Source organism: Arachis hypogaea, chromosome 12, assembly GCF_003086295.3.
Source record: "Arachis hypogaea cultivar Tifrunner chromosome 12, arahy.Tifrunner.gnm2.J5K5, whole genome shotgun sequence".
Taxonomy (NCBI): Eukaryota; Viridiplantae; Streptophyta; class Magnoliopsida; order Fabales; family Fabaceae; genus Arachis; species Arachis hypogaea.
This window is the reverse complement of record NC_092047.1, coordinates 117,494,942-117,567,030: the sequence shown is the minus strand read 5'-3', so window position 1 is coordinate 117,567,030 and position 72,089 is coordinate 117,494,942. Positions and strand designations below refer to the sequence as shown.

General features: G+C 34.9%; 6 protein-coding genes and 2 long non-coding RNA genes across 17 annotated transcripts in view; 7 read left to right on the top strand and 1 right to left on the bottom strand.

Annotated features, from left to right (window-relative positions):
* The first annotated feature begins 20,370 nt into the window (after window positions 1–20,370).
* On the top strand, window positions 20,371–21,947 carry LOC112730696 (putative disease resistance RPP13-like protein 1). Its single transcript, XM_025780759.1, has 2 exons — window positions 20,371–20,374; window positions 20,749–21,947. Exons 1-2 carry the CDS (start codon window positions 20,371–20,373, stop codon window positions 21,945–21,947), a joined length of 1,203 nt encoding a protein of 400 aa, XP_025636544.1.
* Window positions 20,995–29,978, top strand: LOC112728690 (putative disease resistance RPP13-like protein 1). The gene is made up of 4 exons (XM_072210248.1): window positions 20,995–28,143; window positions 28,363–28,487; window positions 29,034–29,103; window positions 29,558–29,978. The coding sequence occupies exons 1-2, from the start codon at window positions 24,558–24,560 to the stop codon at window positions 28,365–28,367; spliced, it is 3,591 nt and encodes a 1,196-aa protein (XP_072066349.1). The 5' UTR covers window positions 20,995–24,557; the 3' UTR covers window positions 28,368–28,487; window positions 29,034–29,103; window positions 29,558–29,978.
* A 592-nt stretch (window positions 29,979–30,570) lies between these two features.
* LOC114924882 (uncharacterized) lies at window positions 30,571–34,137 on the bottom strand. The gene is made up of 3 exons (XR_003812796.2): window positions 32,641–34,137; window positions 32,370–32,456; window positions 30,571–31,962 (listed from the first exon to the last, which is right to left on the bottom strand). It is a non-coding gene; the product is annotated as an uncharacterized lncRNA (long non-coding RNA).
* On the top strand, window positions 33,276–40,235 carry LOC112730695 (putative disease resistance RPP13-like protein 1). Of its 7 annotated transcripts, XR_011869046.1 has the most exons (5): window positions 34,576–35,017; window positions 36,461–38,116; window positions 38,269–38,338; window positions 38,434–38,537; window positions 39,451–40,235. XR_011869046.1 is itself a non-coding variant. In XM_025780758.3 (3 exons), exons 2-3 carry the CDS (start codon window positions 34,720–34,722, stop codon window positions 38,271–38,273), a joined length of 3,402 nt encoding a protein of 1,133 aa, XP_025636543.1. In that variant the 5' UTR covers window positions 33,276–33,408; window positions 34,701–34,719; the 3' UTR covers window positions 38,274–40,235. The 7 variants fall into 7 exon arrangements, 1 of the variants encoding a protein (XP_025636543.1); XR_011869043.1 differs by having other exon boundaries at window positions 34,312–38,116; XR_011869045.1 differs by having other exon boundaries at window positions 34,520–35,017; window positions 38,269–38,537; window positions 39,481–40,235.
* A 763-nt stretch (window positions 40,236–40,998) lies between these two features.
* Window positions 40,999–46,912, top strand: LOC112728689 (putative disease resistance RPP13-like protein 1). The gene is made up of 6 exons (XM_025778937.3): window positions 40,999–44,536; window positions 44,821–44,924; window positions 45,016–45,187; window positions 45,291–45,359; window positions 45,601–45,729; window positions 45,973–46,912. Exons 1-2 carry the CDS (start codon window positions 40,999–41,001, stop codon window positions 44,835–44,837), a joined length of 3,555 nt encoding a protein of 1,184 aa, XP_025634722.1. The 3' UTR covers window positions 44,838–44,924; window positions 45,016–45,187; window positions 45,291–45,359; window positions 45,601–45,729; window positions 45,973–46,912.
* A 1,537-nt stretch (window positions 46,913–48,449) lies between these two features.
* On the top strand, window positions 48,450–49,895 carry LOC140177214 (uncharacterized). Its single transcript, XR_011869047.1, has 2 exons — window positions 48,450–49,338; window positions 49,494–49,895. It is a non-coding gene; the product is annotated as an uncharacterized lncRNA (long non-coding RNA).
* A 5,398-nt stretch (window positions 49,896–55,293) lies between these two features.
* Window positions 55,294–61,694, top strand: LOC112728688 (putative disease resistance RPP13-like protein 1). Of its 4 annotated transcripts, none has more exons than XM_029290944.2 (4): window positions 55,294–58,998; window positions 59,193–59,250; window positions 59,455–59,524; window positions 61,489–61,694. In XM_029290944.2, exons 1-2 carry the CDS (start codon window positions 55,407–55,409, stop codon window positions 59,216–59,218), a joined length of 3,618 nt encoding a protein of 1,205 aa, XP_029146777.1. In that variant the 5' UTR covers window positions 55,294–55,406; the 3' UTR covers window positions 59,219–59,250; window positions 59,455–59,524; window positions 61,489–61,694. The 4 variants fall into 4 exon arrangements, with proteins under 4 accessions (XP_029146777.1, XP_029146776.1, XP_025634720.1 ...); XM_029290943.2 differs by having other exon boundaries at window positions 59,450–59,524; XM_025778935.3 differs by lacking the exon at window positions 61,489–61,694 and adding an exon at window positions 60,748–61,416 and having other exon boundaries at window positions 59,450–59,524.
* Window positions 61,695–68,698: 7,004 nt separating this feature from the next.
* LOC112728687 (putative disease resistance RPP13-like protein 1) overlaps window positions 68,699–72,089 on the top strand; it is a 3,886-nt gene continuing 495 nt past the window's right edge. The window contains exon 1 of the mRNA XM_025778929.3: window positions 68,699–72,008. Within this exon, the coding sequence (XP_025634714.2) occupies window positions 68,927–72,008 (3,082 nt within the window). The 5' untranslated portion in view covers window positions 68,699–68,926. The remainder of the gene's footprint in view (window positions 72,009–72,089) is intronic.

Sequence of the window (72,089 nt, the reverse complement as noted above, 5' to 3'; positions counted from 1 at the left end):
ACACATAACATCCATAATTAAGTAAGATGCACATAACATCCAAAATTTTATATTAATAACATCCATAATTTCATACTCATAACATTCATAATTTCATACATATAATATTTATAATTAACAAATTTTTACAATTAATATTACCAAATTTTAAACTATGTGTCTTGTTATATATTTCAAATTATCTTACATGTACACCAAAGGGTCATAATTTTAATATTTTTTATTTACTATTCATATGTATACTTATTTATTGATTTTAATACGATGAGTTAATAATTATTTTTTAAATTTTATTTTTTAATTTTAATTTTTTTATTTTATAATAGCCTATATATAAAATATGAGTTGTATACCAGAAGTTGTTAAATTCTCTAATTTAACATTCATATTTTTATACGTATAATATTTATAATTATATATATATAATATCCATAATCAATAAATTGGTGTTAATTTATTATTATTTATTATTTTATTTTGTAGGTCATGAACCAACAATTTTAGATATTTTTAATTTTTAATAAATAAAAATTGATCAAATTTAAAATATTTTATTTTTTATAAAATGTGTTGAGGTGATTTGAGTTTTTTTTTTAATTAAAAATATAAGAATTTGAAATTTTTATTTGGAGGAAAAAAATTATACAATTATAAATACATATAATAATAATGAAGGAGAAATTTTCGCAATCTGATTCACATTAAATTTGGAATTAACTTTTAGTATAATTAAATAAGGAAAGATAATTAATGATAAAAAGAAATTAATTGCGTCAATTAAATTAGGAGAGTGATTCACACTCTCTTATAAACGCAAATACTATTAGTCATATACCTTTATTTATTATCTATAATATTTTGGTTACGTAGCATTGCCCCTTTGTTAAATTCTAGCCATCATGTAACCAGCAAAGAAAAATGAGCTATGAGATGAAATCTCACATCAATCTCACACTATTAAAATCATCTTGATGACTATTTAATGGCTATAAATCACAAAAATTATTGACCCCTAACATTCCTCTTATAGGTATCCTAAAATTTATATATAGAGATATGAATACATTTAAAAGGTACGGTACAAAAATGGTAAGTAAAAGTGTGTGACTCGTCATTATTATATTATTCTACGATGAATAGTATTCTCGTATTAAATGGAGTAATTTATTGGCCAGCGACAGACTCTTAAATAGAGTTCTGATCTACGACGAATTAGTTCTTGATCTGTCGGATTGGAGAATACCGTAGACAACAAAAAAAAATATGTTAAGGTAATGTGTTCTAATACTATATATATATATATATATAGTCTCAATTTATTTTTAAAAATGTATATTTTTTATAATTTATATAAAAATCAGTAGTTAATATATAATTATATATCAATGGTCAATTATTAATACTTTTAATTATTCTAATTATATTAATTAATGTTCAATCATTCTAATTATCAGTCACTTAATATAATTTTTAGTGCAAACATAATTAGTCATAAATATAATATTCATATTAATAGTTTTGTTAACATTTTTTATTATACACATGTGTATCATATTAGTATCAAATTAATATTAATATCAATAATAAATTTTTATAATTAATTTTATGTTATTAGAAATTATATATAATATTTTTTTATAATTTATGAGTTTAGATTTAAGAGTTAAAATATTTTATTTATTTTTTTTGTCTAAATTTACTTTTTTATTGACGGCTAGTATAACTAAGAAAAATAAAATAGTTAAGTTAAAAAATTTGTTAATAATAAATAATACTTTTAGATTATTACTCAAACAAAAACTAACTCCAATATAATATTATTAGTTGTACTAAAAAATTGTATTAACGTTTTATAAAATAGTTAATATATAGTTGGGTTAAGATTTATTAACAACTGTAAAGTTAAAAATTTTAGTTATTCGTTGCAATATATTTAGTTAGGTTAAAATTTTATTAATATATGATTAATAGGATTATTAGAATAAAATTTAATTGTCGAATAATATATATATATATATATATATATAATTTAGCATTAATTAATTGGTATAATTAATGGGTATACCAAATTTATTTAGTATTAATTTAGCATTAATTAACTGCAATTAATATATATCAAATTAATTTAGTATTAATTAAAATATTTTTTTCTATTTTAAAACAGATCAATCTTATCATTATTATTGTTAAATAAATGCACAATTATAATTGATAATACTTTACATAATCATAATATACTGTTAATTTAGCATTATAATATTTTTCATAATATTTAACCAAACAAGTCCAACAAGTCATTTACACTCACGCGCACACATTCTTCTTTGCACCCTTACTACATGTTTTTTGATCTTCTTCTCCTCTTTCTTCTTCTTTTTTGTAACCCTGATACTCCTCCTCCTCCTCCTCCTCCTCCTCCTCCTCCTCCTCCTCCTCCTCCTCCTCCTTTTTTCATTGGACTTTCTCCATCTTTCTTTTCCTCCATCTCCTCGATCATCATCGTTATAGTCATCATCGTCTTCTTCTTATACATATCGTCATTATCGTTATTGTCGTTATTGTTATCGTTATCGTAAAATTTGTGCCATATTGATGATGTTGCCTGATCCAAAATTTTTGTCATAAAATTTTCTCAAGTTTTTTCTTGTTTTACTCTCTTAACAAGAATAAAAACAAAAAAAATCAAATAAAGAAGAAGAAAAAATATATAATGCTGCAAAATTACTTGAAAGAGAATGAACCTACATTCATTTAACTAAAAGAAAGAAAGAAATATGGAAAAAAAGAAAAAGAAAAAAAATACAGCATTAAAGAAAATATTTTTGTGTATTTGTAACAAATTTTGGTATAAAACTAAAACATTTATGTGTATTGTTAAGCAATTTCGGTATATTTGTATTGATAAGTTCTGCATAATTCAAAACTCTTCCTCTTCCTCCTCCTCATCTTTTGTTGCTTCTTCTTCTTCTTCTTCTTTTTCATCACCATTATCATAATCTTCTTTTTCTTATTCATCTTTTCCTTCTTATTTTTCCTTCTCAAAATTCTTCTTGTTTTACTCTCTTAATAAGAATAAAAACAAAAAAATCAAACAAAGAAAAAAAATACATAATACTGCAAAATTTACTTGGAAGAGGATGAACCTACATTCATTCAACTAAAAGAAAGAAAGAAATAAAAAAAAAAAGAAAAAAAATGCAGCATTAATAAAAATATTTTTGTATATTTGTAGCGAATTTTGGTGTAAAACTAAGACATTTATGTGTATTGTTAAGTAATTTTAGTGTATTTGTACTAATAAGTTCTACATTCATCTTTTCTTTCTTGTTTTACCTGCTCAAGCTTCTTCTTATTTTACTCTTTTAACAAGAATAGAAAAAAAAATTAAACAAAAAAGAAGAAGAAACACGTAATACTGAAAAATTACTTGGAAGAAGATGAATCTACATTTATCAACTAAAAAAAAATAAAAAAAATACAGTATTAAAGAAAATATTTTTGTATATTTGTAGTAAATTTCAGTATAAAATTAAGATATTTATATATATTGTTAAGTAATCAGTATATTTGTATTGATAAGTTCTGCATTGTTAGAAACAAGAGACTAGACGAAAAAAAGTATGTGTATTATTGAGTGAGTCTCAAAAATACAATATACAATAGTATTATTATTATTATATTAATACTTGTTCCATTTAACTAACCGAAATCGTTAAAAGGAAGGTTTAATTACTCTGTTGGTCCCTATAGTTTCGCGAAATTTTCAATTAGGTCCCTATACTTTTTTTCCTTTTAATTGAGTCCCTGCACCAATTTTTTTTTCAATTAGATCCCTACCGTGACCAAACAGTTAGATTTAACGGAATATTCTGTTCCTAAATTAAAGATTCTCTAACTTTTTTCCTAAATCCCTAATTCTCTTTCTCTCTTATTTTCTGAAATACCAAAATAACCCTTCCACACTTAGAAGAAAACTGTTCGTTCTCCCAGACTTAGAGAAAAATTTGATTCACGTTCCTCCCCTTTATTCCTGCGGAGATCAACTCCACTGGAACATTGCTGGAGGATTTTGCTTTTCCGGTGTCACTGTCATCGTTGTAGGCGTTGTTGCTGCTTCTAGGTAAGACAATGCTTAACCTTGTCAGTCATTGAAAGGTTTTTCTTTTTTTGCTCCTGAAAAAATTTGTCATGTTGTTGGTTAGAGCTTTCTTTTGTTTCTGAAAATGGCTGAAGAGGGATTTATGGTATTGTATTTTCTTATTTTTGGTATGCAGTTATGGGTGATTCGGATTTCACTAATGAAGTCCACCATGGTGGCAAATTTGTTGACAGTAGACACGGATTAGAGTATTTAGGAGGAATGGTTGTGGAGGGTTTACATTTTGACGTTGATGAATGGTCATTGCAAGAGATTGTCAGTCAGCTAAAGCAACTAGGGTATAAGGGTTTCGCCAGGGTATGATACAAGGAACCTGGTATGGTACTAGGGTATGTTTACATGCTATATTAATCTATTACATGGGTATATTGTCTTATGCACTAAAACTATAAATCAGGGGTTGATGCAAGTGTTTCAAGAGTTATTGCCAACACTGGAGCATAGGCTTTGTTTGAGGCATTTATATGCCAACTATAAAAAAGTATATGGGGGTAGTACTGTACTAAGGGACCTCATTCTATCTATTGCCAAAGCTACCTATGTGGAAGAATGGGAAAGAAGGATGAATCAACTATAGGAGATCAACAGAGACTGTTATGACAAGTTGTTCGCTTTGGATCCAAAATTGTGGACAAAGAGTCACTTCACATTTCTGGCCAAGAGTGACATGCTGATGAACAACATCTCAGAGGCATTCAATGGAAGAATTATAGAGGTAAGAGACAAGCCAATTCTTACTATGTTTGAATGGATTGGGTGCTACTTGATGACAAGGTTTGCAGAGAAAAAGAAGAAGGCAGAGAGGTATGAGGGCTCTGTTTTGCCAAAACCTAAGAAACGGCTAGATGTCATTGTGGTTAGAGCTATGGAGTGTCTAAGAACTGGAGTTTTCATGAATAAAATCATTTAAATGCCCAAATTATATTCCAGAAAGTTAGGATGAGAATTTGGGAATTTAAATATGATTTTTGGATTCGGTAGGTTTTTCTGAGTCAGAAAATGTGTTTTCTGCAAAAAACCATGAAAAACTGCGAACCGGCAGTTGAACCGGTCAAACCGGTTTAAGTCTGCCTGGTACTGTGCGAGAAAAAGTGAAAAACAGTCGAAAACCTTAGAAAAATATTAGAAATGGAAAACCGGGCGTTAGCGTTAAAGGTTTGGCCCAAAGTTGGGCCGAACGGGCTAAAAACGCTAACGGGTTGGACCGGGACCAAGTTGGGCCCAAACCCAACATATAAAAGCACCCTTTAATGAGTTTTGAGCTCATTTTAGCACACCCACAAGGAGAGGGGCGCTGGTGTTGAGAGAGGAGAGGAGAAAGAAGAACACTATTTACCTACTCCTTCAAAGTTCCATAACTTTTGATCCAGAGCTTCGATTGACGAGCTGTTTACGACCACGCGAAGCTCTTGACGAGCTCTTCCTTTCTATCTAAAGAAATCTGGTAAGATCTCTCTCTTCACGCTCCAGTTTTGTGCCCTAAGTTCTATTCATTTTTAGGTTTAGTTTTTTAGTAGATTTTGTGGTTTTGCTTGTTTAGGTGATCTTTAGTAGTGGGTAATTGATAGATTTTACCCCTACTCACGTTGGATAAGGTAAGGTTTCACTAAATCCTTGTGTTTAGTTGTTTTATGTATCTTAGGTTTTGATTTTGGTGATATATGTGTTGTTAGTTTGAGCCTTGGTGTTTGTTGGAGTTGGTTGAGGCTTTGGATCAAGTTTGGTGGTTTCGTTTTGGTGTTTGGAGTGTTTGGGAATCGACCAAGTTATGGTTTCGGTTTCCTTTATGTAATATGTAATGTTTCTGGAAACTTAGGCTAGTTGACTCTAAGATAGAATTGAATATTATTGGTGTATGAATATTTAAATGTGAATTGATGTTAAATTTTGGTTGTATTAGATTAGTGTGGTTGATGATGATTATTGGGGATTGTTGGTGTTAATGAGTATTGATGATTGGTGTAGTGGTTGATGTTGTTGATGTTGTTGATGATTCATGGAAATGCCATTGTTGAATGAAGAGAATTATGATTGTTTATGATATCTTGAATATTGAGGAATAAGGAATTTGATGGTTCAAAATGGTGTTGATGAGTTATGATGTTAATTGTGCGAGAAGTGTGAAGTTGAGGTTTAAATTTGTGAATTATGAATTATGGTTGAGTTATGGCAAAAAGATTGAGTTAGAGAGGTTTGATGGTTGAGAATGGTATAATATGTTGTAAAGGGTAGATTATGATGGGAATTGGAGTTTGAAGTGGTTTTGGTTGAAAATGTTGGTAAGTTGAGGTTTGAGACTTTTGGTAAAAGTTGGTTTTTGGTGAACTTTGTCTGATCATTACTTATGCCTCAGTTTTCAAAATTAGTTGAAAGTTGTTTGAAATTGAAGCTTATTGAAAACTCTTTAAATGGACATAAAGTTTGTAAGATTTGGATTTTTGTAGAGGAAGTTGATCATTCAAAGATTGGTGTCTAAATCTGAAAATTCTACAGAATTGCAGAATTTTGTGATTTCTGGTACATGCGCACGCACAGCCTTGTGCGCACGCACAACCCTGTAAAATTTTAGACCTGTGCGCACGCACAGACGTGTGCGTACGCACAGGCAAGGATGGGCGTGCTGTTTGCAGCGCTAGCACAGCTTGTGCGCGCACACCCTGTGTGCACGCACAAGTTGGGAAAGTTAATGCCTGTGTGTACACACACCTCTATTCGTACGCACACATCTTAAAAATCTTCTGGGCGTGCGCACGCACACCCCTGTGCGTACGCACACGTCCTGTTTTATAACTTAAACTTTGTTTTTAAACTATTTCACTTTTCCAACAAGATTGTATACTTCTATGACACCATTTTAAGACTCTTGGGCTTATCTTTGGGCATTGGAATAAGGGAAAGGTCCTAGAAGATTTATTTGGGTTTTACGTTAGAAAGTTAGCGAACGGAGGTTTATGTTTCTGGTATATTGAGGATGAGTTGGTTGAGAGAAGAGGAAGAGTGGTGAATATGGTGATTGCTGACAACGAGCTTAAGAAACCGATGAAACTAAGGAATTCGGAATGGATCTTATGAGTTGATGATGGTTGTGATGAGTATGAGTGGAAGTGTGTTTAGAGGAGTGGCCTCTAAGATTGAATATGTGATTACGATTTGTATTGTTGTCCATCGTAGGGGTTGTGGCTGTCTCCCGCCTACGTTCGGATGTGAGGGTTGAAGTTGGGCTTCTCACTCATATTTCTTGCAACCAGAGGAAGGTGGTAGGGCACGCTCCCTCGGAATATTTTCCTCTGAAAGGAGAAGGTGGTAGGGCACTTATCCCTCAGAACTATTCCTCCTGAAAATGTGACTTCTCTCTGATTGTAAGGTGGTAGGCCACTAATCTACGGAATTATACGACAGCCAGAGAAAGGTAGTAGGGCGCGCTCTCTCGGAATATTTCCCTCTGAAAGGAGAAGGTGGTAGGGCACTCATCCCTCGGAATTTTCCTCCTTACGCACAATAGAGAGACTAATCCGGGAGTTGTCGACCGGATTTTTTGTCGGGTTTGGCGATAACTGACATGTGATATCACAGCCAATAGGGCAGACATTCATCATATGCATCTCCTATATGCTTGCTTGCTTTGTTTACTTGAGTTTGCCTAATTGTATAATATGCCTACTTGCTTCTTGAATTACTTGTATATATATGAATACTACGTGTGGTTTCCTTGTCTGCATTATCTGTGTTTGTTTGGTGCTGAGGAGGTTAGGTAGGCGGTGGCGATGGGATCACACGGAGGTTAGGCTGGCGATGACTGTGGGATACAGCGGTGTGATTAGTATTAGTTAGAATTCTCCTAAGTTTAGATAACCCGGTTTATGGTTTGAGTTCTTTAAATATTTTTTTATGTTATTCTAAGCTTGAATATCCGTATGTGATGTAAAGTTTTAGAATTGCTTTCGGCTTCCCGGAGCCTTACATCTTACATCATTGGGCACTGTTACCATACTGAGAACTTCCGGTTCTCATTCCATACGTTGTTGTTATTTTTTAGATGCAGGTCGCAACCCACCTCAGTGAGTTGCCTGGATGGTGACGGAAGCGGAGGATCCATATACCTTTTGAGTCTCTTGATTTATTTTGCTATACATCTCTCACTTTTGTATTCTGTTTAGCCTAGAGGCATGTATTGAGAGAACAGAACTTGTATAAGCTGTTTTACTGTCTTGCTTCATGTATGGTCAGTATATGGCTAGCCGGCTTAAACTCCGCGAGCCGTGGCTAGATCCTTATGATATTACACTATGATATTTTGATATAAATTGTATCTATTTCTTGTGCTTTAAGTTAGTTGCTCCGTTTATGCGTTTTGCGCTTTTCATACCCTAACTTTGAGCTTTATTCCTTCATCGGGCTTCTAGATTATATTATTCTTTCTATATAAATATGTATAAGCCTTAGAATTGTCGTAACCTTTGGTTAACCCTTGCTTTACGGCTAGAGGTAAGGCTTGGGTTAATTGGGATGTTATAGAGTGGCAAGCTAAATGGGCAGGAGACCTCAAGTTTGAAGTCCACCATAAGAATATGATGATCATGGAAAGGATTGTTGTCGATTTGATGGTTGGAAGGTGTAGTTGTAGGTTTTGGGGTTTGTGTGGTATGCCCTGTCCACGTGCTTGTTGTGCTATTTTTGAGAAGGGTGACAACCCGAAAGATTATTGTAGTAACTACTACAGCAAGGCAGCCTACCTTGCTACATATGGGCAGTCAACATCACCAACCAATAGAGAAAACATGTGGCCAAATATACAATGTGATACCATCATCCCTCCAATTTTCAGAGTTAAACCAGGAAGGTCAAGGATGGTTAGGATAAGGGAATCCGATGAAAACAGAACACAAACAAAATATAGAAGAACTGAAACTTCTGTTACCTACAGTAATTGTGGCCAATATGGACACAATAGGAGACTATGTCCAAACCCTATAGTGACAGGTATTGGTTGCTCCTTTATTTTGTTCATGTATTGAAGAACTGTTACTAATTGCTATTTCATATTCTAGCTCCTGAAGGCACACAAAGATCTGAAGCTACTGCTGGAACTGGAGGAGGTGATGCTGCTGCTAATGAACCTGGTGCTGCTGTTGAAGCAAATAGATCTGAAGCTGTTGCTACTGCTAGATCCAGGATGGTTAAAGGGAGAGGCAGAGGAAGAGCAGCAGTAGGGATGGACAGAGGAAGGGGTAGAGGGTGGGCTGCACCTATGACTGCACCACCATCACAGCCTCCACAGACCCCTGCACCACCATCACAGCCTCCAAACACCTCTGTACCATCATCACAACCGGCCACCTTGCCTACACCAGCATCACTGCCCACCATCTTGCTTACACTAGCATCACTGCCCACTGCACCAACATCTCAACCTTTGCCCAAGACCAAAATCTTTGGTATGAGAAGAAGTGGAAGACTCAAGATTGGAGTTAGAAAGACTCAGCCACCTGAACATGTTGACCTCACACTTGATTGAGGCTGAATACTCTTTAGGATTTCCTTTTGATATGTATTGTGTTATGTAGGATTTTTAGTGTTCATCTGTGACTTTGCTTTCTTTATGTTTTGGACCACTTTTATTATGTGATGTGGATCACTTTTGTTATGTGGGTGAAAAACTGTTATGAGAGGGTGTCACATTTATTTTGTGGCTATCTAGCTGTCCTGCATTATATAATGTAAAAAACAATGATATCTATTATCAATGCATCTTTTGTTTTAGTTACCTTTTTCTCTATATCATACTTCTATGCATATTAAATAGAAAAAGAACAACTTTCATTTAGAGAAATTAAACAACATTTCATATATCTTCATTTCACTCAAAACAAACAGTACAGACTTATATAGACTATTGTATTATCATAACAGCCATACTTTCTACATCTTTACATATAACACTGCAACAATCAAAATACCAAATATCAAAATTAGCATAATTAGCATCTTATTTTGCTTTTTCACAGTATCTTCCATTTTAGCAAATTGCTCTTCCACTGAACTCAGCTCACCACATAACCTTTCTACACAAGCATCTATTTCTCCAACCTCTGCAATTAATCTCTCTAGATCCACACTTCATCTGTCTATCTTCCTTTCTTGTGCCTCCAATTCTCTAACCCTTCCAAATTCTTGCTGTGAATTGATTACTCCATCTTTCCTAAATAACTTTTTTTCTTTCCCATCAACCTACTCAAAAAACTTGCATCTCCTATTAGGACAAGAAATGAATCTTCTATTGAATTTTTTGATGTACTTGAACTCCGAAGAATCAAAGTGTCTCCACAAAAGCAACGAACCCTCACTTTCTTTTGCTTCAACGTAACCATCCACTCTTCTCATCTTCTTCATCATAAATTCACTTGAAAAACTTGCATTTTGTCATTCTCCCACAACCAATATACCTTCTTTCATGGCTTGCTACTGTCGAAAAAGACATCACAGCAACGGCCTCACCACAAAAATAAAGTTGTCTCTTCTTGACGAGGATTTTGGAACTAGAGACTCCTGAAGATAAGTGACTTTCATCCATAAGTATTCAAAGAGTAAGAGAAGCAAATGGAGGAGGAGAAGTTTGAGAAAGAGGCGAAGAGAGTGAGAACTCAGAATCCTACTGATTCTCATTTATTTGTAAGGGGTAGACGAGGGGTAAAATGGTCAAATTACTTATTTCTAACGTTTTTTGTAACGTTTACTGTCAATAGAAACCTAATTGAAAAAAAAAATTGGTGCAAAAACACAATTAGAAGAAAAAAAATATAGAGACTTAATTAAAAATTTTGTAAAACTATAAAAACCAATAAAATAATTAAACCTAAATGGAACAAGGAAAATGAATTTGAGAATGTGGCTTTTATGCATACATGCATATATACAACCATGACACCTTATTAGTTTCATTATATAATCATACAATCATCCTTCATTAAAGCCAAACGTGACTTATGCCTCAATATATATATATATATATATATATATATATATATATATATATATATATATATATATAAAATAAAAGAGAGAGTGGCCGAATTTCATGGTGAAAACAGTGAGTTCCTTATATTTTTTTTTTTTTGGATTTCTTTTGATCCGTAACTCCAATAAAAAATATAATCCGGTAAAAATGTTTGTATCTTTCTCTTCTATACGTTGGCGTTACTTTTGTCCGGTAGAAATTGAGGTAATGTAGCTCCCCTTTCTCTCAAGTTCGGCCAATTGGAATTCTAGGAGACACAGACGATTTCTGACGTTTTCTTCTTCGGCAGTTCAATCAGAAAGTTTCATTGGAGTTTCGAGTATTTTGAATTCGTACGGAGGAAGGATTTTGATAATTTTATAATAATTAAATATGAATTTGATAAGTAAATATTAATTTGGTTGATAATTGTTTAGGTTTAAATGAGTTTATGTATGTTGAATTATTGTTGTTACTTATGATTTGTTAGTTTGGCTTTGAAAAATAGCTCAGTGGTAGTTGTTTTAGGATCTTGGGACTGTTGTAATATGATATTTTTGAGAAAATTGATGAGATTTGATAGTTGAAAGATTAAATTAAAAGCTGAAAAAAAAAATTGGTAATAGTAAATCTTAAAAAAAAAATGGACTTAAAACTCAGATTGAAAACTTGAAGAATTTTAAAAATCAGATTCAGTTCTTTTATAAAGTTATAATTGAAAAATTAAGATTTATATTTCAGAATAAAATAGTAATTTAATAAAAAAATTGAAGTTAGTTTTATAATTATATATGTTTTTCAGGTATTTTGGGTAATAAGTAAAGTTTAACGGTAAAATGGATATTTTATAAAAGTTCAAGCTATTTTTATAAATATGAAAATAATTGAGGATTTGAATTTAATTTTATAAAATATTAAGGTTAAAAAATAGAACATTAAAAAATTCGTAATTTAGAAAGTAATTGATAAAAGTTTAAAAGTAAGGTTTTATAAACTAAGTTTTAAGAAAAGATATAAATATATTACTTATTTACTATTTAAAATATCTTATTTATATTATTGTTATTATTATTTTATTAAGAATATTATCTAGTAAAGATATTATTAATATTATTATATGTTAGAGAAGAACAAACAGAGTAATTTTAAAAGCTTTAGAGAACGCAAACTTAATTAAAGTACTTTACAGTTTTTTTCCATAAGATACTTAGGGAAAGGCGAGGGAAGAATGTGAAGTTCAGTTATGATAAAGAATTAAAATATTGAAGAAAAGAAGAGAGAAAGAAAATAAGTAAGAAAATAAAAAGAAAGATGAGAAAGAAAATAGTGTATTAACTAAAGGAATATCTACCACAGGAGAGCAGAGACCAAAGATAAAAAGACTTTAAAAGACTGTCTGTCACAGGAGAGTAGAGAATAAAGACTAAAAGATTTTAATGAACGTCTGCCACAGTAGAGCAGATAGAAAAGAAGGTATTAATTAAAGGGATCTCTACCGCAATAGAGTAGAGAGTAAAGATTGAAGAGAAATTGAGTGTTGTTTGGGTCTTAGTGCCAAGTGTCCAGTGGGGACGGTGATACGTAACGCTCACTTGACACTATAAGGACGGCTCAGTGAGGACGACGATGCGTAACGCTCACTGGAGATCGAAAGGAAGGTTCCCCCATGAGGATGGTGATGCGTAACGCTCATGGAGGGGACGTTGATATTATAGGGAGGGCTCAGTGAGGACGGCGATGCGTAACGCTCACTGGAGACCGTAAAGAAGGTTCCCCCATGAAGACGGCGATGCGTAACGCTCTTGGAGGGGACGTTGGCTGAGATAAGGATGGCGGTACGAAATGCTTATCTCAGGATCAGTGTCGGAAATCGGAAATAAACCGACACATGAGCTCATGACCTGTATAGGACTAGACATACATCATACTTGTTTGCGCATACTTGTTGTGATTATGTTTTCATGATTGTGTGTACTTGTGATTGATTCTATGTTTTGTAATTGTCTTCTGATTTGTATTTGTCTTGCATTGTTTGTGCCTATGATTGATTCTGTTTTGTGATTGAGTTTTGATGGTGATTCGCGTTGAATTTTGCTGTAGGCCGAATTGATTTAATTTGGATCAGAGACCGAGTTGATTTGATTTGGGCCAAAGGCCGTGATCGGAAGGACCAGCAGTAGGCCTTGATTAAAATGGTTTCTAGTAAGCGGTGAAATATATGAAATGTCATTTTGTGTGAAATTTTTATAAGAAAAATAAGAGTTTTAAATTTGGACAATGAACTTAACTTCTAACCCCAATCCTATTAAGAAGTCCCCAATTCTTACCCCTTATCTCCATTCTTTTCAGCTACAGGTGCGAAGGCTTAGTGCGGAACTACAAGAGCATAGAAGATTCTGTTTATAAGTTAAGTTGTTAAATTTTATTTTTCCCTCGTCATTTATTGTTTTAGTTTTTAGAGGGGTAGAAATTGTATTTGAGGATCTTTGAGTAAGTCTATGCATATATTACTATGTGAATATGTATGTATTTTGTGATTAAGAGGTTTAAGTAAAGACCCTTTTGTTTAATTTTTTTATTAAAGTTTCGGCTCGTATTCGTGAAGGCTCAATATTAAATAAAAATAGTATAAAATAAAAAGGTTTAGAGGTAAATAACGCCTGAACTTTTAATACAATTATGAGATGCTAAAAGTTAAGGTGTTACAATTTATATATATATATATATATATATATATATATATATATATATATATATATATATATATATACATAAATAAAAAATATTAAAAAACATTTAAATAATAAAATAAATATATTCAGAGAATCTACTTTACGTGAACTAAAAAATTTATTAACCTATAATAAATAAGATTATCGAGATAAAATTTAGTTGTCCAATAATATATATTTAGATATATAAAAATATAATCATAGCTACAAAAAAATTTAATTGATATAATTAATATATATATATATATATATATATATTATATATATCAAATTAAATCAATATTAATTAAAATTTTATTTTTTTGTTTTAAAATAAATCAATTCTATAAATTATTATTATTAAATATATACACAATTATAATTAACAGTATTTTACGTAATTATAATGTTATCTATAATTATTATTATTCCTATTATATTACTATTTGCATGAATGTATTATTACAAAAAATTATCATATATTAATTAGATTATTCATTGATATGTATAATTAAAATTATTTCCCTTATTATACAATTTAAAATAATAATTAGTTAATATAATTTTTTTATTAGACATAATTATATAATTAGTATATAATTCATATTTCTAGTAGTAATTTATAAAGATTATTGTAATTAATGAAGATTATTGTGATTTATAAAGATTACACATACAACAATATTAATAATAAAAAATAAAAAATCATGAAATGATTGTAGGCTCAAAATAATTGTAATAAAAAAAATTAATATATGTGACATACAGTTAAGAATTTCAAAGCAATAATTGAACATAATTATAATTTTAAAATTAGGATATTTTGATACAGGAACAAAAATATCGTCTCTAAATATAAAATAATTAATATTGGAGATATAAATTAAAATTTTAGTTATTTACAAACATATTTTTTTTCATAAAAATTAATATGTTGTTTTATTGTATATTATATTTTTTTAATTAATCTAATTATTTTTTCAAATTTTTTGTTGCGTACTTTTACTTAATATTTATATAAATAAAAAATTGTAAATTAAACTTAATTTAAAGTTAAATATATCAAAAATATTTTTTTATTAAAAATATCTTAAACATAAATAAAAAAGTTAAATATTTATTTTGCATCGCACATATACATACACTATTTCGGCGATATAACAAATAATAAGACATGTATGAGATCGATACTTCAGTGAGTCTTCTACGCAACACCTGCCATTAATCTATTCGGCTAATCGTTGTCCAACTAATTAAGCAAGTTACCTTAATTATAATTCAGCATGATCTTTTCTCTTATTGTTTTAAATGTGTATTTTGCCTTATAGATATATTGTAATGAAGATTGAAGAATTTATTTTAACGAGTGTTTTATTTTTCATGGTTTAATTTAAGAGGAGTACTACACATACAAGTCATTTGGTTTACAAGTCATATAAATTAGGAGAAACTTAACAAAAAGTACGTTGACCCATATACGATTCTCATAGTGTGCTTTGCGTTCCTCCTTCTCCTCATCCTCTTCCTTCTTCTTCTCCTTCTTCTTCTCCTACTCTTCTTCTCTTCTTCCATGAAAACGAATTTCTTGCCAAATTTGATCTCCTTCGTGCGTTTTTTTTTGTCTTTTCATTCGTTGTTTTATCTGCGTTTATCACTAGTATTCTTGCTTCGTTTTTTTTTCGATTTTCATGGTTTCTGAAATCAAGCTTTAATTTGAAATCGTTTTGAAGATAATGGAACTTCAGAAATACACCCAAACGGTTACAGAAATACACCCAAACGGTTACAGGAATTTACCCAAATGATTATAGAAATACATCCAAATGATTACAGAAATACACCTAAAGGATTTAAAAAATACACCCAAAATTCGTTGAAGTACACCTTATGCATAATTCAGAACTCTTCCTCTTTCTCCTCCTCATCTTCTGCTGCTTCTTCTTCTTCATTTTCTTATTTCATATTCTCATAATTCTTTTAATTTTGGGAGGAAAAAATCAAATAAAGACATAATGTTGCAAAATCAAAAGAAGAACAAAAAGAAACATGACCATGAAGATGAAACACTTCAAAAATGAAGAAGAAACAGAAGAAGAAGAAGAGGCACGGAAAAAAAAAAAAGGAGAAGAAAAAGAGGAGGCATGGAGAAAGAAAAAAAAGAAGAAATAAATGACTTGTATAAAAAAATGTTTGTATGTGGATAATTTCTCTTTAATTTAAAACTTAGATTATCTTTTTAATAGTCCATACTCATCTTCACTTATTGAAGCACATAGCTCTTATTTTTAAACTTACTTTTGCATGCATAACTGATTTTCTTTTCAACTAGTTTCTCCATTTTATTTTAGTTGATGTTTACTTTCAAAGTTTACTTTTGCACTCCACACTCTTTTAATAATTTAACAAAATATATTTTTAAAATAATTTAAAATTCTAAATTTTAAGTGACTGCTAATAATAGAACAATTTGAATAAGACAAGTTTTGCCTGTTTTTAGCTATTTTTTTAGGATTTGGATTCTCTAAAGTTTGAATTTCACTTTAGAGAATAAAGTGTGATCTCTCACCATTTATTTTATAAGTGGGACCAAGAATAAATATGAGAAAGAAACCATTCAAGAGTAGAAGATCACACTTTATCCTTTAAAGTACAAATTTAAAATTTAGAGGATCCAAATTCATTTTTTTATTATCATACATTTTCAATTTAAATATATATTCAAAATGTTCTTTCGTTAAAACTTAAAAAATAGTTTTAACTCCCAGTTAATTTTCTAATTTGACTTCTCTTATGAACATATTTAAGGTGAGATCAACAAAAATATTCAATTATTCATTGTTGATTTGGCTCTTATAATTATTAAATAAGATGACTAATAACATAAAATCTAAAAGTAAAGCACATGTATACAGAAAAACATCTGATGAGTTGTCTCCAAATTAAAAAAAGAATCTAATTAAAAATCATTGTTATCAAAGATATATATAGTTTCTTTTTCCTATAATAATAATAATAATAATAATAATAATAATAATAAACCTCATCAGCAAATTAAATTTATGGTTAAATTATAAGTTAAACTAATAATAATAGTTCTAGTCTACAATTATTTATGAATTATATTAGATAATTAATGATTTTTTTGAACAATATGAATAACGTAATGAATCTTAAAATTGGCTCAATTAATTAAGTAAAATATACTATACTTTAAATTATTTATCTAAATTTTAATATTAAAATAATTATCCATATATAAATATCTAATATATTCATTATTTATATTATTTAATATTTTTATTGTCTACCTATACTTTTTCGTATTTAATTTCGTGATAGATTCTCTCAAACAAGCTATATTTTTAAGACAATGATTTTACTATTATTGCATTTAGCTTAGCTTATCCATTAACTATTGATATGATGTCATGCTATTTTATATCTATTTGTGCAATTTTTATATTATCTTCGTTTTTCCCAGCCCTGAATTTTTGAGATTTGGTAAACCAAATATTTGCATACATCATATGCAAGTGAAAGAAGCATTATCTATCCATGATGATATTAATGGGATGAATAAGTATATAGAACTAATTTTAATTAATTAATATTAGTTTATTTTTTATTAAAAAATTCATTTTTAAATATTATTTTTTAAAAGATTTACAGTGTAAAATTTACAATTTAAAATAAAAATTTATTTTAAAAATTTAATTGATATTAACTGAAAAAATTAGCTTCTGAATTAAACTCTAATAGTATATATATTGGCAGTCGCCTAGCTAGCTACCCCATTATTTGTCACACATGATAAGTTCACAACTATTTCTTAATTTTTTCTATGACTATTATTTTTCAATCTCATATCATATAATCAATATAGGTGAACTCTATCATACCCTCTCTAAAATAAAAGGTAAATTACCCCTTGTAATATATACAGTAATTATTGATAAATTATTATTTCATTAGAACTCCAAGATTCACACCATCTTTTCTTTTCTTTATGTTTCTCTTAAAATTTAATAACAGTGTCATTTTCATTATCTCCACCAAATACATCTCTTCCCTAATTAAAAAAAAAAAAAAAACTAACGCATTGGTGGGAGCATATTAAACTATTATATTGTCACAAAAAATATTAAATTATTATTCAGATAACAATAAGACAAAATAGAATAAGTATTTTAATATTCACATTTGCCTCAAATATTAATTAATTATTTTATTATTCATGCCATTAATTACCTACAAGAATTTTATTTATGGTGCAAATTCATATCTATCGTACAAACCCATACCCTCTTGCTTTTCTCCGAACGTAATATCTTCTAATACGAAAAAAATCTTAAAAAGAAGAGAGCTGAAAAATTGATAGTTGTGCTCGTTGAAATTGGAGATTAAAAACGTAAGAATAAGTTCAAAATCCTAACTTAATTGATTGAAAATGGTGATTCGATTTAAAAGGAATTAGAATTTTAAAATTGGAGAAGAAGAAGTGTATTTGGTGGAATGATGAAAATGACATTATTATCATGTATCAAGAGAAACATAGCGTCAATTAAAAAGGAAAGAGAAGATAACGTGGATCTTGAAACTCTGGTAGAAAGATAATTATCAATAATCACTGTATATATCACAAGGGGTAATTTATCCTTTATTTTAGAGAGGGTACGGTAGAATTCACCTTTTTTAATAGATGCTGCTAGCTATATCATGGACATTTTAGATAGTCATGGCGGCTACAAAAATATTTTGATTAATTGTTGAGAGGATGAAATTAAAATAATCCAGGTTTATTAACGTGGTAGTTTAATTAATTTATTTGATCATACAATTGTTAACTCAATTAGGTATAAAACTATTTACTCATCTAAAAATATAAAAAGATACAAAACTAGTTATAACTAAGAAGTCCAAAGACAAGTCATAGAAATTCTGAAAAATATCTTCACCTATATAAGAAGTCATATATGCTTTTCAACAATCCTAAGCCTTTGATATTGCTTTAACCTTGGACCGCTGCTTTATATTGAATCTTTATTGTTTCCCTAAAGATCTAAAAGTAGACAGCTTAGGGTTTTGTGTGTAAAATTATTGAATGAGAGATGAAGTGATTAAACTGAATAAACTCTATTATGTCTATAAAAAAAGTGCTATATAACAACAACAATAATAATAATGTCTAGGGATGAGACATTTCTTACAGCAAAACAAAACTTATAATTTTAAAATAATGCACACCACACCTGAGAGAAATTATTGTCAGAAATAAGCATGGTGAATAAAAATATATATTAAAATTCTAGCTGAAAATAAGTGAAAAATCATAGAAATAATATTAAATTGGCATAATATAATAGAATAATTTTATACTATATATTGAGATACTTGAAAATTTGCATATTTTATTGAAAAATAAAATCTAAACGTATTGATAAAATTCAATAAAAAAATCAATATGAACTAATACAAGTTATACTAAGATATTATCAATATGTATATCAATTAAAATATTATTGTTTCTAACAATATGATTGTCTCTGCTGAAGTGTGCCCATCTTTTTTCTCCATTTTCTTTTTTATCATTGGAAACATTTACTTATTTTTTAATGTTTTTGGATTGGTTATGTTTTATTTATTAAAACTGTAGGTGTTATTCTAGGCCATGTTTTTTTTTGTTGTCTACCGTATTTCCTAACCCGATAGGTTAAAGACTAATTTGTCGCAGATCTGAATTCCATTTAAAAGTCTGCCGCTAACCAATGAGTTGCTGCATGAATAAGGCGGAATTCAAACCCTGATATTTACTTAAGCGGACGAGCGAGTTGACTACTTGACCAACCCAAATTGATTTAATATAGGCCATGTTATTTGAATCCAGATAAAATTTAGAATTTTATTTATTTTTTGATAATTATGTGATAATTGATCAGCTCAATATCCCTAAGTTTAGGCTTTTGCATCTTGCCCATTTCGTTTACAGCCCAAGTGTTTTGATTTCTTTACCATTTTTCTACACCAGTTTGGGCCTTTAACCTCAACACACCATTTTTTTAAGAAGTCAATATAAGAGACTTCACTAATATTTGGGCCTCCAAATACCAAAAAAAAAAACAGAAAAGAAAAATTGAAACATCAATAATGGAACTTCAGATGAGGTTATGATTGTTTGGAACTTTGGATGCTTTCAACCATTGATTGATGCTTTCACAGTTTGGAACTTTGGATGCTTTCAACAAAGGAAATTACTGATAGTGACCTTAACAATCATGGGTCCTTTATTTTTTTTTTTCAATTGTAAAGAAAATATATGTTAAGAAATTATATGATAAAAAAAATTACGTGTAACAACATTAATTAAGAAAAAAATTAAGAGTATTTATTTCGTAATGTGTTACAATTTTTATTTATTTTTTAATAATAATGAACAAGATCTGTGGAAACTAATTGTATGTTGAAATAATATTATTGAGAATAACATGAAAAGCTGAAAATTTTCACCGATGGGTAATTCCGTAATTGTCCTCCGACATAATCATCTTTATCATGGTGCTGTACGTAAAAGGCAGCATTATTGCACCACTTGATTTTGTCCCAAGACCATAAGGCTCATCATTCATCAACTCAATTTTAGTCACCACATAAATCAAACACTTTTCTTAGCTCCTGTTTGAGAAAATCCAGAGACTACATTGCAAACTGTGAATCCTTCTTCCCTCATCCTTCACCTTTCTTCCTTTCTTTCTTGTGATCTCATCCGCTGCACTTGAGATCCAATTATGGCTGCAAAACTTGATGGTGGAGCTTATCTCACTTCCTTTGTTGATGCTATTTTGGAGAAGCTTTCTCCAATACTTGAAGATGACTCATTTGTGGAAAAGAACATTTGCTTGGAAGGTTGGAGAAAACTCTGTATGAGGTTGGACCTGTTCTTGATGATGCTGAGCAGAAGCAGTTCACTGACAAGAAAGTGAAGAAGTGGCTTGTTGATCTCCAAGATGCTCTCTATTTTGCTGATGATTTGGTCGATGAACTCTCCACTAAGGCCGCCATCGCCACCACTCTAAGAGATCCAGGTATCTCTTCTTCCTGTTCTTCTCTTGTTGATTCATATATTGAAGATACTGGTGACATGGAAAAAATAGTTGGTACACTAGAGTCTCTTGTAGCAAAGAAAAATTATCATCGTCTGAAAGAGTGCCCCAAGGTGGACATGTCATGGAGAACTCCATCCACATCTCTCGTTGTAAGTTCTGACATTTTTGGTCGGGACGAAGACAAGGAGAAGATAATTAAATTGCTGTTAGATGATACTCGTCATGCTGAATCACCTGTGACTGTCATTCCCATTGTGGGTATGGGCGGAATAGGAAAAACTACTCTGGCTCAACTGGTTTATAGTGATGTCAAAGTGGTGGAAAATTTTGACACTAGAGTATGGGTGTGTGTTGCTGAAAATCCCGACCCTGTTCATGTTACAAGGACAATAATAGGAGCAATAGATTCTTATTCCTGTAGCATGGACAATTTTGATTTTCTTCAGACTAATTTGAAGAAAAGGTTAACAGGAAAGAAATTCTTAGTTGTTTTGGATGATGTCTGGCATGATCACCGAGACACATGGGAGGATTTCCTGAAACCTTTTCGGGATGGGAATATTGGAAGTAAAATTCTCTTAACAACCTGGAGTGAAAAGGTTGCTTCTGTGTTCGTAGCTCCTAATCGACATTATCAATTAAGTTTATTGTCAGGCAAAGATTGTTGGTCGGTGTTTTCGAAGCATTCATCTGTTTCTACTAATTCCGAACAATATGCAACTCTAGAACCAATTGGCAGAAAAATTGTTGAAAAGTGTAAGGGATTACCTTTGGCTGTGAAGACACTTGGAGGCTTACTGCGCAATAAGTATAATGTAAGGGATTGGGAGAATATACTTAAAAGTGAAATTTGGGAACTCCCGGAAGATGAAAGCAAGATTATTCCTGCATTAAGAGTTAGCTATGACTACCTCCCTTCACATTTAAAGCGATGCTTTGTTTATTGCTCACTGTATCCTGAAGATTATCAATTTGCCAAATAGCCCAGTTTGGGTAACTAACTTAATTAAGCTCCTTTTGATAAAATAACTTAAACAATAAATGACTCTGTTAAAAGTAACTTATAAATAAGTTATTTTGTATTTGGATTTTTAACTCTAAAAGTGCTTATTTTATAGAAATGTAATGAAAAGTAGAAGTATTATGAGAGAAGTTATTTTTTTTAACTTCTCTATAAGCTCCAAAATAGCTTCTTAGAAAGTTGCAATTTGATTTTGAAAATTGCACCAGACATTAATACTACTACTTTTCATAAGTCAAAAGTTAAAAAAAGCTACTTCTAGAGTTTCCCAAACGGGTTAGTCTTTTTTGCTGCAATTCATATGCTAATTCTTAGAATTCATAGTGACAGGAGGCCAATTGAAACAGAAGCTTCCAAACCACTACCCAAACATTTTAAGGTTGAATTCGGAATGTTAAGACAGAAAATAAATAAATAAATAAAGGATAAGAAAAAGTTGGTTGTCAAGTGCACATTTTATTTTTATATGCCGGCACACATTTTTTTATTTTAGTAAATTTAAAATTAAGTTTTTTAAATTTAAGAAAACCTGTTGTGCTTCAAGTGTAAGCAAGTAAATCTCATATCAGTAAACTTGGATTAAATAAAGTATATATTTAAAAGATTAATAAACCCATTGCACCAGAGTTTTCCCTCCCTAGTCATATGAAGTAATCCTCAGCTGTATTGTAACAACTGTCTCACATCTAATTTACAACTAACATAGTTATATTTCAATTGTTTGCTGCTCTATCTAAACGAAGTTCACAACAACACTGTCTTACCTATTCTCAACATGGTTTTTGAAAGACTCATTTCTTTTGCTGTTCTTTTTCTATTTGACATTTGCCAGTTTCTTGCTTAGAATAAAAACATAGATGATAATAATAATAATAACAGGAGAGTAAATAGTCAAATACAATGTTACTTTTTCATTTTCATATATTTATTGTTAAAATGATTATCTTATTGGTCAATATATTGTGGCTATCATAAGCTAATATATTTTTCGTTCTTGCTGATGATTCTATTTAACCTTTCAGTTACTTGTCTCACACATATCAGTTACTATGTTAGCTTAATTATTGCTAATAAACAAGTGAAATGTTGATAATTTCCATATTTCATTCCTTTTATTGAAATTGCATCTTTAGGGTCTTGCCAACAACTTGTATCTTGATTTTGATAATCTAAGTCATATTTTTCCTCAATGTTCATTACAGTATTCTTAATGTAAATCTTGCGATTTCATCTGATTTTTCGCATGTTCTGATTATAAGATGATAAATTCACCATGAACTAAATGTTCCCTAGAAAGATAGAGGCCTACAACTCATAATGGGGAACTCAGGACATTATATATGAAGAGAAGAGTGATAGGTAGATTTCCAAGTAATAAGAAAGATAATTCTGTTGGCCTGAATTTTTTTTTTCTATAAACAAAGTTAAGATATATTGATTTTAAAGGCCTTACATAAAGGATAATAAGCCTAGTGGTGAAATTACAACGAAATAAGTTTTAGATTGAAATGTAAATTCAGCTTTGTGTTTGACTGTTTTGGTTCTACTTTCTGTTTTGCAAGAGTTTTCTGTTTTCTGTTTACTTGCCCTTCTTAGCTTCTGTTAGGTGTTATCTGCTATAAATAGAAAGCCTTGATAGATTGTAACAGATTGGTTCCATATTGAAAACAGTTGAGGAAGTTCAGTATTTGCTTCCCTTTCTTCTTTCACAATCATCTTCCTCATCTTCAATTAGTGTTTATATGATTCTGCATAATTTAACAGTGGACCTCAAAGGGTCCGTAGCAGCAACAGGATTTGGGCTTCCCAACAAAACCAAAAAGAAATAAATTAATACACAAAATTACCAACATAATATATATACATACATATACACTTTCCTAGAGTAGAATTACATAGATTAGTCTTGTGACCATGTCCGTGTGAATGTTATAACATGAAGCTTTTTCTTGTCTTTTTTTTTAATTAGTTCTTTTGAATTGTTTACACCACCTTATGAAGGTGGGTTTCGACACTTACCAAAAAACATAAAAGAGTAGCGTATAATATAATATAGAGGCTTATTGTTGATGATAATGCATTTTTTTTTTAAATGAGACAAATTGAGGAGGAGAGAAAGAAAGAAGAGAGAGTTGACTTTTTCCACTATTTAATAATTAGCTAGCCATGTGAGAACTGAGGAATATATAAAATAAATAGAGATAATATTCTGCACATGGAGTAACGTGATTTTGTGATTATGCTATCGGTATGCCCAACTACTATATTGTTTATTTAATTACTTGTATATATTTTGTTGAGCTATGAACGTAATTGGTATCACCTAATTTATGCGTCTGATTTTTTCAATTAATTATTATACAATATTCAGCATTGTAACAAATGTCTTAGCACTACTCGGCAAAGAACGTTGTTAGTGCACTGTGAACCTTAAACACTTGAGATCCCCTGTGCTTGAGAAGTACATCTACATTTAACAGTCTAGCTCCAACAATTTTCCTAATTACCTTACAATCCTTCTTTCTTTTTCTCTTTGTTGTGATCGCATCATCTCCTGAATTTGGGGTTGATCATGGCTGCAAAACTTGTGGGTGGAGCCTATCTCTCTTCCTTTGTTGATGCTGTTTTGAATAAACTGTCTGATGTCAAGTCAACCCCAATTGCAACGAAGTTAGCCGACCAGAAGTTTCTTCGAAGGCTGAGGGCATGTCTCCGTGCCGTTCGACCTGTGCTTGATGATGCAGAGCAGAAGCAGATCAGAGACCAAGAAGTCAATAAATGGCTTGTGGATCTCCAAGATGCTCTCTATTTGGCTGATGACTTGTTGGATGAACTCTCCACTAAAGCTGCCACTGCCACTCCTACTCAAAGTGATCCAGGTAACTCATCTTACCATTATCATTATGCTGTTGATTCAGTGGTGGAATATAGTGATGGTGATGAGATAAGGATAGTAGAGAGCATGCAAGACATAGTTGATAAACTAGAGTCTATCGTTGAGGAGAAAGATGATCTTGGTCTAAAACAAGAGCTTGTCGAAGATCCAAAAGACATGTCATGGAGAATTCAATCATCCCTGGTTGAATCTTCTGATATATATGGCAGGAACGATGACAAAGAGGCAATCATAAAATTGTTGTTAGACGACACTTGCGATGATAAATTGTCTGTGATCTCTATAGAAGGTATTGGTGGAATTGGAAAGACTACTTTGGCTCAGTTGGTTTACAACGATGCCAGAGTGAAGGAGAAGTTTGCCATTAAAGCATGGGTGTGTGTTGCTACTAGATTTGATCCTATTAGTGTTTCAAAGGCTATAATAGAGGAAATAACTTCTCTTTGTAACATGGTTAACTTGAATTCACTTCAAACTCAATTGAAGGAAAAGTTAACACAGAAGACATTCTTAGTTGTCTTAGATGATGTTTGGGATAATCAGCAAAATTTGTGGGACAATTTTCTAAAACCATTTTTGAGTGGGAATAAAGGAAGTAAAATTCTCTTAACTACTCGCAATAAAAATGTTGATTCTGTAGTGTCAAATACAAATCTACATTACAAACTAGATATATTGTCTCCCAATGATTGTTGGTCATTATTTTTGAAACATTCATCTCTTTCTACTAATTCTAGACAATATGTAATCCTAGAAAAAATTGGTAAAAAAATTGTTGAAAAGTGTAAGGGATTACCTTTGGCTTTAAAGACACTTGGGGGTTTATTGTGCAAGAAGAAAAATGAGGAATATTGGGAGACGACACTGAAAAGTGAAATTTGGGAGCTTCCGGAAGACAAGAGTGAGATTGTTCCTGCATTAAGAGTTAGTTATCACTATCTTCCTTCACATTTAAAGCGGTGCTTTGTTTATTGCTCATTATACCCTGAAGATTATCAATTTGACAAAGACGAATTAATTTTGTTGTGGATGGCTGAAGATTTGGTACAACCAATAGAAAATTACACATTAGAAAATATTGGTTGTGCATATTTTGATGAATTAGTTGCAAGGTCATTTTTTCAGTCTTCTAGTAAAAATGTTAGCTTATTTGTAATGCATGATCTCATGCATGATTTAGCAACATTCTTTGCTGGAAAGTTCTATTTCAGTGTTAGAGAATTTGGAGACCGACAAAAAATTTGCAGCAAAACTCGTCATTTGTCATATATGGTAAATCCTCGTGATCCAATATTAAGACTTGAAGAGGCCTATAAGGGAGCAATACATATGAGAACTTTTTTAGATGTACATTTTTCTCATCAGCCTTATGGTTCAATTAAGTTAGAAAGTGATTTTTGGCTCTTCCAGTTACATATGAGGTGTTTAAGAGTTTTGTCATTTAAATCTTTTTCTATTGAGTCATTGCCGGATTCAATAGGTGAGTTGATCCATTTGCATTATTTGGATCTCTCGTACACACCTATTTTGACATTGCCTGAGTCGTTGTGTAAAGTATACAATCTTCAAACGTTGAAGTTGAGGTATTGTGATAAGCTAGCGATGCTTCCAAGCCGCATACAGGAACTTGTGAACCTGCGTCATCTTGATATCAGAGGCACTTATTGTTTGAAAGAGATGTCGAAGGGAATGAGCAAGTTAAAGCATCTGAACTTGTTAAGTGATTATATTGTGGGAAAGCATGAGGAGAACGGGATAAGAGAATTGGGAGCACTTGACAATCTTCATGGCTCACTTTCCATCTCCAAGTTAGAGAATGTCAACAACAGCCGCGAAGCTTTGGAGGCAAAGATGGGTAAGAAGAAGCACGTCATCATTTTAGACTTGAAATGGCGTAGAGAAGGTGATATTGTTGATGTTGAAACTGCAAGAGATATACTTGAGGAATTACAACCTCACCGAAACTTGAAAGAGTTATCAATTGATGGTTATAGGGGTGGAATATTCCCCGATTGGTTGGGCCTTTCTTCCTACTCCAATGTAACCATATTGACTCTAAATCGTTGCAAGAATTGCCGTCAGGTTCCTTCACTGGGACAGTTACCCTCTCTGCAGTATCTGGAGATATTGGGACTTGAAGGGTTGGAGAGAATTGGTGGTGAGTTTTACAACAACGCTGAATCATCTCATCAGGGGACACCCTTCAGGTCTCTTCTAAGTCTGAGATTTGATAAAATGCATCGCTGGAGAGAGTGGCATATTCCTGATGAGATTGATGTATTTCCGAAACTTGAAAACCTTTCAATACGTGATTGTCCGGTGTTAAGTGGAGATCTGCCTGCTCACCTTCCAGTTCTGGAGCAACTTAGCATTGTTGGATGCGAAAAGCTTGCATGTTCACTGCCGAGAGCTCCCAAGCTTCACCAATTAACTGTAAAGGGTTCTGGGTTCTACAGGAATGCGGCACCGCATGAGGTATTAATTAAAGAAACCCAGCTGGCGAAGTCCGCACTAGAGTGCCTGTCCCACATCCAATCGCCGTGTTTCCAGGATTTGGAAATCCATGAGTGTAGGTCAGCAATATCAATTTCAGGAGATTATTTGCCCGATTCATTACAATTTCTGAGAATCTGGGATTGTTCAAAATTAACATTCTCAGAGCCACTGCAACACAAGTCTCTAACGCAGATAGACGTGACCCGGTGTGGTTCACTGACGTTGTTGCCATTGGGGGCCCTTCCAAATCTCAAGAAACTCTCAATCTCAAAATGCCTCCATTTAGTATCAGTGCCGGAGCTAGGCTTTGCTGCGCCCCACCTAGAGGAACTGTATATGCGGGATTGCCCAGAAATGGATTGTTTTGGAAAGGAGTGCCTCCCGCCGAGCTTGACAACTCTTTGGATCAATAATTGCGAGAAACTAGAGAGGTGGATAACATCAAAGGGTTTGCAGAGTGAAGGCCTTACCCATCTTATGCTTCATAAATGGAATGAAGTTAAGTCATTCCCAAGAGAGGGTTGCCTTCCTTCTTCCCTCCAGTCTCTACAATTGTGGTCCTTTTCAAATCTGGAGACGCTAGACTGCAAGGGCCTTCACCAACTCTCCTTCCTCCAAAAATTAACAATTGAATACTGTCGAAAGCTGGAGAATATCACACAAGAAAACCTGCCTTCCTCCATATCAGAACTCCTCATCAGGGGAGAATGTCCTTTGAGAAGTAAGCTGGAAGAGATGAACGACCCACGGATTCAATTCGACACAGGTAATTGTTTTTGCTCTCATCTTCCCTAAACTCACTGAACGCTCTCCAATTACAATGCTAATTGTTCCCACGGTCCCACCAAACATTCTCATTCCCTTGTTAATATGCCAAACTAATTTTTCCCCTTAATTTTTTAATATATGTTTTCACTCTTAGATCTTAGCCATTTATCTGTACCTTAGCTACCGTTTCACTCCCAATTTCTTTGGTTGATTGCAGTCTAGGAGGATCAGTTTTGTTGATTCTGATTTTCCACCATTTCTGCAACATGCAAGGATTCTGTCAATATGTTATTGGTTCATTTCGTGAATCTCAGGGACTATCTGGGGTTTAACTTGGTGGAGGTGCGTTTGTACTTTATGAAATACATTATTCTCTTCGCTTTGCAAAGTCATAGCAATTTTCGAATTACCAAAACAGAACATACTTTAGTTATGCCATTAGATTTGAGTTTTCTGCTTCTGTCAGATTTGAGTTCATAGAATTTTGCTTTTTATTTTCAAATTTTTGGACTCTGTTTATCTCGTACAATCCTGTTATGTGATGCCTATCTGAAATTTTCATCTTTAATCCATTATGAGTAAACCAAGGTTCATGAAGAGATGAAAGACCCACAAATTCAATATGAAAGTTATGGCAAATGTAATTAGGAAGGAAACGGCTTACTTTACTTATGTCATCGGATTTCAATTTTTTATATTTGTGTCATTTTGGGAACTTCTGAGACAAGTAATAGATTTTGAAGATGCTGCAATTTTTAATTCATTTTTTATGTTTATATTTGTGTCCTCTTGCATTGGATCTTCCTCATTTGACCTCATCAAATTCTATTATGTGTTACTATATGGTTTGTAAGTGCTAAATGAAATGTTGGTTTTCATTTATAATAGGGAAGACTGAAGAGTCAATATTAATACATGGCTGAGGCAAGTTGAGAATTGGGGTGCACTGATATCAAAGGTAACATAAGGAAATTATAATTGTTTCTTTGTGTTGATGGTTACTTAATAATGTCTCCTACTTGTTCATTTTTTCCATATAATTACACTTGTCTCTATTTGAAATGCAGAGCCTAAAATTGTAAGAAATTCGTAGATATCACAATGCATGCATTCATTGAAAACCAGTGCTCATTGTAAATGGCCTCCAGATTTATGTTGAATTCATCTATTTTAAATGGATAATTGCAATAGAATTTCTCATCGCTAGTTTAGAAGTCATAACATGCAAAACTTCAGTTCCCATGCTGTGGTGCAAAAATTAAATTGATTGAATATATTATATAAGCAAATGTTCTAGCTCCATTGCTTGATGCTTTCGTCTTTTATAGAACAATGTTCTCCTTGATAATCTGGCAGCATTGTGCATCACTATGCTTCCTCTTATAATACAAATCCATTTTTGTTCTATACAGGTTTCTCATTACTCAGATTGGGAAATTCAATATACATTTCTTTTCTGGAATTGCTAAATCTATGACTGGGACTGCCCTTCATTCAAGCTTCATGATCAAACACCTCAGGTTCCCAATTTTTTTTTCTCTGACTGGCTAGGCTGCATTCCACTGAAAGCCTCTTCCATACATCACGGCCTACAAAGTTTTCTTTTGTTGAAGGAGGTTTGCTGCCTAACTTGATGGAGCTTTGTATTAGAGAATGTGAAAAACTAATTAACCCCCTATTCTGTATTATATAGTAAGTCAGGGTGTAAGTTTCTGTTTTAAGCTTCCTGTTTGAGTCTGTTTTGGAATTCTTTCTTTATAGGCTAGTTCCGTCACATATACAAGGTTCCCCTTTGTATCTTGTGTGTAATCAATGAAACTCTTTCTTTCTTCACATATTTTGTCCTAGCCTAAGTTAATAATTTTAGACATTTAACATCCTCTTAGTCTTTTTTGCTGCAATTCATATGCTAATTCTTAGAATTCATAGTGACAGGAGGCCAATTGAAACAGAAGCTTCCAAACCACTACCCAAACTTTTTAAGGTTGAATTCAGAATGTTCAGACAGAAAATAATAAATAAATAAAGGATAAGAAAGAGTTGGTTGTCAAATGATTACTTGCTGAAATTGTCTGAGTCATTGTGTAGATTATACAATCTCCAAACCTTTGAAGTTGAGTAATTGTGAGAATCTAGAGACGCTTCCTAGCTGTATGCAAGATCTTGTGAACCTGTGCCATCTTGATATTAGAGTACCTAGTCGTTTAAAAGAGATGCCAAAAGGAAAAGTAAGTTAAAGCATCTGAATTTCTTAAGTGGTTATATTATCGGGAAGAAAGTGGAGAATGGGATAAGAGAATTGGGAACACTTGACGATCTTTATGGCTCATTTTGAATTTCCAACCTAGGGAATGTCAGCAACAGCAGTGAAGCTTTAAAGGCAAAGCTGGGTAACAAGAAGCACATCAACAGTTTAGAGTTGAAATGGAGACAATATCGTGATATTATTGATGTTCAAACTGAAAGAGACATGCTTCCCGACTTACAACCTCATCAAAACTTGAAAGAGTTATCGATTGAGAATTATAGGGGTGAAATATTCCCAGATTGGTTAGGCTTCAGCCTTTCTTCCTACGGCAGTATGACTAAACTGAGTCTGAGTCGTTGTAAGAATTGCCGCCAGCTCCCTTCACTCGGACAGTTACCCGCTTTACAGCATCTGGAGTTTTTTGAACTTGATGAGATGGTGAAAATTGATTGTGAGTTTTACAAAAACAATGAATCATTACAGCATGAGACGCCTTTCAAAGCTCTTGAAAGTCTGGCATTTAAGAAAATGCGTGGCTAGTGGGAGTGGCATATTCCTGATGAGTTTGATGGATTTCCCAAAGTTAAAAGGCTTTCAATAGAACAATGTCCGGTGTTAAGTGGAGATCTGCCTGCTCGCCTTCCGGCTCTGGAGAAACTTAGCATCTGGAAATGCAAGGAGCTTGCATGTCCACTGCCGAAATCTCCCAAGCTTAGCCAGTTATGTGTAAGTGAGACTTATGTTGGGAATCTGGCACCGCAGGAGGTAGTTATTTCAGAAACCCAGCTGGCAATGTCCGTATTGGAATGCCTGCCGCACATCCAACCGCCTCGTGTCTGACTTCTGAAGATCAGAAAGTGTTGTTCAGCCATATCAATTTCAGGATATTATTTACCCGCTTCGTTGCGATATCTGGAACTCACTTGGTGTTCAAAGTTAACATTCTCCGAGCAACTGCAACACATATTCCTAACGGAGATAGATGTGTCCAATTGTGATTCACTGATGTTGCTTCCGTTGGGGGACCTTCCAAATCTCATGAGACTCAAAATCGATAAGTGTGCAAACATGGATTACGTTGTGGTAACATATGACGATGATTATGACGCTCTTCCAAGTCTCCATTCTTTAAGCATCTCAATGGATTCTTTTAGAGAGGAGTGCCTGCCACTGAGCTTGACAACTCTTGGGATCTGTGGATGGGAGAAGCTATCAAGTTGGAGATTGCGGAGTGAAGGCCTTACCCATCTTGCCTTCCTGCTTCTCTTGAGTCTCTAAAATTGTGGAACTTTCGAGATCTGGAGACGCTAGACTGTAAGGGCCTTAAGTATTGAAGACTCTCTTAAGCTGGAGAATATCACAGAAAGAAAAGTTGCTGCCTGCTGGAAAAGATTCAATCTGAAACTGACATCGTCCACAGGTAATTGTTTTTGGCTCTTCTCTAAGCTCACTGCACGTTGTCCAATTACAATGCTAATTGTTGGCACCAAACATTTTCATTCTTTGTTAATACACCATCACTATATTTTGTATCTTTTCATTCTTAGCCATTTCTCTAGACCCTGGCTACTGTGTCAGGCACAAGAAAAAACAATTATTGGCCAATTTTCATACTTGACTACAGAATAAGAGGATGACTAGTGTTGATTCTGATTTTCTACCATTTTTGCATCATGTAAGGGTTCTGTCTATTAATGTACTATGGAAGACTTACGTCCATACTTTATGACATGGATTATTCTGTTTGATATGTGTGAAGTCATGCCAACTTTTGAATTATAGGGTGTCGTTATCCAGAAGCTGCATGTTAGTCCCAATACACTTCCATAGTCAATATCTACAATTTCTAATATATATTCATTTAATAGGGTGTTATATAGTTTGAGTTCTGTCATTGTGTTTGTGTGTTGCTATTGCTGCTACGGTGCTACCACTTACACTGTTTCTGTATATTGGAATTGCCTACATAATCATACCTTGCTTTCTTCAGGTGTGTAAGAACACACAGATCAACTTGCTATACCAATGAATCCCTCTAGAGCAACTAATTTTGTGAATAAAGACTGCAAAAGAAGTCAATAATCAAAGGTAACTTAAGGTTTATAGTTTTTTTGTGCTCATGTTATGCATTATTTAAATCCTTGTCTCCATCTAATTATACTTGTCTTCGTTTTAAATGCGCAGTCTAAGATTGCAAGAAAATTGTTTCATAGATATGATAATGCAAATATTCGATGATAAACTAACCGTGGTTGTGAAAGGCTTCCTCGATATGCAGTTTCAAGCATCCAGTGAGTGTGTTGATCATTAATTTCTTGGTGTTGCTAACTGAAAGACATTAGAAGATCATAACCAATCTGGCAAAAATTTAATTCGTTAAATATATCTATATAAACACAACTCTAGCTCCATTGGTTGATGTTTCATCCTTCATAAAACAAATGTTATACTTTCAATATTCTGCGGCATTATGGTGCTATCTCATTATGCTTCTTATAGTAAACTCGACAATTAACAATTTTGTTATCCTGTACAGGTATTGGGCCTCCCGAAGACCCTGAAAACATATGATTTCTTCCCTGAAATTGGTGAATCTATGATGGGGACTGCTAGCGTAAACTGGTCACAATTCAATGCTCGGTTGCACTCCAGCTAAAAAGCCTGAGTAGAGCTGCTTCTTCTTCTCTAATCTGACTCTTCCAACAATAAAAGTAAACTGCTAGATGTACACTGCCAAATGAAGGAAAATTTCTTAAATCCTGAACGAGGGGGAGCTTTTCTATTCTTCCCCTGCATATATCTTAAGCCATTGCAGTGATTTTGCAATTTTGAGAGTAAAAGTATTGGGATCTGCATCAATAAAAGGTGAAGATGATATCCGGGGCCGAAAATTTCTTCCTCAATGAGGACGAAAGAATTTCTCCAAATAAAGCTCAAAAGTTTGGTACAAAATTTCCAACGTATGCAGGATTGAAGTTGATATAGGAGATGGATTAGATGTTACATCTTCAACAGGTAATTTATTTCATTCTTTTCTAAAGCTATTGCATGCTGTCTATATATATATGTTGTGGTTCTGTAATTTGCAATTTTTAGTGTTTGGGCATTTGACTGAATTGTGATGATTAATTTCGACACTCACTTGGAGGTGTTATTTGTTACCTTACTAAGAAGTAAGAACACTTGCTTATATTATTAAGAAGGGTTAAGTACAATTTTTGTCTTAAGGTTTGTCGAAAAATTTGTTCGTTTCCAACTATTTTTTGTATACAAAATCGTTCCTAAGGTTTAACTTAGTTTTAAAATAGTGATTTGTTCTAAAATTATAATTTTTATTACCAAACTACTCCTAACCAAAAAAATTATAAATTAAGAAAAGGAGAAAAAAAAAAAAACAGAATGGATAAGAGGGAAGAAGGGGGAGATCAGGCGAGGGGAGGGGGGAAGTAAGAAGAAGAAGGGGAAGGGAAGAAGAGGGGAAAGGGGGACGGCGCCGGCGAGGGTTGGAGCTGCCGTCGCCGTCGCTGTCGCCGGCCAGGCTTGGGGTCGCCGTCGCCGTCGAGAATCAGAGCCAGAGGGAGAGAGAGCCTTCTTCATGATCCTGCTCACGTTTGCGATCGGTAGGAACTGGTTCGACTCCTGCGGCGACAGCTCGCTGTTATTGTTCCCAGTGGAGGATGGTGACTTGGTGCGCTCCGCCGCTGCTGGTGATTTTATTGTTGTTGTTGCTGGTGATGGAGAAGCAAGAAAAAGAAGAATAAAAATTGGATATTTGGTGAGAAAAGAGAAGGGTATTTTAGTACTTGAAAGACCATTTTAAAACTAAGTTAAATTTTAAAATGATTTTGTGTGAAAAAAAAGGTTAGGAATAAAAAAAATTTTCAGACCTATAAGGTGTAACAACATTATTTAAGAAAAAATTAAGAGTATTTATTTTGAAATGTGTTTCAATTTTTATTTCTTTTTTTTAATAATAATGAACAAGATTTGTGGAAACTAATTGTATGTTGAAATAATATTATTGAGAATAACATGAAAAGGCGAAAATTTTCACTGATGGCTAATTCCGTAATTGTCCTCCGACATAATCATCTTTATCATGGTGCTGTACGTAAAAGCCAGCATTATTGCACCACTTGATTTTGTCCCAAGACCATAAAGCTCATCATTCATCAAGTCAATTTTAGTCATCACAAATCAAACACTTTTCTTAGCTCCTGTTTGAGAAAACCCAGAGAGTACATTGCAAACTGTGAACCCTTCTTCCCTCATCCTTCACCTTTCTTTCTTCCTTGTGATCTCATCAGCTGCACTTGAGATCCAATCATGGCTGCAAAACTTTATGGTGGAGCATATCTCACTTCCTTTGTTGATGCTATTTTGGAGAAGCTTTCTCCAATACTTGAAGACGACTCATTTGTGGAAAGGAACATCTTGCTTGGAAGGTTGGAGAAAACTATGTATGAGGTTGGACCTGTTCTTGATGATGCTGAGCAGAAGCAGTTCACTAACAAGAAAGTGAAGAAGTGGCTTGTTGATCTCCAAGATGCTCTCTATTTTGCTGATGATTTGGTCGATGAACTCTCCACTAAGGCCGCCATCGCCACCACTCTAAGAGATCCAGGTATCTCTTCTTCCTGTTCTTCTCTTGTTGATTCATATATTGAAGATACTGGTGACATGGAAAAAATAGTTTGTACACTAGAGTCTGTTGTAGCAAAGAAAAATTATCATCGTCTGAAAGAGTGCCCCAAGGTGGACATGTCGTCATGGAGAACTCCATCCACATCTCTCGTTGTAAGTTCTGACATTTTTGGTCGGGATGAAGACAAGGAGAAGATAATCAAATTGCTGTTAGATGATACTCGTCATGCTGAATCATCTGTAACTGTGATCCCCATTGTGGGTATGGGCGGAATAGGAAAAACTACGTTGGCTCAACTGGTTTACAATGATGTCAAAGTGGTGGAAAATTTTGACACGAGAGTATGGGTGTGTGTTGCTGAAAATCCCGACCCTGTTCATGTTACAAGGACAATAATAGGAGCAATAGATTCCTATCCTTGTACCATGGACAATTTTGATTTTCTTCAAACTACTTTAAAAAAAAATTTAACAGAAAAGAAATTCTTAATTGTTTTGGATGATGTCTGGCATGATCATCGAGACACATGGGAGGATTTCCTAAAACCTTTTCGGGATGGGAATATTGGAAGTAAAATTCTCTTAACAACCCGGAGTGAAAAGGTTGCTTCTGTGTTCGTAGCTCCTAATCGACATTATCAATTAAGTTTATTGTCAGGAGAAGATTGTTGGTCGGTGTTTTTGAAGCATTCATCTGTTTCTACTAATTCCGAACAATATGCAACTCTAGAACCAATTGGTAGAAAAATTGTTGAAAAGTGTAAGGGGTTACCTTTGGCTGTGAAGACACTTGGAGGCTTACTGCGCAATAAGTATAATGTAAGGGATTGGGAGAATATACTTAAAAGTGAAATTTGGGAACTCCCGGAAGATGAAAGTAAGATTATTCCTGCATTAAGAGTTAGCTATCACTACCTCCCTTCACATTTAAAGCGATGCTTTGTTTATTGCTCACTGTATCCTGAAGATTATCAATTTGACAAAGATGAATTAGTCTTGTTGTGGATGGCTGAAGATCTCTTACAGCCAATTGAAAACAATGCATTAGAAGATATTGGTTGTGCTTATTTTGATGAATTAGTTGCAAGATCATTTTTTCAACTTTCTAGTGATGATGCTGGGTTATTTGTAATGCACGATCTCATGCATGATCTAGCAACGTTTTTTGCTGGAAAATTCCTTTCCAGAGTCGACAAATTTGGCAATCCACACATGGCAGATAGCAAAACTCGTCATTTGTCATATTGGGATCCAATCTCAAGTTTTCTAGAGCCCTATAATGGAGCAATATATATGAGAACATTTCTATGTGTTCATGCTCAATTAAATGATATTGAATGTGATTTTTGGCTACAACAATTAAAGTGTTCAAGAGTTTTGTCATTTTGTCGTTTTAAAATCCTGTCATTGCCTGATTCAATAGGTGAGTTGATCCATTTGCGTTATTTGGATCTCTTTGGAACACCTATTCTCACATTGCCGGAATCATTGTCTAAATTATACAATCTTCAAACGTTGAAGTTGAGGGATTGTTGGATGCTAAAGATGCTTCCCAACGGCATGCAAGATCTTGTGAACCTACGCCATCTTGATATCAGGGGAGCTGATCGTTTAGAAGAGATGCCAAAAGGAATGAGTAAGTTAAAGCATCTGAACTTCTTAACTGGTTATATTGTCGGGAAGCAAGTGGAGAATGGGATAAGAGAATTGGGAGCACTTGATGATCTTCATGGCTCACTTTGCATCTCCAAGTTAGAGAATGTGAACAACAGCCATGAAGCTTTGGAGGCGAAGATGGGTAACAAGAAGCACATCAACATTTTAGAATTGAAATGGCGTAGAGGTGATATTGTTGATGTTGAAAGTGCAAGAGATTTACTTGAGGAGTTACAACCTCACCGAAACTTGAAAGAGTTATCAATTGAAGGTTATAGGGGTGAAATATTCCCCGATTGGTTAGGCTTTTCTTGCTACTCCAATATGACTAAATTGAGTCTGAGGAGTTGTAAGAATTGTCGTCAGCTTCCTTCGTTGGGACAGTTACCGTCTCTGCAGCATCTGGATATCACGGGACTTGATGGGTTGGAGAGAATTGGTGGTGAGTTTTACAACAACCCTGAATCATCTCATCAGGGGACACCCTTCAGATCTCTTCTAAGTCTGAGATTTGATAAAATGCCTCGCTGGCGAGAGTGGCATATTCCTGATGAGTTTGATGGATTTCCAAAACTTAAAAACTTTTCAATACTTCACTGTCCGGTGTTAAGTGGAGATCTGCCTGCTCACCTTCCAGCTCTGGAGGAACTTAGCATTTGGGAATGTGAAGAACTTTCGTGTTCACTTCCGAGAGCTCCCAAGCTTCAGCATCTTAGCATTATGCCGGCGAAGTCCGTATTGGAGTGCCTGCTCCACATCCAATCGTTGCCGTGTCTCCAAAGTTTGATAATCTGCAAGTGTTCGTCAGCCATATCAATTTCAGGAGACTATTTGCCCGATTCATTACAATATCTGGAAATCACGGGGTGTTCAAAATTAACATTCTCAAAGCCACTGCAACACAAGTCTCTAACGCAGATATACGTGAACCGGTGTGATTCAGTGACGTTGTTTCCATTGGGGGCCCTTCCAAATCTCAAGACACTGTATATCTCAGATTGCCCAGAAATGGATTGTTTTGGAGAGGAGTGCCTCCCGCCGAGCTTGACAACTCTTCGTATCGGTGGCTGCTGCGAGAAACTAGAGAGGTGGATAACATCAAAGGGTTTGCAGAGTGAAGGCCTTACCCATCTTAGCATTGGTCCATGGGATGAAGTTAAGTCGTTCCCGGGAGAGGGTTGCCTTCCTGCTTCCCTCGAGTATCTACATTTGTCGTGGTTTTCAAATCTGGAGACGCTAGACTGCAAGGGCCTTCACCAACTCTCCTTCCTCCAAAATTTAACAATTGACTACTGTCGAAAGCTGGAGAATATCACACAAGAAAACCTGCCTGCCTCCATATCAAAACTCCACATCAGGGGAGAATGTCCTTTGAGGAGTAAGCTGGAAGAGATGAACGATCCACGAATTCAATTCGACACAGGTAATTGTTTTTGCTCTTATCTTCCCTAAACTCACTGCACGCTCTCCAATTACAATGCTAATTGTTCCCACCAAACATTCTCTTTGCATTGTTAATATGCCAAACCAATTTTTCCCCTTAATTTTAAATATATCTTTTCCCCTTGATTGCAGACTAGGAGGACTAGTTTCGTTGATTTCTGCAACATGCAAGGATTCTGTCTAGTAATATGTTAAGGAGGAGGTGCGATCATACTTTATGAAATACATTATTCCGTTTGATTTGCAAAGTCATATCAATTCTCGAATGCAGAGTTTAATGTTGCAAGAAATTCATAGATATGATAATGCAAGCATTCTATTAAAACCAGTGCAAGGATGTTTTGTGGTTTCAAGCGTCTTTGTGAGTGCTTGGCACAGCACACACTTCATCCATTTTGAAGGTGCTCCAGTTTTTAATTCAATTTGACAAGTTTATTTATTTATTTTTTGGTTTTTCCCCACATACTCTTGCATTGGATCTTTCTCATTTGACCTCATCGAATTCTATTATGTGATGCTAATCTCACTTTTATTATTATCATCTTCAATCAAAATTGATCTGCCCAACATTCTTGCAGCTTTTTTTGTTTTTGAGAGAAGGGGGGGGGGGGGGTTGTTTAGGCAAACAAAAAGAAAAAACAGAGAAAAGAAAAAACTGAATGTTAATATCCCACTATACTTCAAATATCTTTTTTCGAGTTATCTTTTTTTTAAAGATCTTTTAGAAAAGTAAAAATAATTTTATGTTTAGATATCTCATTCAAATTATTCATTAAAGTTTCATGGTCAACCATCACTAGTTCATTAAGTCCAAACTCAAGTTTTACCAGGGAATACCGTGAGTTTTAGTTGGGAACTTAGGAACAAGATTATAAGAGTTGGTCGTAACTCAAATTTAGTTAGGGTTTTAATTTCTGTTTTACACTTTCTGTTTGGGTCTGTTTTGAATCTCTTTCTCTATTGACTAGTTTCCTCGCATATATAAGGTTGATATGAAATGGAATTGATGATCCAACATTTTCAATGGTTATTTGTTTCATCCTCTCCAGAAGTTATTGCATGTTGTCCAAATGTTTACTTTATGTACCAAGATTTTCTTTTGCATAAGAAAATTCATGCAGATTTTTTTTTTCAAGTGTTTAATGCCTGAGCATGTGACTGAATTGTGATGATTAATTGAGACACTCAAACTTTGTTGATAAATGTGGTGTTATTTGTCACCTAAGTGAAATCGGCATTATACTTATTGTATGAATTATTTGTTGATGTTGTAATAATCTTGGATTTCATCGAGCTAACCTGATATTACAACAGAGTAACTTGAATTTCTCCGTTCAACCATAGGCACGATCTATTGCTGAACTCAGATATGGAACTTCAAAGTGGATTATCCTAGTGGACATGTTGTGCCTTCTCATTCTGCTGTTTTAATGGAAGCCGAAGAGAGAACTTCTGTGTCTGTGGTTTCACTTTTGCTGCGTGCAAGGGCATAAAAGTCAATCAATTTTACATTATATAAATGCATGCTGGTGTTTAACATAATCTCTTCAATTTGATTTAATTAATCAAGAGTGACAAGGGGCATCACATTGACTGAAATAGCAGCAACAGTCTAATGCCTGAGAATGTTGAAGATGTTCACGACTGAAAAGTTGTCAATGGCACATAATCCAGTCTTACAGAATATATCTAAACATTTTAATTTTTAAATTCGGTTTTCTTTTTGGGAGGGATAAAATAATTAAGAATAAATTGTTTGTGTCTCACATGAAACCGATGTCAAATCTGTTTCTGAAAATTGTGAGTTTTTACCAAGGAATACCCTGAGTTTGAGGTGGGATGTCAGGACTTTAGAGTTCCTTTGTAACTTTCCATTCTGTATTTTTAGTCAGTCAGGTGTTATTGTCTTTTTTCAGGGAACCTTTTTAAACTAACTAAAAATGCAAAATTTGTTTGTAAGTTAAGAAATGTACCCTCTAGGCATATATTACTACTTAGTCTTGTATGTTGTATAATGTGTAATCCATATACTAGCTATTATACTTCATAGTGAAAGGAGGCCAATTGAAATAGAAGCGTAGGTGAATTAATCAAAACAATCTCAGACATTTTACCCTATCATATATAAAGCATTACTCTTTATGTAGCACAAAAAGCAATCAAGAGAACCACCTACGTTTCTACACCTTTTTTGTCTTTTTCTCCCTATAATATTTTAAAATTCTCTTTTAATTAGATTTTAATTTAATTTAATAAATTTATTATGTTAATAATCAATTAGAATTTTTAAATGTGAGTTATAGTGTTACTTAACATGCTACATCAACAAATTTTATTACTATTAATAAAAAAAAATTGACAGAAAGACTAACGTAGTTAGCTTAAAATATTTAAAAGATAAATTAAATAAAAAAATTTCCAAAAACTAATTTAAAAAACGAATGTACTCCTATTTTGACCATCTCATGTTACAATGTGCAATGGAAGTTTATTTTCATAGAATACATCTAAGAGAGCAAAGACAAGAATCATGTGAAAGATCTCTTTTCACATGTACGTCTTTGATTAACAAAATTTCCACACACTTCTCTTAAATATATTATTTATTCACAAGTTGTTTTAATTTACCTTGAAATACGAGAAACACACTAACAAAGTGTTAAACAAATGAAAGGACAACACCGACAAAGTTGTTTGAATTTAGTCATTGCTTTGTTTTGGAAGGATTCTAAATGAAAGGACATTTCCCATAGCTTCTGTTTGAGAAAATCCAGAGACTAAATTACACTGCAAAGTGCGAACCCTTTCCATATCCATCGCCTTTCTTTCTTTCTCATCTTCTGCTGCACTTGAGATTCAATCATGTCTGCAAAACTTGATGGTGGAGCGTATCTCACTTCCTTTGTTGATGCCGTTTTAGACAAGTTGTCTTCAATACTTGAAGATGACTCTGTCCTTGAAGGAAACTACTGTTCCCAGGAGTTGCTTGGAAGGTTGGAGAAAAGTCTGTATGAGGTTGGACCCGTTCTTGATGATGCTGAGCAGAAGCAGTTCACTGACAAGAGAGTCAAGAAGTGGCTTGTTGATCTCCAAGATGCTCTCTATATGGCCGATGACTTGCTCGATGAACTCTCCACTGAAGCCGCTATCGCTGCCACTCAAACGGATCCAGGTAACTCTTCTTCCCGGTCTCGTGTTGTTGATTCATATATTGAAGACAGTAGTGGTATGGAAAAAATAGTCGGTACACTAGAGTCTGTTGTAGCAAAGAAAAATTATCATCGTCTGAAAGAGTGCATCAAGGTGGACATGTCGTCATGGAGAACTCCATCCACATCTCTCGTTGTAAGTTCTGACATTTTTGGTCGGGACAACGACAAGGAAGAGATAATCAAATTGTTGCTAGATGATGCTTGTCATGCTGAATCACCTGTGACTGTGATCCCCATTGTGGGTATGGGCGGAATAGGAAAAACTACTCTGGCTCAACTGGTTTACAGTGATGTCCAAGTGGTGAAAAAATTTGACACTAGAGTGTGGGTGTGTGTAGCTGAAAATTCCGATCCTGTTCATGTTACAAGGACAATAATAGCGGCACTAGATTCCCGTCCTTGTAATATGGACAATTTTGATTTTCTTCAATCTGATTTGAAGGAAAAGCTGATAGGAAAGACATTCTTAGTTATTTTGGATGATATCTGGAATGATCAACAAGACACATGGGAGGATTTTCTAAGACCTTTTCGGTATGGGAATAATGGAAGTAAAATTCTCTTAACAACCCGTAGTGAAAAGGTTGCTTCTGTGTTCGTAGCTCCTAATCGACATTATCAACTAAGTTTATTGTCAGGCAAAGATTGTTGGTCGGTGTTTTTGAAGCATTCATCTGTTTCTACTAATTCCGAACAATATGCAACTCTAGAACCAATTGGTAAAAAAATTGTTGAAAAGTGTAAGGGGTTACCTTTGGCTGTGAAGACACTTGGAGGCTTACTGCGCAATAAGTATAATCTAGGGGATTGGGAGAATATACTTGAAAGTGAAATTTGGGAACTCCCCGAAGATGAAAATAAGATTGTTCCAGCATTAAGGGTTAGCTATCACTATCTCCCTTCACATTTAAAGCGGTGCTTTATTTATTGCTCATTGTATCCTGAAGATTATCAATTTGACAAAGATGAATTAATCTTGTTGTGGATGGCTGAAGGTCTCTTACAACCAATGGAAAAAAACACATTAGAAAATATTGGTTGTGCATATTTTGATGAATTAGTTGCAAGATCATTTTTTCAACTTTCTAGTGCTGGTGCTGGGTTATTTGTAATGCACGATCTCATGCATGATTTAGCAACGTTTTTTGCTGGAAAATTCTTTTCCAGAGTCTTTGAATTTGGCAATCCACACATGGCAGACAGCAAAACCCGTCATTTGTCATATAATCAGGGTCCAATCTCAAGTTTTCTTGAGGCCTATAATGGAGCAATATATATGAGAACATTTCTATGTGTTCAGGCTAAATCAATTGATATTAAATGTGATTTTTGGCCACAACAATTAAAGTGTTTAAGAGTTTTGTCATTTCGTACCTTTCAAATCCTGTCATTGCCTGATTCAATAGGTGAGATGATCCATTTGCGTTATTTGAATCTCTCTGGAATACCTATTGTCACATTGCCTGAATCATTGTGTAAATTATACAATCTCCAAACGTTGAAGTTGAGTTATTGTAAGAAGCTGGAGATGCTTCCTAGCCGTATGCAAGATCTTGTGAACCTGCGCTATCTTGATATCAGAGGTTCTGATTCTTTAAAAGAGATGCCGAAGGGAATGAGCCAGTTAAAGCATCTGAATTTCTTAAGTGATTATATTGTGGGAAAGCATGAGGAGAACGGGACAAGAGAATTGGGAGCACTTGACAACCTTCATGGCTCACTTTGCATCTCCAAGTTAGAGAATGTGAACAACAGCCGTGAAGCTTTGGAGGCGAAGATGGGTAACAAGAAGCAAATCAACATTTTAGAATTGAAATGGCGTACAGAAGGTTATATTGTTGATGTTGAAACTGCAAGAGACATACTTGAGGAGTTACAACCTCACCGAAACCTGGAAGAGTTATCAATTAATGGTTATAGCGGTGAAATATTCCCCGATTGGTTGGGCCTTTCTTCCTACTCCAATGTAACCAAACTGATTCTGTTGAGTTGTAAGAATTGCCGTCAGGTTCCTTCACTGGGACAGTTACCGTCTCTGCAGCATCTGGAGATATGTGGACTTGATGGGTTGGAGAGAATTGGTGGTGAGTTTTACAACAACGCTGAATCATGTCATCAGGGCACACCCTTCAGATCTCTTCAAACTCTGGAATTTCGGAGAATGCGTCGCTGGCGAGAGTGGCATCTTCCTAATGACTTTGATGGATTTCTGAAACTTAAAAGGCTTTTAATAGAAGAGTGTCCGGTGTTAAGTGGAGATCTGCCAGCTCACCTTCCGGCTCTGGAGGAACTTACCATTTATAGATGCGAAGAGCTTGCGTGTTCACTTCCCAGGGCTCCCAAGCTTCACCAATTAACTGTAGATGGTTCTAAGAGTTTTTGGTCTGCGGGACCGCATGACGTAGTAATTCTCGAGACTAAGCTGGCGAAGTATGTAGTGGAGTGGCTACCCCACATCCAATCGCCGTGTCTCCAAAATTTGTTGATCGAGGGGTGTGAGTCAGCAATATCAATTTCAGGAGATTATTTGCCCGATTCATTCCAATATCTGAGAATCCAGGATTGTTCAGAATTAACATTCTCAGAGCCACTGCAACACATGTCCCTAACGGAGATATATATTGACAACTGTGATTCACTGACCATGTTTCCATTGGGGGCCCTTCCAAATCTCAAGGAACTCACAATATTGGAGTGCCCCAGTTTAGTATCCTTGCCGGGACTAGGCTTTGCTGCGCCCCACCTAGAGGAACTGTATATGCGGGATTGCCCAGAAATGGATTGTTTTGGAGAGGAGTGCCTCCCGCCGAGCTTGACGACTCTTGTGATCTGTAACTGCCAGAAAGCAGAGAGGTGGATAACATCAAACGGTTTGCAGAGTGAAGGCCTTACCGATCTTTTCCTTTCCTTTTGGAATGAAGTTAAGGGGTTCCCAGGAGAGGGTTGCCTTCCTGCTTCCCTCAAGTATCTACAATTGTCGTACTTTTCAAATCTGGAGACGCTAGACTGCAAGGGCCTTCACCATCTCACCTCCCTCCAACAATTAAGAATTGAAGAGTGTCCAAAGCTGGAGAATATCACACAACAAAACCTGCCTGCCTCCATATCAGAACTCCACATCAAGGGAAAATGTCCATTGGGGAGTAAGCTGGAAGAGATGAACGACCCACGGATTCAATACAAAAGAGGTAATTGTTACTGCACGCCCTCCAATTAAAATGCTATTTAATTGTTACCATCAAACATTTTCATTTCCATGTACTGTGCCTACTGTTTCACCAACAAGTTTTTTTCTTTAAATATTTTTTTTAAAAAAAAGAAAACAAAAAACTATTACAGCTTACAGGTGGAAATTTTTCCAATTTTGTTAAATATAATAAATTAGATGCTTAGAAAAAAAGAAAAAACAAAAAAGTAATCTTTTTCATGATCTCGTCTTTATTGCTTACAGTATTTGTATGCTTGATTGCAGGGCGGTTCATGTTATGAGTCAGACGCAGATTATGAGTCGTCTTGATTCTGATTTCCCACTTTTTGTGCACCATGCAAGGATTTCGTCTAATATACATGGAAGAGGTATGTACATACTTCATGAAACAGATTATTTTGTTTTATTTGTTAGAAGTCATTCCGATTTATTGAGGTCCATAGTTCATGTAATAATAAGGTCCTTGCCAATGGAGGTAGCTTTCTTGCCTTCCTTCAATTTCCGAATCTATTATCCCTTGTCAGCACTGGAAGATGGGACCACAAGCCACAAGGGCCTTCAACTCCAGAGCTCCCAAGAGTTAATGCCTATTCTTAGCAATGAATTCACCATTCTTTTTCCAAGTGAAAAGGTGAAAGCTTCATTGTTTCCAGATTTATTCACTAATATGGAATGTCTCATTTCTCAGTAAGTTTTTTTGATGTTTTTATTTCTTATATATTGTGGCAGAGCAGTTTGGGAATGCTTCTCCAATGATTGTTGGTTGATAGGATGATGTCTTTATCAATTTGTTTTCGGCTGAGGTACTAACCACTGATACTGATGTATTCTATGCATTTCATGTTTTCATGTTTTAATCACTTAACGATTTCATTCAGCAGAATTACATTAGTGATTGTCCATGTTTTCTATTAAATTGTTATATTTATTATCTTCTTTTTATTTTTTATTTTTTCTAATGTTAAACATCTATTAATTTTTCTATGAAGCCTCTACTTTTTCCTTGTCTCCATCTAATTATACTTGTCCCTGTCTGAAATGCAGAGTTTAATGTTGCAAGAAATACATAGATATGGTAATGCAAGCATTCAATGAAAACCAGTTTAAGGTGGTTGCGGTTTGAAGCATGTTGTGAGTGCCTGGCACAGCACACACTTCATCCATTTTAGATGGGTAATTGCAATAGAATTTCCCATCTCTAGTTTTGAATATATAAAATGCAAAACTTCGGTTCCCACACCCTAGTGAAGAAGTTAAATTGACTAAATATATGTATATAAAAACACAATTCTAGCTTAATTGGTTCGTTGATGTCTTTTTCATGAAACTTCGGTTCTTTTTCTAATTTATCAGCATTTAACATCAGTATCTCATTGTGATTCTTATGTTAAACTTATCAATTTTTGTTCTATACAGGTTTCTCATTATCCAGACCCTGAATTTCAATATGGCTTTTTTCTTTAGAATTGCTGAATCTATGACTGGGACTTCCCTTCGTTCAAGTTTCACGGTCAACCATCTCTGGTTCCCACTTTGGATTCTTCCTTTTTTCTTCCCCAAAAAAATGGATGGTGAAATCCACCGTTGGACAATTGTTCCCTTGAAAGCTAAACTGATATGGGAGCTCAACACAATATGAAGACAGTGTTTCTCAACCCAAGGTGGAAAAGGAAGGCTGAGGCGTCAAGGTTGCTTATAGCTGAATGCTTACTATAAGCAAATGGAAGAAACTTGACTATGGAAGCAAGAGAAATGAGGAGCTCTTGCATTGAGTGCATTGTGTGATTAATGGCACACAATCCATTCTTAGACAATAGATCAAAACATTTTAAATATCAGATTCTTTTTTATTTTATTTCTTTGTGAGAGGGATAAAATCATTAAGAATAAATTGTTTTTGTCTCACATTCCCTAAACTATATCATCAAATGGTATATTTGCTCACAAAACCTGTGTCAAATTGTCTTTGTAAAGTTTTAGTCCAAACACAATTATTCCAATGAATACTCTGACTATTGGGGGGGGGGGGGTTGGGGTTAGGAAGATACACGAGGGACTACATTGGTGTCTTTTTTTGAATTTGGGGGACCAAATTGTAGCAATTGAAAAGTCAGGGACCAAATTAGTACAACTCGTCAATCTCAGAGACTAAAGTGGGGCTTAACTCTAGGACTAATAGTTTGTTTGTAACCTCCAATTCTATATTATATAGTAAGTCGGAGTGTTAGTTTCTGTTTTAAGCTTCCTGTTTTGAGTCCATTTTGGATATCTTTCTATATAGGCTAGTTCCCTCACATATACAAGGTTCTCCCTTTGTATCTTGTTTGTAATCAATGAATGAGGTAATTCAGTTTCATATCATCTCTCTCACAAAGTCTTGAAAACTCTTTCTTTCTACACGTATTTTGTTATGCTTTTTTATATTGCAGCTCCTTCAACAATGACTAGTGTCAATAGAGGGCAGTGAGATTTCTGACATGTAGCAACTGAAATTTCATGTTAACAGCAATTGTATTTTCTGGTGTCTAAGTTTTGATTCATATATGGCCTTCTTGTTATTTAAATGTTGTCTTTACCCCATTATTTGCAGAAGTTTGTTCTTCTTTGCACTTGGCAGCAACTCTAAATCAAAGTTTGATGGCACCAAAAGTTATTTAGGGTAACCCTTTGAAAGTACTACAAAGCGAAGCTTGTTTCCTAAGTTAATATTTTTAGACATTTATCATCTTCTTTGTCTTTTATGCTGCAATTCATATGCCAATTCTTAGAATTCATATTTAGTTTCTTGAACATCTTCCTGCCGAAGTTCTTGAAGATATTAAAATGTAACACTTGGGATGAGAAATTTTTTAGTGCAAAGCAAAACTTCATACTTATAAATAAGGCACATCACAATTAAGAGAAAATATTATCTAAAAAAAGGCATGAAGAATCAAACTATGGTTGAGTTTGAATTTATGTATGGTTCATTTGATGTTTAAATTAGCTTCAACTTCATTTTCTGCTTTTCCAACCCATCTTGTAAAGAAGGCCAAGAAATATGTAAATTGCTAAGTCCAATATTTATGGTGGATGGCAGAAGATTTTTGAGAAAGGAGTATCACTGTTGCTATGTGCTTTTCATTTTAACTATCAATTCAATTAGCATACCCAATAGTTATATAAAATCTGATGGGAATGTAAAAGTTACACGAATGCTGAAAAATTTATAACGTGATTCTTTTGAAGTTACAAATACTATATCGCATGTAGCTTGGAAAAAGATATATTATGCATTAAAATATGCCTGTTGGAGCATTATGGAGAAGATGCATGAAACAAATACATGATGACATGTGAAGGAATTTCTTCAGCTTGGTGCAGAACAAATTATAACAAGAGTATTCTAAAGCAAGTCATGTGAAATTTGTCTTATGAACTGGTGAAGTCAATTTTTTGGCTAGAAAATTAGTTGTGGTAGATGATTCTGGAATAAAAATTAAGATAATTGGAATGGACTTATTAAAATTTAAAACATTTTATATTTGTAGAAGGTTGAGGAAAATAAAATTCTTATGACAATTAGAAGTAGACATGTTGCTTTCAAGTGCAAACTATTCTCCCTTATGAACTAAGTAATTTTAACTCCGGTTCCACTAGAGAATCAACTAGGAGTTTAGTCAACTAGAACCAACTAGTTGAAAAACAGTTCTATTATATTAAAAAATGACAACTTTCCACTACCATAAATTTTCAAATTTCAAAACTAAAAGTAAAAGGAATTGACTTGAGTTGGCTTACATAGTAGCTGATTCCCTAGACTTTTTCTTTTATCTCAATTATTATTTGTAATAAGCAAGTGAACTGTTGGTAACTTTTCTATATTTCATTCCTTACATATACAAGGCATACTATTTTTTTTTTTTGGACTTGATATACAAGGCATATTATGTCATACATTGAAATTGCATCTTTTTTTAGTTTGTCTTGCTGAGAACTTGTACCTTGATTTTGGTGATCTAACTGATATTTAGTCTCAACGTTTATTTTCTTATGTAAATTTGCGATTTCAACTATTTTTTGTATGTTCCGATTATAAGATGATAAAATTCAGCGTGAGCTAAATTTTTCCTAAAAAGCTAGAAGCCTAGAACTCACATATATGGGGAAGGACAATATATATGACGAAAAGTGTGATAAGTAGATTCTTACAACAATTGATCCCATAAATAGGAATTTAGGAAATTAGGGTTAGGGTTTTGTTTGGGAAAAAGATGAATAAGGGTATTGTAGGGATTTTACATCATCTATATTATAACACTGATAATTCTAAAATATTTTTGGTAATTCCGGTTCATTAATCTCAAACCCTAAACCAATTATTGATTCTGAAATGTGCTGCAAACACTAATCCAAATTCACAAGGTGGCAAAACTACTGCAATGTTCAACATGATTCCAAATCTATTCCATGAACACATACAAGCTCCTACATCACAATTGTGCATTCAATTTTAAACTTGAACAAACAAGAGAGAGATAGAATTAGCAATTTTTTCTAGCTGATGTCTAATGGCCTTTAGCTGCATAATGCGTCTGCTTAGCTGAATAAACTGTCTGCATAATAGTGAGAACCACCACCAAAGTGGCCGCGACAACGGCAATGAATTTCCACACAGTAGGGATATGATCGCGTATCAAAATCCTGAAGCCATTTCGCCCATAGTACACAACATTCTCAAGAAGATGCCTGCAGTTATGCCCAGTGATTATAGGCCATTTGCAGAACGCTTCCGTGACTAATGTAGGTCGTTTCTCCTTATTAAGTTTCTCACAGTGTTCGCTATAACTCGAATCCATGTGTTCAGCACCAGCACAGATTGTGCGAAACATCGTCATAAGTTCTTCCTTGCTTTTATTGGGCATATTATTCACTATCACTCCCTTTTTTTGGAGCAGGTGAAGGTCGTGCTCGCAGGATATCAAACTTTTGAAGAAGAAAGCATATGAAGTGTACTTGCCTCTTACCCAAATCCTGCTCTGTTCCCAAGCAATCAAGTTTATCCATCTCACCTCAGTTGTTTCCTTAATATGCAGAGGCGGTATTTTTAGTTCCTTTTCAGCAGCTTGGAAGATTATATTAAAATCATCTTTAATTTAAAATTAAAATATTTATTTAAAATTAATTAGTAATTTAATTAATAAATAGTGTTCATAAAATAGTTTTATTTTGTAGATTTATTTTTAATTATTATTTTATTGTCTAATTTTATAAAAAAATCCCACTAGAAAGCTAATGGAATATTTGTATAATGTGTACAATAGGCTATGAGTTAAAAAATAAACATCACTCATACTATGTCATGAAACTACTCATCCCACAAACTTAAGCTAATAGAAAAAGTAACACTAATGATTATATCTCTAATACTGAATCAGACATCCCTAAATCTCCATGGTACACATTGTACAGATATTTCATTAGCTCTCTATACTTCCTCTTATAAAAAAAGTATGAGAGGGTAATAAAATTTAGAATAAATTACCATTTTGTACCCATCAAAAATACAGATTTTGAACAAATATAGCCATATAAGAATAAAACGACAATTATAATCACGGAAGATGGCTTCCGTATGCCAAGAGTACCCGGATGTTGGTTACACAATTGGTCCATTAGAATATTCTTGACACATGAAAGCTATCTTCCGTGGATACAATTGTCGTTTTATTCTTATATAGATACATTTGTCAGCGTTTGTATCTTTCATGCATACAAATGATAATTTATTCTAAAATTTATGTTGTATAATTATTAATTAATCATTATTAATATTTTTAATAGTATAAAATAACATTTAATAATATAAAACTACTCATTTTTTAATAATTAAACACTAACTAAATTTCAATAAAAATACTAGTACTCTAACATTTTCATTTACAAAATTCTTGCAATACCCTTACTCATCTCTTTTCCAAACCAAATTTTAATCCTAAATTACCAACACCACCAATCAATGGAAAAAACAAAAAAAAAGAAAAAAGAGAAAAGGATCGAGAGAGAAACAAAGGAGGAAGAGGAGAAAAGGGAAGGGCGGCGCTGGCGGATGAAGGACTGCTGCTCACCGCCGCCGTTGCAGAGAGGGGAGCCAGAGGAGGAGAGAGAAAGTGACACGAGAGGAAGAGAGAGAGAGACGAACGAGGAGAAAGATGGATAGAGAGAAAGGCAGCGCCGCTGTCGTCGCTGGAGTTGTTGACAGCCGCTGTGACAGTGCATGGAGAGAGGGCCTTCGAAGGGAGAGAAAGAGTTCGCAGAGGAGAGAGAAACGCGACTAAACACGAACAAAGGGGGGAGGAGGAACTTGTCGGAGAAGGAGACCTCGTTGTCATGCCTCTGGCGTTGATTACGTCGGAAACCACCGTCGGACCCGCTGTCGCTTGTTCAACCCTGCCCCTGTTTTTGGTTTCCCTTTTTCCGCCGAAGCCCCTGTGTTGCCATGGTGGTTGCTACTGGAGTTGGTTGATGCCGTCGTTGCTACTGCTGGAACCACTGTGCTTCCGCTTGTCCGAAATTGCTATCGGACCAAAACTGTCGCCAGCTCCACCTTGTTGTTGTCCCGATCCAAATTCTGTGATCGTTTATTCCATTCTACGTTGACCTTCCTCACTCTTTAACTTGGCACTCCGAGTTTGGTGTCTTGGATCCCTTATGATCAAATTGTGAGTAGGCTTTATATTTATAATTGTTTGATTTTGTATTTATAATTATTTTAACATACATCTATTATGATCTTTGAATTATACTCACTATATTTGTCTTAAATGCTTTTAATTTGATTAGAAAAATTGATTTATCGGAGTTGAATAATTTGTTTTTGTGAAGCTTATATTTTACGAACTTTACATGAGACCATATATATTTTATATTGAAGCTTTGTATTATTCTAAAATATTCGATTTTGCTTGAATATTTTTTTTGAAACATTGATGTATAGATAGTTAGATACTCATTTACGTACTTTGAAATTGTGAAATACGTTTGAAATTTTTTATGATTAAAAAAAATGATGAGAAAAGATTTTAATTAGAAAGTATTATTTGATTTGATTTCATACCGCATAATGTGAAAGATTAAAGAATTTGTTGCCTTTGAAATGATATGTTTTGAATTGGTTTGGGAGGCTCGTATTAGAAAACAATAGTTAATGAGGGTCATGATTTTAAGTTAGAAGCATCTGACTCAGACCTTAGCTAGTATGGGCATTGCTAGCCTAACGTGCAGTCCACACGTTAGATCTGTTATTTTATATGGACACACGAGAGAAAAAGGCTACCCTTAGAGGTGGAGTAGCCCAAGTGTCGATTAGCTATTTGATTTGATTTCTGTATTGAGGACTCCCTTATTGATTCACTTATTAGTATCAATTACTATTTTCTTATTAAATTACTTTGATAATAATGTTTATATAGTCTCATGTGGATTATAGATGTATTGTCTAATCACTGAGTTACAAAACTCACTTCGTTTTGCTAAAAATATTTTTCAAGAATAAATACACGAATATGTGAGCCTTTTCTATTCAAGAATAATGACCTACAATGGGTAGCTATTCTTAATTCTTTGTTGAATTCTTAGATGTTATATGCTTCATGTATCACAGGTAAGATCCAACCATATTTATTTATTTTAACTTTTTTTTGTTAAAAATGTGTAACTATTCATTCTTCAAATTGTAGATATATTAAAAATATTTGTAACTTTCTTATTTAACTTATATTCGAATATGTTAGGCTAGCTAGGGATTATTTTCCTAAGTGCCAATCATAGCTCTTTTGGGGACGTGACATCCCTGAACTTGCAATTGAGCTTCGAACTCGACCTTGAATTTAAAATTGTCCCAAATTTATCCCTAATCGTAACAACGGTTGTCCCTGAGGCGCTTTCTGTCCATCGCTTGTCATCAGAAAGTTGAGCTGGGCTGATTCCTGCTAAGCTGACACTATAATAGCTAGCTGACGTGGCAAGGGAAACTTTACTCTTACAATTTGGTCTCTTTCCCCGTTTAAGACCTTAATCCCCAAATTATTTTTACCGGATTCTCTTCCTCACTCTTATTCTTCTTCTTCAACTACTTCACCTTCCAAATTTAATCATCACTGCAACAATAATAACATCACCTTCAATACTTGCATGCTCATAAAATTCATCGTTGATCCTGACATAGACATAGCAACCTAAACAACAACAATCAGAAAAAACCATCAATTACAGAATAAACAAAAAAGCAAAAAATTAACCATTATAGCTACGTTAAAATAGAATCAGCAGCAACAATTACCCAAAATGTTAAACAATAATGATTGTATAACTAAAAATAAAAAATAAAAAATAAAAAAAAAACTCACATTGGCCGCACACAAAAGGGGAGAACCGATCGAGCCAGAAGAGAGAAGAGGGAGGTAGATAGAGACAGAGAGGAGACAAGAGAAGAGCACAGACGCGCGAGCAATGGTGGCGACGAGTGGAGGGGGAAGTTGCAGTGAGTGATGGACAATAAGAGCGACCAGTAGAGAGGGAGGTATCAGCGAGCAGTGAGGGTAAGAAACGAGACGATGCGGTGGCGTAGATGGACCGGCGATGGCGCTGCGACAGATGGAGGTCGGCGAGAGGCGATGACAGGGAAGGTTGAGGCTTTGTGCTTTGCCTCTGTCGTGTTTGAGTGCTGTGAGTGTGAGAGACTAGGTTGGGGAGGGGAGCGAGCGGCGCGACATCGAGAGAGAGGCCAGCGAGAGGCAGCGACAGAGAAGTTGAGGAAAGCTCTGCCTTTGCAGTGTGGTTAGTGTGTGAGTGTGAGAAAGTAAGGTTGGGGAGAGGGTCTCGAAGACCATTAGAGTTTTTTTTATATATATAAATACAAAACGACGACGTTTCAGTGCCAACGTGGTAGGAATCAGGCCAGTTCAGCTTTCCAAATCCAATGACAAGCAATGAACAAAAAATACTTTAAAAATGACCGTTGTTAAATTCAGGGACAAATTTAGGACAATTTTAAGTTTAAGAATGAAATCGAAACTCAATTTCAAATTCACGAACCACTTTGAGATTTAACTCTTTATTTAGTTATTAATTTACCTTCAAACAACAAAAAATAAAAGGTTGCTGTTTGATAGAAATCATGGAGGGAAAAATTACAAAAGCATATATTCTTGAGATTCACTCCAATGATAAGTCATCTATTCTATAATAAACCAAGTCCGTATAAATAGTTTAATTTTAAAAATTAGTAGTTACATATATTTATTTATGTATCCCTACCTAATAATAATTTAATTTATGGGGATAAATGATCGATTTGATGATATAGTACAAACAAATAAAATTTATAGCTCGATCATGGCATGAGAAAAATAAATCCATTGTTTCGTGCCAAAAATATGTGGTAGCATGCATGAAATCTAAAATCTAATAAATATATGTTGGTTTTAGTTTAGAGATTCAACCTCCGTTATTCAATTTTTTTGGTATCGTCAAATTTAGTTATTATAAAGAAAATTTTCCACAAAGTAGTATCATTAATTGGTAAAGGATAGATTAACATATTTTTCTTAATTAATTTCTCTGTTTGTTTTTAAGATTCTTTTTCGTTTTTTTTTTAAACGTGCTAACTAGTCTTTAGCTAAGTTGGCAAAAGTAGTCCATATTTGTTTTGGTACACCTTATGACGGAAAAAAGAGAAGGTAATTCTTCAAGCTTTACTTTCTAAGTTAAAAATTAATTAATAGTTATTTACATTAATAGTTTAAAAATATATTTTCACAAAAGAGTGGAAAGTAGATTCCTACTACGATTGAACCCAAAATGTGGTTATATGCCTAATATCATAGAGGTCATTGAGATTGGCAAGTAATAGTTCAGTTTGTAAATTCAGTTTTCTATTTTTCTATTTTGTAACAGTTTTCTGTTTTCTTTTTTTTTTTCCCTCTGTTTTGTAATAGTTTTCTGTTTCCTTTTTCCTTCTTAGCTTCTCTTAAGAGTTATTTGCTATAATAGCAACCCTTGATAGTACGTAAAAGATTGATTCCATATTGAATTGCTGTTTTGTAACAGTTTTCTGTTTACTTTTTCCTTCTTAGCTTCTGTTAAGACTTAAGAGTTATTTGCTATAAATACCAACGCTTGATAGTATGTAACAGATAGATTCCATATTGAATGCAATTCAGTATTACCCGTCATATGATTTTGCATAACAACTCCGCTAGAGAGAAAATAAGAAATCTAAACAATGTGAATAATGGACTGCAGATTTAGCCCAATACATGTAAACAATAAAAAATATTCTACAAATTACCTAAATAAAAAAAATCTATTTAGTTATTTCAAAAAAATAATCATTCCAAATCCTAATTTACCAAAGCATTTCACTCCAATATCCTCTTCTTTTCCAACTGGCTGCCACCCCACCTACATCCCACTTCACTGTCGCTGCTTGAGAAAAAAAATATCATTCGCTTTATGACTGTAACGATATCACCATCACACAAAACACACTAAATAATTAAGAGTAATGCTACGTATAAACCAAAATCAGCCACTAGTATAAAATAAATGTTGAAATACAAATACACATTGAAAATAAATTACACTATGCATGTATTTGGTTTTAGTGGCTGATTTTGGTGTACAATGTAACACTAAGCAATTATATATCATAATGAGGACAGTGCACATTGCCAATACTTACCTGTGCATGAGAAAACCAGAGATTTTGAGTGCATTGCAATCTACCCACAACCACTTCCTGAGTCACCTTTCTTTCTTTCTTTTCTTTGTTGTGATCTCATCATCTCCTGAACTTGAGAGCCTCAATCATGGCTGCAGAACATCAGGGTAGAGCTTATCTCTCTTCCTACGTTGATGCTGTTTTGAACAAGCTGTCTTCACTCGATATCAACTCAACCCCAGAAGCAAAGAAGTTAGCTGACCACAAGTTGTTTCGAAGATTGAAAGCGAGTCTCCGTGCCACTCGACCTGTGCTTGATGATGCTGAGCAGAAGCAGATCCGAGACCAAGAAGTCAACAAGTGTCTTGTTGATCTCCAAGATGCTCTTTATATGGCTGATGACTTGCTCGATGAACTCTCCACTAAAGCTGCCACTGCCACTCCCACTCAGAGGGATCCAGGTAACTCTTCTTCCTGGTCTCACTCTGTTGATTCAATTTTGGAAGATGGTGATGACGATGAGATGGGGGTAGTAACTAGGATGCAAGACATAGTTGACAAACTAGAGTCTATTGTTGAAGAGAAAGATGATCTTGATCTGAAACAAGGGGTTGCCAAAGATCTGGAGGACATGTCATGGAGAATTCAATCATCTCTGCTTGAAAGTCCTGATATATATGGCAGGAACGATGACAAGGAGGCCATCATAAAATTGTTATTAGATGAAACTTGTGATGATAAATTTTCTGTGATCTCTATAGAAGGTATAGGTGGAATTGGAAAGACTACTTTGGCTCAGTGGGTTTACAACGATGCCAGATTGAAGGACAAGTTTACCATTAAAGCATGGGTGTGTGTTGCAATAAAATTTGATCCTGTTAATGTTACCAAGGCTATAATCGAAGACATAGCTTCTTCTCCTTGTAATATGGTTAACTTGAATTCAATTCAAACAGAATTGAAGGAAAAGTTAACGGGAAAGACATTCTTAGTAGTTTTAGATGATGTTTGGGATAATCAGCAAAATTTGTGGGACAATTTTCTAAAACCTTTTTTGAGTGGAAGTAAAGGAAGTAAAATTCTTTTAACTACTCGTAATCAAAATGTTGATTCTATAGTGTCAACTACAAATCTACATTATAAACTAGATACATTGTCCAACGAAGATTGCTGGTCTTTGTTTTTGAAACATTCAACTATTTCTACTAGTTCTAGACAATATGTAATCTTAGAACAAATTGGTAAAAAAATTGTTGAAAAATGCAAGGGATTACCTTTGGCTGTGAAGACACTTGGGGGTTTATTGCGTAGTAAGGATAAAGTAGAGGATTGGGAGAATATACTGAGAAGTGAAATTTGGGAGCTTCCGGAAGATGAGAGCAGGATTGTTGCTGCATTAAGAGTTAGTTATCACTATCTTCCTTCAAATTTAAAGCGGTGTTTTGTTTATTGCTCATTATATCCCCAAGATTATCAATTTGACAAAGATGAATTAATCTTGCTGTGGATGGCTGAAGGTCTCTTACAAACAATGGAAAAAAACACATTAGAAAATATTGGTTGTGCTTATTTTGATGAATTAGTTGCACGATCATTTTTTCAACTTTATAGTGCTGATGCTGGATTATTTGTAATGCACGATCTCATGCATGATCTAGCAACATTAGCAACATCCTTTGCTGCAAAATTCTTTTTCAGAGTCGACAAATTTGGCAATCCACACATGGCAGACAGCAAAACCCGTCATTTGTCATATAATCGGGGTCGAATCTCAAAATTTCCAAAGGCCTATAATGGAGCAATCCATATGAGAACATTTCTACCTATTGATGTTCAATCAAATGATATTGAAAGTGATTTTGGGATAAAACAATTAAAATGTTTAAGAGTTTTGTCATTTCATGGCTTTAAAATCCTGTCATTGTCTGATTCAATAGGTGAGTTGATCCATTTGCGTTATTTGGATCTCTCTGAAACACCTATTGTCACATTGCCTGAATCATTGTGTAGATTATACAATCTCCAAACATTGAAGTTGAGGGATTGTGAGAAACTAGAGATGCTTCCCAGCCGCATGCAAGATCTTGTGAACCTACGCCATCTTGATATCAGGGGAGCTGATAGTTTAAAAGAGATGCCAAAAGGAATGAGTAAGTTAAAGCATCTGAACTTCTTAAGTGGTTATATTGTCAGGGAGCAAGTGGAGAATGGGATAGGAGAACTGGGAGCACTTGACGATCTTCATGGCTCACTTTGCATTTCCAAATTAGAGAATGTGAAAGACAGCGGTGAAGCTTTGGAGGCAAAGATGGGGAACAAGAAGCACATCAACATTTTAGAATTGAAATGGATTTCAGATGATGATGATGGCAAAGATGATGATGTTGATTTTCAAAAGGAGAGAAACATACTTGAGGAGTTACAACCTCACCGAAACTTGAAAGAGGTATCAATTGATGGTTATAGGGGTGAAATATTCCCGGATTGGTTAGGCTTTTCTTGCTTCTCCAATATGACTAAATTGAGTCTGAGGAGTTGTAAGAATTGTCGTCAGCTTCCTTCGTTGGGACAGTTACCCTCTCTGCAGCATCTGAGGATTTTTAAACTGGATGGTTTAGAGAGAATTGGTGGTGAGTTTTACAACAATGCTGAATCATGTCATCAGGGCACACCCTTCAGATCTCTTCAAACTCTGGAATTTTGTGATATGCCTCGCTGGCGGGAGTGGCGTATTCCTGATGGGTTTGATGGATTTCTGAAACTTAAAAGCCTTTTAATACAAGACTGTCCGGTGTTAAGTGGAGATCTGCCTGCTGACCTACCGGCTCTAGAGAAACTTACCATTAGGAATTGCGAAGAGCTTGCATGTTCACTGCCGCGAGCTCCCAAGCTTCACCAATTAAATGTAATGGGTTCTGGGCGGTTCTGGTATGGGTATGCGGCACCGCATGATGTAGTAATTAAAAATACTCAGCTGGTGATGTCCATATTGGAGTGGCTGCCCCACTTCCAATCGCCGTGTCTCGAACGTTTGAAAATCCACAAGTGTTCGTCAGCCATATCAATTTCAGGAGACTATTTGCCGGATTCATTACAATTTCTGAAAATCTCGGGTTGTTCAAACTTAACAATCTCAGAGCCACTGCAACACAAGTCCCTAACGGAGATAATTGTATTTGGGTGTGATTCACTGACGATGTTTCCATTGGGGGCCCTTCCAAATCTCAAGACACTCTATATCTCAAGTTGCCGCCGTTTAGTATCCGTGCCGGCGCTAGGCTTTGCTGCACCCCACCTAGATATACTGGAAATACATGAATGCCCAGAAATGGATTGTTTTGGAGAGGAGTGCCTCCCGCCGAGCTTGACAACTCTTGGGATCAGAAGATGCCAGAAACTAGAGAGGTGGATAACTTGGAGGGGTTTGCAGAGTGAAGGCCTTACTCGTCTTTTGCTTCATCGATGGAATGAAGTTAAGTGGTTCCCAAGAGAGGGTTGCCTTCCTGCTTCCCTCCAGTATCTACATTTGTCGTCTTTTTCAAATCTGGAGACGCTAGACTGCAGGGGACTTCACCAACTCACCTCCCTCAAACAATTAAAAATTGAAAACTGTCCAAAGCTGGAGAATATCACACAACAAAACCTGCCTGCCTCCATATCAAAACTCCGCATCAAAGGAGAATGTCCATTGGGGAGCAACCTGGAAGAGATGAACGACCCACGGATTCAATCCCAAACGGGTAATTATTTTTGCTCTCATCTTCCCTAAACTCACTGCACGCCCTCCAGTTACAATGCTAATAAATCATGGGGCCAATTTTTCCAATGTTGTTAAAGATAGTAAATTAGATGCTTAGCGTAGAAGGGAAAAAAAAAGTAAACTTTTTCATGATCACGTCTTTTCTGCTTACAGTATATGTATGCTTGATTGCAGACTCAGATTATGATTCAGACTCATGAGTCATGATTGCTAGAAGAGATGAACAACCCAGGTAATTGTTTTTGCTCTGATCTTCCTTAAACTCACTGCATGCTCTCCAATTACAATGCTAATTGTTCCCACCAAACATTCTCATTCCCTTGTTAATATGCCAAACCAATTTTTCCCCTTAATTTTTAATATATCTTTTCACTCTTAGATCTTAGCCATAATTTGTACTGGTTACTCACAATTTGTATGGTTGATTCTAGACTAGGAGGATGAGTTTCGTGCATTCTGATTTTCCACCATTTCTTCACGGATTCTATTAATATGTTACGTAGCAGGTGCGTTCGTACTTTATGAAATTCATTATTCTCTTTGATTTGCAAACTCATACCAATTTCGAATTACCAAAACAGAACATACTTTAGTTATGCCATTCAATTTCACTTTTCTATTTCTGTCAGATTTGACTTCATAGAATTTTGCTTTTCATTTTTAAACTTTAGGGCTCTGTTTGTCTTAAAGAATTCTGTTGTGTGTTGCTTGTCTGAATTTTTCATCTTTAATCCATATTTGATTAAACCAAGGTTCTTGAAGAGAGAAAGACCCACAAATTCAATCCAAAAGTTATGACAAATGTAATTAGGAAGCAAACGGCTTACTTTTACTTATATCATCTTCTCTGTTTCTTACATTTGTGTCATTTTGGGTACTTCCTAGACAAGTAATAGATTTTGAAGGTGCTCCAGTTTTTAATTCAATTTGACAAGTTTTTTTTTTTTTTTTTAAATTTTTCCCCACATACTCTTGCATTGGGTCTTCATCATTTGACCTCATCGAATTCTATTATGTGTTGCTAATCTCACTTTTATAATCATCTTTAATCAAAATTGATCTGCCCAACATTCTTGCAGTTTTTTTTTTTTGTTTTGTTTTAATTCAATTTGCGGTTTTTTGTTTTTTCGAGTTATGACTAAGAAAATATATTTTTTCGAGTTATCTTTTTTTTCAAAGATCTTTTAGAAAAGTAAAAATAATTTTATGTTTTCATTCAAATTATTCATTCAAGTTTCATGGTCAACCATCACTAGTTCATTAAGTCCAAACTCAGTTTTACCAGGAAATACCATGGGTTTTAGTTGGAAACTTAGGAATAAGATTATAAGAGTTGGTCATAACTCAAATTTAGTTAGGGTTTTAATTTCTGCTTTACACTTTCTGTTTGAGTCTGTTTTGAATCTCTTTCTCTATTGACTAGTTTCCTCACATATATAATTTGTTTCATCCTCTCCAGAAGTTATTGCATGTTGTCCAAATGTTTACTTTATGTACCGAGATTTTCTTTTGCATAAGAAAATTCATGCAGATTTTTTTTTTTCCTTCTAGTGTTTAATGCCTGAGCATGTGACTGAATTGTGATGATTAATTCAGACACTCAAACTTTGTGGATAAATGTGGTGTTTTTTGTTACCTTAGTGAAATCAGCATTATACTTATTGTATGAATTATTTGTTGATGTTGTAATAACCTTGGATTTCATCGAGCTAACCTGATATTACATCAGAGTAACTTGAATTTCTCCGTTCAACCATGGGCTTGATCTATAGTTGACTGAACTCACAAATGGAACATCAAAGTGGATTATCCTAGTAGACTAGCTGTGCCTTCTCATTCTGCTGTTTTAATGGAAGCCGAAGAGAGAACTTCTGTGATTTCACTTTTGCTGCGCGCAAGGGCATAAAAGTCAATCAATTTTACATTGTATAAATGTATGCTGGTGTTTAACATAATCTCCCCAATTTGAATTAATCAATCAAGGGTGACAAGGGGCATCACATTGACTCAAATAGCAGCAACAGTCTAATGCCTGAGAATGTTGAAGATGTTCACAACTGAAAAGTGGTCAATGGCACATAATCCAGTCTTACAGAACAGATCTAAACATTTTAAATTCGATTTTCTTTTTGTGAGGGATAAGATAATTAAGAATAAATTGTTTGTGTCTCACATGAAACCAATGCCAAACCTGTTTCTGAAAATTGTGAGTTTTTACCAAGGAATACCCTGAGTTTGAGATGGGGATGTTAGGACTTTAGAGTTCCTTTGTAACTTTCTATTCTGTATTTTTAGTTAGGGTGTTAGTGTCTTTTTTACACTTTCTGTTTGAGTCTGATTTGAAACTCTTTCTACATATGTATCTTGTGCATAACGAATGAGATCATTCAGTTTCATATCATCTACTGTCACACAAAGTCTTTAAGCAATTTTTTTCCAACACATAATGCTTTACATTTTTATTTTGCAGCTCCTTCAACAATGCCTACTGTCAATAGGGGCATCGAGATATAATATAGTTTCTGTTTGCTTAGTTTGGTTATGCAATTTTTATTTACTCACTATTTGTGGTGTAAATTTGTGTTCTCTACTTTATTTGTAGAAATGTGAGCCTATATGAACAAACATTATTATATATTTCTATCATATGTGGCAACTGAAGTTTCATGTTTACAATAGTTTTGTAAGTTAAGAATTGTACCCTCTAGGCATATATTACTACTTAGTCTTGTATGATGTGTAATCCATGTACTAGCTATTATACAGTTATACTTCATAGTGAAAGGAGACCAATTGAAATAGAAGCGTAGGTGAATTAATCAAAACAATCTCAGACATTTTACCCTATCATATATAAAGTATTATTCTTTATGTAGCACAAAAACCAATCAAGAGAACCACCTACGTTTCTACACTTTTTTTTTCTTTTTCTCCCTATAATTTCCTCCATTATTTTATCCGTATTTGCACAACCACCAATAGAGTATACTAGTATTATTCGTTATTATTATTTTTTGGTGACTAAATAGAAAAAAAAAAAAAAAAGAAATAAAACCAAATTAATTGGCTAGGGTCATATCTAAATCTATTAGATGTTGAAGCTCACTCCATGGTTGGCTCCAATTCGAGTGAATGTCCGCGACAGAAGCAGCTGCTTTAGCCATACAATCTGCAACATTATTTGCAGTCCTCTGAATTAAAAGAATAGAGACTCTCCAATTCCAATTCATAACCTCCTGTATATGTTTGGCCAAATTCCATTCCGGAATATCTTTACCAAGCATTCTTTGATTTACCAAGAAAAGAGCTTCTAAACAGTCTGTTTCACAAATAACCTCACGAAATCCACTCTCCCAAGCAAGAAGTAAGCCTCTCCAAATTGCATACAATTCAGCAAAAAGAACACTGCACACTTCGACTTTCCCAGTGCAACCTTTCAACCAACATCCATCAGGATTGCGAATGATACAACCAAAACCAGCATAGCCAGAAGGAGCAAACCAACTAGCATCACAATTCAATTTAACAGAATAAACTGGAGGTGGAACCCAATGCAAACAAAGTGAAGGAGGAGACAGAGATTGATGCATAGCAAAAATAGTGTGAAACTCCCTTACTGAACTACGAATCAAACTCACCACTTTACTAGCACTCCATGAATCATCTATATTAAATAAGTCATGGTTCCTGCTTCTCCAAATCCACCAGATGGTCGAAAAGAAAAGAAAAATATTTTCACTCCTTGCACCTCTATAGAGCCAATCATGTAAATTCGAGTTATCTGAATACAGGCCTAAAAGGTTCCAGACCTCCTTGGCACTAGGGCACTCCCGAAGACAATGAAGAATTGATTCAGAACCATTCTGACATCGATGACAGGTGCTAGATAAAGCTAAACCACGACCCAAACGAAACTCTGCCGTAGGAATAGCATTATGAAGACTGAGCCAAATCAAGAACTTGTACTTCTCAGGAATATGCAGTCGCCATATCCACAACCAATTATCATGCTCATTCCAGTCAAACTTTCTTTTGGCTAGCCAACTGTACCCACTCCTAGCTGAGTAAAGTCTAGAAGATGCCACACCCCACGACCAACCCGAACTCTCTCCAGCATTCAAATCTGGATTATAAGCATTCAAACGCTGTTTGACATCTTCTGGAATGATAGAGAAAATATCATGGAGATTCCATTGACCATCTTTCCAAACGTCTCTAATAGTTAAATCAGAGTCAGATATATGTACAAAAGGGACATCTTGAGCAATTGGACCCTCAATACTCCAATTGTCAAACCAAAAAGATTGATCAAGTGACCCAACGCACCAAGAGAAGGCATCCTTAAGAGCACCAAAAGCCTTTGAGATACTCTTCCAAACATGAGAAGCATTGCAAGGGACAGGGCCATCTAAAACTCCCTCATTCCTCATATACTTCGCCCTCAATAGAGCAACCCAAGGCTTGTCCTGACAATGAAAAAGTTGCCACACCAATTTACCAAGTAAAGATATATTAACACACGCAGGATCTCTAACACCCAGGCCACCAAATTTTTTTGGAGTGATCACGGTCCTCCAATTAACAAGAGAAAGACCTTTACCATCAACTTGACCCTTCCAAAGGAACTGTCTCATCATAGAAGATAATTTATCGCAAACCCAATTTGGAAAAAAAGATACCTGCATATGATAGACAGGAATGGATGCTGCAACAGAATTGATCAGGCAAAGTCTCCCTGCTTTATTTAGAAGCCTTCCTTTCCAATTAGCTAATCTTCCCCTCACCTTTTCAATCACCGAATGAAAAGAAGCCCTATTGGTACGGGAATGATTAAGGTTAACTCCAAGATATCTTCCTAAGTCCAAAGCAAAACGTATTGAAGAAACACTAGTAAAAATATCTCTTCTACGAGCAGTCACATTTTTAGAACAAAAAGCTTTAGACTTTTCAAGATTCACTTTCATGCCAGATGCCTTGCAAAAAATGTTAAGAGAATGCATGACCATTTGGACCTGACTCTTTGTAGCCTGACAGAAGAGTAAGAGATCATCTGCAAACATCAAATGAGAAAATTTTGGGCCACCCCTAGTGACAGAAACTGGTTTCCACACACCCTCGACCACCTTATGAGATATATAGCAAGCAAGTCTTTCCATACAAAGCACAAATAAGTAAGGAGACATTGGATCGCCCTGTCTAAGCCCCCTTCTAGGAGCAAAACTATCCAATCTATTCCCATTCCACATAATAGAAAGAGATGATGCACGGACACAAGTCATAATCAAATTAACAGTGATGATAGGAAAACCAAAAGCAATGAGAGTACTCTCCAAAAACCTCCAATCCACCCTATCATAAGCTTTTTCAAGATCAATTTTAAAAGCAAGAGTACCTTTCTTGGATTTTGTATGCTTCATGAAATTCAGAATTTCTTGGGCCACAATAATATTATCAGGAGCACCACGACCCGGAATAAAACCTCCTTGTAAAGGACTAACAATATCTGGAAGAAAAGGCCGAAGTCGGTTAGTCAATACTTTTGTGATAATTTTATAAACAACATTACACAAGCTAATAGGCCTGAAATCCTTCATAAAGGTAGGGTTATCAATTTTAGGAATAAGCACAATCAGAGTTTCCATGATGCTAGGATTTAAGAACTCTCCCAAAAAAGCGCTCCGGACAATATTCCAAATCTCAGTGCCTACTATCTCCCAATATTCTTTAAAAAAATAAGCTTGAAAGCCATCTGGACCAGGAGCCTTAAAAGGGCTCATACTGAATACTGCTGACTTGACTTCCGCAAAAGAGACAGGGTCAATTAACCTAGCACAAGCCTCAGTACTTAGAGTGGGCATCGGAACATCCCCTAAACAATCAACCTCAACCTCTTCCGTTGTACCAAAGAGATTCTTGTAAAAAGAGAGAACTTCTTCCTGGAGAATATCTGGATCAGTAGACCAAGACCCATCTCTAACATATAATCCATGTACTCTATTATGGTTTCTACGTACCAAAGTCTGAAGATGAAAGAATTTAGTGTTTCTATCCCCATACTTGACCCACTGCTCTCTAGATTTCTGGTACCAAAAAAGTTCCTCTTGCAACAAAAGCCTATTGTAATCTTCCCTCAGTTCAACTTCTTTAATTCTCAGAGATAACACATCGGTAACCTCCAAACGCCGTTGAATCTGATCAATCTGATATTCCAGCTTTTTTTTTCGCACAAAAATATTTCCAAAAATCTTTGAGTTGAAGTCCAAAGAAGCCTGTTGAACCATCTTAAGCCTTTCGGTAACACTTCCAAACTCTTGATTCCAAGCCTTACTAATAACATGTTTATAAGAAGGATGTGTTGCCCACGCAGCTTGGAACCTAAAAGGACGTGAACCTTTCACTCTGGGGCTACCATGACAACGAACTAAAATAGGACAATGATCAGAATGAAGCCTGCTAAGAATTTCAGAATAACCCTCAGGAAACATTGTCATCCACGCCTCATTAACTATAGCTCTATCCAACCTTTTAGCCAAGTCCCTGCCAGCCTGAACTGCTCTATACCAAGTATATCTCCTACCAGTCACTTTAAGATCAAAGAGCTCACAGTCATCTAGAGTAGTAGCTAATAGACTAGCTCTGTGAGAAGAAAAATAAGCACCTGTACTCTCATCTGGTGCCACAATCTCATTAAAATCACCAACGGCCATCCATGGTCTATTATGGCATGAATTAATAGAACGCAAATGATCCCAAAGCATACATCTTTTTTCGAATTGAGGACTCCCATATACTGCACTACAAAGCCAAACTAAGTTACCCACACTCACTTTTACTGTGATACATTGGTCAATTTGATCAATAACCACACAAGAAGCATTAGCAATAGAAGATAGAAACCAAATGCCACCCCTGTGTCCTACTGCTTCCTCAATACCAACACAATGAAAACCCAACTTATCCCAAAAATTCTTCAAATTATTAAACATGGTATGAGTCTCAAAGAGAAAGAAGAAAGATGGTTTATATATTCTCACCAAATTTTTGCAATGCACACGGGCCATCTTGTTAGACGCACCCCTCACATTCCAGGCTATGATATTGAAACTATCCATAAAAACAGCAAAAAGAGAGCTCCAATAACAAACCCGAGACTCAACATGATGTCCCTGTCTTCGACGATCCTGCCTTTAATGGACTCTCAAGTTGCAGCCCAATTTTCTCCGTCGAAACTTGTACCATACCCGCCGTCGATGCTCCATCCTTATCTACTGGTGAATTCTGCAAAGAGTTTGGGCGAGGACGCTTTCGCACAGTGCCATTTGTTGTCTCACCTTGCTGCTGATGATGAACATTGTGCCGGGTCCCCGAAGAAGCCACACTAACCGGTTTTCCAATATTGATGCCCCTGCTTAATTTTACTTTGGATCCAGTTGCATGTGTTGTACGTTGGTGATTAGGCCTTGTCCAAGTATTGGTAGCCTTGTTAGGAGTCTTCTTTACTTTTGGTTGGACCTGATGGGTGCTAAGAGAAGGCTTTTGACCCATTTTATACTTTCCTTTCCTAATCACTTGAGTCCAACCTTCCAAATCCTCATGTTGTGCATGGTCTACATGAACAGCATGCAAATCACTCTCCACCAAATCCGGGACAGTAACATTTACAGTCTCATCTCCAAGATTCTTGCCAAAATGAAAACTTGCCTTTTCTACATGTACTGGATTTTTTGAATTTGAGCTTTCTGGCTGCTTTGCTACATCGCTGATCACCTTGGCATTAGTTCCTCCTCCTGCATTGCTGTCAGTCTTGCACACCTTCATATCATGACCAAACTTGAGACAGGAGCCACAAATAAGGTGAAGACTTTCATATTCAACCTCATATTCAACACCTTCAACAAGAATCTTCTTAGTCACTGGCAATCCTAAATCTATCTGAACACAGGCTCGAGCATATCGTCCTCTTTCAGCTAATTTTGTTGCCAAATCAACCTTAACGGGAATGCCAACTGCAGCCGCAACACGGAGCATTGCATCTTCTTGGTAGCACCAAATTGGTAATCCGGAAATTCTAATCCATACTAAAGTTGCTCCAAAACAGTTTTCACTTGATCTAAACTCTTGATCCCAAGGCTTCACAGCCACATAATTTCCCTCGATCATCCACGGACCTCCTAAGAGAACCTTTTCTCGCTCCTCAGCTACATCAAACTTCACAAGAAAGTAGTCAAATCCCACGTCCAATAAATCAAAACCTCCCTTAATCCTCCATACCGTTCGGAGTTTATGAGACAATGCAGTGTAGCTATAATGTTTACCTAACACCTTAATCACTATAGCATCCTTATAAGGTTCTGCCAAGCAATTCTTAGCTTCTTGGGTAAACGTGACACTCGGTGGCAAGAGATCTCCTTGCTTCCCAGAAACTACCGCAATGTTATCTCCCGATAAAGTTTCAACAAGTGAAAAAGCTTTAGCAATCTTGGAACCCACGACTTTGTCCCTGAAAGAAACCTTCAAAGGCTTAGAAACCCCTCCCGAAATATGATCCTCCTTTTCCCCTGATGCAATCCCTCCCCCGCTCTCCCCCTTATCTCTTCTGCTGATATTACCGGCTGCCTCACCGTGTTTCACCCTCAAAGTCTCTTCCCCGCTCACTCCACCGCTCATCTTCAATTTTCAAAAAGATCTATCAGCACCCACTAATATTCGTTATTATTATAAGATCTATCAAAACATCTTCAGCACCCACTAATCAAATTAATTGTGAGGAAGACTAAGTCAATATCTTCTAGTTTGTCGCAAACTGCTACCATTTCTCACTAACTTCGTCCTTGTAAAAATAATAATCTAATATCCTAAAGCATCCATTCAGAAGGATCAAGGTAGGTTCCCATCTCAATATATCAGCAAGTTCATGAAGGGGAAATTTGACTATAAAGCGTTGCCAAAAAAATTTGATGTTCTTTATGTTAAGAAGATTGTATTAGTAGCAATAACTTGTAGTTCTTGAGACATGAATAAGGTGAACAGAGATGTAATTTGCATTATTTTTCTTTTCTGTTTCATGAATTGCCAATTTGCCATAAAAAGATAAACGTTGAACCATTCAACATTGCTTAACATAATCATAATAAAAGTTCAGATTAATACTCAAAGTCTGAATATACATTTAGAAAAATATTACTGACATATTAGTCATTCATATAATATATTCAATTATGTATTATGTAAGCAGTTCGAGCCGTTTATTATCTAATCTCCTTTGAGTGCATTTCTTATTTAAATTGAAAGAGGCAGCCACGTAATAATGGTAGGTGTGAAAGTGGCATCATGTGGAAGAAAAAATCAAAAGCGTTCTACTAGATTATCACTATGGCTATTATCATTATCACAAGGGACAAAAACAAAAGCCAAGTTATTAGTAGTTGCTTTGTTTTGGAAGGATTTTAAATTTTTGTATGTGGAGACAAGGTCTCACAAATCATTGAAATCAACGAAAACTATATGTTTAATTATTTGTTAAATTATTGTTTTATCTACAAAGGGTTTTAATTATCATGAAACACCGTTCAAAGAAGTGTTAAAAAAAAGTTTTCCACATGTACGTCTTTGATTAACAAAATTTCCACACACTTAATCTTAATTATATTATTTATTCACAAGTTGTTTTAATTTACCTTGAAATACGACAAACACACTAACAAAGTGTTAAACAAATGAAAGCACAACGCCAACAAAGTTGTTTGAATTTAGTCATTGCTTTGTTTTGGAAGGATTCTAAATGAAAGGACACTTCCCATAGCTTCTGTTTGAGAAAATCCAGAGACTAAATTACACTGCAAAGTGCGAACCCTTTCCATATCCATCGCCTTTCTTTCTTTCTCATCTGCTGCAGTTGAGATTCAATCATGGCTGCAAAACTTGATGGTGGAGCTTATCTCACTTCCTTTGTTGATGCCGTTTTAGACAAATTGTCTTCAATACTTGAAGATGACTCTGTCCTTCAAGGAAACTACTCTGCCCAGGAGTTGCTTGGAAGGTTGGAGAAAAGTCTGTATGATGTTGGACCTGTTCTTGATGATGCCGAGCAGAAGCAGTTCACCGACAAGAGAGTCAAGAAGTGGCTTGTTGATCTCCAAGATGCTCTCTATATGGCCGATGACTTGCTCGATGAACTCTCCACTGAAGCCGCTATCGCTGCCATTCAAACGGATCCAGGTAACTCTTCTTCCCGGTCTCGTGTGGTTGATTCATATATTGAAGACAGTGGTGATATGGAAAAAATAGTTGGTACACTAGAGTCTGTTGTAGCAAAGAAAAATTATCATCGTCTAAAAGAGTGCGCCAAGGTGGACATGTCGTCATGGAGAACTCCATCCACATCTCTCGTTGTAAGTTCTGACATATTTGGTCGGGACGAAGACAAGGAGAAGATAATCAAATTGCTGTTAGATGATACTTGTCATGCTAAATCACCTGTGACTGTGATCCCCATTGTGGGTATGGGCGGAATAGGAAAAACTACTCTGGCTCAACTGGTTTACAGTGATGTCCAAGTGGTTGAAAATTTTGACACTAGAGTGTGGGTGTGTGTTGCTGAAAATTCCGACCCTGTTCATGTTACAAGGACAATAATAGCGGCACTAGATTCCTGTCCTTGTAGCATGGACAATTTTGATTTTCTTCAATCTGATTTGAAAAAAAAGTTGACAGGAAAGACATTCTTAGTTGTTTTGGATGATGTCTGGCATGATCAACGAGACACATGGGAAGATTTTTTGAAACCTTTTTGGGATGGAAATCCTGTAAGTAAAATTCTCTTAACAACCCGTAGTGAAAAGGTTGCTTCTGTGTTCGCAGCTCCTAATCAACATTATGAACTAAGTTTATTGTCAGACGAATATTGTTGGTCAGTGTTTTTGAAACATTCATGTATTTCTACTAATTCCGAACAATATCCAACTCTAGAACCAATTGGTAGAAAAATTGTTGCAAAGTGTAAGGGATTACCTTTGGCTGTGAAGATACTTGGAGGTTTATTGCGCAATAAGTATAATGTAAGGGATTGGGAGAATATACTTGAAAGTGAAATTTGGGAACTCCCGGAAGATGAAAATAAGATTGTTCCTGCATTAAGAGTTAGCTATCACTACATCCCTTCACATTTAAAGCGATGCTTTGTTTATTGCTCATTGTATCCAAAAGATTATCAATTTCACAAAGATGAATTAATCTTGTTGTGGATGGCTGAAGATCTCTTACAGCCAATTGGAAACAATGCATTAGAAGATATTGGTTGTGCTTATTTTGATGAATTAGTTGCAAGATCATTTTTTCAACTTTCTAGTGCTTATGCTGGATTCTATGTAATGCATGATCTCATGCATGATCTAGCAACGTTTTTTGCTGGAAAATTCTTGTTCAGAGTCGACAAATTTGGCAATCCACACATGGCTGAGAGCAAAACTCGTTATTTGTCATATAATCGGGATCCAATCTCAAAATTTCTTGAGGCCTATAATGGAATATATATGAGAACATTTCTACCTGTTTATGTTCAATCAAATGATATTGGATGTGATTTTTGGCTAAAACAATTGAAGTGTTTAAGAGTTTTGTCATTTTGTGGCTTTAAAATCCTGTCATTGCCTGATTCAATAGGTGAGTTGATCCATTTGCGTTATTTGGATCTCTCCAAAATACCTATTGTCACGTTGCCTGAATCATTGTGTAGATTATACAATCTCCAAACATTGAAGTTGAGGGATTGTGAGAAGCTAGAGATGCTTCCCAGCCGCATGCAAGATCTTGTGAACCTACGCCATCTTGATATCAGGGGAGCTGATAGTTTAAAAGAGATGCCGAAAGGAGTGAGCAAGTTAAAGCATCTGAACTTCTTAATTCGTTATATTGTCGGGGAGCAAGTGGAGAATGGGATAAGAGAATTGGGAGCACTTGACAATCTTCATGGTTCACTTTGCATTTCCAACTTAGAGAATGTGAACAACAGCGGTGAAGCTTTGGAGGCAAAGATGGGTAACAAGAAGCACATCAACATTTTAGAATTGAAATGGCTTCCAGAAGATAATGGTGGTGATACTGTTGATGTTGAAAAAGAGAGAGAGATACTTGAGAAGTTACAACCTCACCGAAACTTGGAGGAGTTATCAATTTATAGTTACAGGGGTGAAACATTCCCCGATTGGTTAGGCCTTCCTTGCTACTCCAATATGACTACATTGATTCTGGCTTTCTTTAAGAATTGCCGTCAGGTTCCTTCACTGGGACAGTTACCCTCTCTGCAGCATCTGTTGATATGGGGACTTGATGGGTTGGAGAGAATTGGTGGTGAGTTTTACAACAACGCTGAATCATTTCATCAGGGGACACCCTTCAGATCTCTTCAAACTCTGGCATTTGGTGGAATGCCTCGCTGGCGAGAGTGGCATATTCCTGATGACTTTGATGGATTTCCTATACTTAAAAGCCTTTCAATAGAAGACTGTCCGGTGTTAAGTGGAGATCTGCCCGCTCACCTTCCGGCTCTGGAGGAATTGGATATACGGGAATGCCCAGAAATGGATTGTTTTGGAGAGGAGTGCCTCCCGCCGAGCTTGACAACTCTTCTGATCAGAAGATGCCAGAAACTGGAGAGTTGGATAACATCAAAGGGTTTGCAGAGTGAAGGCCTTACCCATCTTAGCCTTCGACAATGGAATGAAGTTAAGTCGTTCCCGAGAGAGGGTTGCCTTCCTGCTTCCCTCCGGTCTCTACAATTGTCGAAATTTTCAAATCTGGAGACGCTAGACTACAAGGGCCTTCTCCAACTCACCTCCCTCCAACAATTAACAATTGGATTCTGTCCAAAGCTGGAGAATATCACACAACAAAACCTGCCTGCCTCCATATTGAAACTCATCATCAAGGGAGAATGTCCATTGAGGAGTAAGCTGGAAGAGATGAACGACCCCCGGATTCAATTCCAAACAGGTAATTGTTTTTGCTCTCATCTTTCCTAAACTCACTGCACGCTCTCCAATTACAATGCTAATTAATTGTTACCATCAAACA

Bases quoted from the DNA above. Each gene is read 5' to 3' on its own strand.
- LOC112728690 (XM_072210248.1), top strand. From the start codon at position 24,558: ATGGCTGCAAAACTTGTGGGTGGAGCCTATCTCTCTTCCTTTGTTGAT.
- LOC112730695 (XM_025780758.3), top strand. From the start codon at position 34,720: ATGGCTGCAAAACTTTATGGTGGAGCATATCTCACTTCCTTTGTTGAT.
- LOC112728689 (XM_025778937.3), top strand. From the start codon at position 40,999: ATGTCTGCAAAACTTGATGGTGGAGCGTATCTCACTTCCTTTGTTGAT.
- LOC112728688 (XM_029290944.2), top strand. From the start codon at position 55,407: ATGGCTGCAGAACATCAGGGTAGAGCTTATCTCTCTTCCTACGTTGAT. The intron at 58,999-59,192 runs GTAATTATTTTT...GCTTGATTGCAG, and splicing joins ACGGATTCAATCCCAAACGG to ACTCAGATTATGATTCAGAC.